The sequence below is a fragment of the Pelmatolapia mariae genome, linkage group LG8 (genome assembly GCF_036321145.2).
Source record: "Pelmatolapia mariae isolate MD_Pm_ZW linkage group LG8, Pm_UMD_F_2, whole genome shotgun sequence".
Classification (NCBI taxonomy): domain Eukaryota; kingdom Metazoa; phylum Chordata; class Actinopteri; order Cichliformes; family Cichlidae; genus Pelmatolapia; species Pelmatolapia mariae.
Window position 1 is genome coordinate 25,888,037 of NC_086234.1, and position 72,089 is coordinate 25,960,125.

Consider the following 72,089-nt stretch of genomic DNA (forward strand, 5'->3'; position numbering starts at 1 on the left):
TAGATAAATAAGGACTAATTTGAAAGGTAAATCATTGCAAAGCTAGAATCTAGTAGATTTAAGAGCAAAAGAAAAAAATCGGAAACTGCAAATTAGAATAATAAGCCTACATTAATAATTTAAAAAAAAAAATCCTGCTGTGATCTGCTTTCAGCCAGAAGATGGAGTGATGGACACAGAAATCTTGGATTCACTGCTCGAGCTCCTCTGTCTGCTTCAAGCACAGACGTGAACTTAGCACCTCTGCACTTCCACAGCAAGAAAAGCAGTGCAATGCTGTGAAAGCTGGGATTTAAAAGGTCAGACGAGTTCTTCAGTAAGGTTTTATTTTGAAAGTTTCAGTGCGGGTGGGCGGGTGTGTGCACCCTTGGCACTTTCAGGCAGTTGCGCTGTCGAAACACATCTGGAGAGCGGGTTCGTTATGAATTTGAAACAGGCTGCTTCCTTTGGAAGCGGACAGGATACGTCATAATGGCAGCAGTGTTCATCAGATGTGTCCGCTCCCTGGAATGACATCAGTAAGATATATTTCAATCACGTGTCAGCGTCCCAGAGACAGTTAAGAGATGAAGTTGTAACTGGAGAAGCTTGGTCGCTGTTGTTGGACTGAGCAGTCCGTCAACAGCTGGATGAGGGTTGGAAACATCTGCAGCGCTTATTCCGGAAAATGAAGCAGCAGCTGGATGAATTTGCGCCTCGGTTCCTGAATGGAACATGTCAGGAATGATGCAAGGCATCACCGGCTGTTCTCCAGTCGAGCACGAGAATAACCCTCTCTGATCATTTAGAATAAAACCACTTTAACGTAGCACCAGGTGGATCAGACAGGAATGAGTCGGATTAAAAATTCCTCTGAGGAGCTGCGCTCTCTACCACCAAGACCCCCGAACTTACCTGCAGCTCTCCCAAAGAGACGGTTTGTCAGGCTCGGGAGGAAGGCCAGTGATGGCTCTCAGCAGTGAGTATGAAACACGTGCTAACAAATGCGTATTCGTGCCAAATTGTGTTCATATGCACACTACTTTAATTAACAAGTTGTTCACCTGACCAAACCTTTGTCTGCCTCAGTGCACCTTTACTTCTGTCTTCGTGCTTCCTCTCATTTGATTGTATTGTTAGGCACGCTGTCTGACTGTTGTTGTATGCTGTTATGTATTCAATCCTGATGTGTCCTGGAACTTGCGATCCCCTAAGCCACTGGATATAACAAAGCACGAGGTCCACATTCACACTGACAGACTGTCTGTGTATTTGAACTGTGAACTTGACTTTAATTGTAACAAAAACAGATGATCCATGTTGATTGTTCACCTGACAAAACATTTGTATCCCCAAGTGCAAGTTTACTTCTGTCTCGTTCTTCCGATTTGAATGTTTTGTATTTCATGTAATATTAGTCTCAGTCAGTGTGAACAGGAACTGATCGGAAATTTTTAACTTCAAGTGACTTAATGGGGTCATTTTTGGCTCAGTCGTGTTTTTACATAGATTTTTAAAATCATACACTCATGCATTTGTCAGTCTACTTCTCCTATAGCATTTCACAGTTCAGTTTTCCACTTCTTACTTTTTTCGTAGTGTTTTGCAGTCATCCATGGCGAACAGACCTAGAGTAGTAAGAGTGGTAATGCTTTATAATATAGCCATCTACTAAAAGCACAATCATCCTGTAATTAAGTGGAATTTTGATGTATATTATTTGAAATTACTATTAATTATATTTAGATACAAATACTTAATGGTAGGTGCACTTGAATAAGTGGGCAACAAGTCAGATTTTGTTAGGAAGCAAAGAAATATTTACACTCTAAGTAAATTTAAGTAGTATGTAAGTAATTTTAACTAATGAATACTTGTTTTCCCACAAAACCATCAGGTAATTGCACACAGCTCAGTTAGGCCATACTTTAAATTACTTACAGGATCATTTCTGTCTCCTTTTCTGTAAAATACCTGTAAGTTAGGCAAGGTTATCCCACTCTAAAATACAGCTCGCACTCTAAAAAGTATAGGGAAATCACACAGTACTTAAAATTACTTATGTAGAACTTAAAATGACGGATACACAAGTTAAATTTACTTACCGCATAATTATTTCTTTGTTTCCTGTAGAATATGACTTGTTACATTCTTAAGTATTTGTATGTAAATATACTTCTATTGTTATTTCAAATAAAATATATTGAAATATTATTTAATTACAGTTGACAGGCTGCACTATAAACTGTTACTGTAAGATTTACTTCTCCAATACCTTGAGGCATAGTCAGCATAGTCATCGTCCACTTTCTTACATACATCTGTTCAACCACTCATTGACACAGATATCTAATCAGACAGTCACACTGCACTCTGTGCATTTAGCCATAATTAAGATGACCTACTGAATTTCAAACTGATCATGAGAATAGGGAAGAATGATGATTTAAGTGACTTTAGATGTGGCATGGAAATGAAAATGAAAATGCCAGAGCTCAGAGGAGAATGGTCAGACTGCTTTGAGCTGATAAGAAGACCACAAACTGAAATAATAACCACTAATCAAGTGCACAACATATGTAACCTTGAAACAGATGGGTTACACCAGCTGAAGACCACACTGGGTACCAAACCTGTCAGCTAAGACCAGGAAACTCAAACTATAGGTATCACCTCTCCCTCCCCTGGGCAGATCTGATCACAACCTGGTGCACCTTGTCCCTGTGTATGAGCCCTTAGTGCGCAGGGAGCCACCAGCCACCCGCACAGTACAGAGATGGTCGCAGGAGAGCGAGGAGGCTCTTAAGGACTGTTTTGAGTCGACTGTGTGGGAGGTGATCTGTGCCAAAGACTTCACGCCCCAAGGACCTCAACAGCTACAGGCCGGTGGCTCTGACATCCCACCTGATGAAGACCCTGGAGCGGCTGGTCCTGGCTCAGCTTCGGCGCCTTGTGAGCTCATCACTGGACCCACTTCAGTTTGCCTACCAGCCTGGCATTGGAGCGGATGATGCCGTCATTCACCTCCTACATCGCTCCCTCGCTCACCTGGAGACCGCTGGAAGCACTGTGAGAATCATGTTCTTTGATTTCTCCAGTGCCTTCAACACTATTCTTCCCTCGGTTCTGAAGGACAAGCTGGAGAACTCTGGAGTGGACCATCACCTCACTACCTGGATTTTGGACTACCTCACCGACCGACCACAGTATGTGAGGACTCAGGGCTGTGTGTCGGACAGGGTCGTCTGCAGTACGGGGGCCCCACAGGGAACAGTTCTGGCTCCGTTCCTCTTCACCATCTACACTGCAGACTTCTTCCACAACTCCACCCAGTGCTTCCTGCAGAAGTTCTCTGATGACTCTGCTATAGTCGGCCTCATCACTGATGGGGACGACAAGGAGTACAGAGGACTGACTCAGGACTTTGTGGACTGGTGCCAGCTGAACTACCTCCAGATCAATGCCAGTAAAACCAAGGAGCTGGTGGTAGACTTCCGCAGGCACAAACATCCTCCACTGCAACCACTGAACATCCAAGGTATGGACATTGAGACTGTGGACAGCTACAGGTACCTTGGTGTTCATCTGAACAACAAACTGGACTGGACTCATAACTCAGACGCCCTCTACAGGAAAGGGCAGAGCAGGCTGTACCTGCTGCGGAGACTCAGGTCGTTTGGAGTGGAGGGCCCACTCCTGAAGACCTTCTATGACTCTGTGGTGGCCTCAGCCATCTTTTATGGTGTGGTCTGCTGGGGTGGCAGCATCTCTGCTGGGGACAGGAAGAGACTGAACAGGCTGATCCGAAGGGCCAGCTCTGTTCTAGGATGCCCTCTGGACCCAGTGGAGGTTGTGAGTGACAGGAGAATGGTGGCTAAGCTGTCATCCCTGCTGGACAACATCTCCCACCCCATGCATGAGACTGTGACAGCACTGAGCAGCTCCTTCAGTGGGAGACTGCGGCACCCACGGTGTGGGACGGAGAGATTTCGCAGGTCTTTCCTCCCCACTGCTGTCAGACTGCACAACAAAGACTTTAACTGATCAAACACACACATCCACAAATGTGCAATAACACAAATGTGCAATAATCTTTCTGGCACCGTTGTATTTTTCACTCTGTTGTATATAGCATTTGTATTCTATTTTTATCCTATTGTATATTTTATTCTATTTTATTCTACTGTATATAGTATTCTATTTTTATTCTATTCTGTACAGTTGTGTACTGTATTTATTCTTATTTTATTTTATTCTAATTGTCCTTCATAACTTTTGCACTGTCCACTTCCTGCTGTGACAAAACAAATTTCCCACGTGTGGGACTAATAAAGGTTATCTTATCTTATCTTATCATACACAACAAGAGTCATTACAAAAGTATTTCATCATAAAATAAAATGAGGTTTTAAATGAAAGATATTCAGCAAAATTCACCTTGCTCTACAGGGACTTATCCCTTGAAGAAACACAACCATATGACAAGTGTTTCAAAAAGATGCCAGCAGTGAAGCTGCACTAACACATACATGGACAATGATACTGTCATACTGAAGTTCAGTTCAAAGTTGAAAAAGCTCAGGCAAGTGGTTTTTCATTCAACATGGACACATGAACTTAAGTTTGGTACAACTAGAGCCTTGCAGTATTGTTACACACTACTACACACACTACACTATGATGAACTCAGCTACTGGTACTCTTCTTCCTTTTTTAAGACTATTGGCCTGATTCAGAAGCTGAACACCAAACTGAAAAAATGCCACTGCGTATTACTTCTACAAATAAACCCACATTTTAAGCTGAGAGAACTTGAAGGAGCTTTCATTATCCTCTAATTCAACTGCTTATGTGCCATGTAAGACTTTAACTAGGAGTGCTAAGATTATTAATCAGACATGTAAAATCGGTTATTTCCAAGTGGTGGCGTAACTGCAGAGAACCTTTGAGCCATAATGATAAGTAGCTTAGAGGCTCAGTCAGAAGTAAAGCAACACTTGATTATTTCATTCATGTCTCAAGAGAGCTTAGAGAGGCATGGTGAAGGAAACCAGACAGCACTGCATTACGGACAGAACGGTATGTGCCTAGCATATGTGCTGCTTTCAAGAATGGACATGATACTTTATGGATCTTCGATTTGATTCGATTTGCTTTTTCTAATATCTTTGTTTTGGTTCCCTTTTTTGTGGCTGATGACTGTCTGATTGATTGAAGACACAAACATGTCTTCCTTGATCTTGAACCAATGTGATGGCTTTATCAGTCCTCCAGCTGGTAAGTGTTCAAAATGTTTCTCAAACACTCTTTTTTTACTTTTTTATTCAGCAGTTCAGCTTCATCCACTGGAAGTTCATCTGCTAGCAGATCTGCTGAGGGTGTGGCCATAAGACAGCCCTGCAAAAGCCGCATTCGTCGGAACACCCACCGCCTCTCAGGTGTCTTTCTCCGCACCCCCACCCCCACCTCCACCTCAGGCTCCATGGCACTGACTGCAGGACTCAAGTCATCATTGTCTGTCCACACCAGGAAGGGAAGCAGTACGTCGCAGTGACTTTACTTTCTCCCTGCATGTTTGCACTCAGGATTTGTTGTCATTGGAAGGGTGCTAATGCTACAGCTATGTTCTTAGCATAAATGACTTGTGGCTCTGGGATAAGTGATGATGTGCAAGAGGATGACCCCAATGATGTCATCAGAGCTATTTTGGCACTAGTTTGCAAGCTCTTTAGATTAATACCAAAATCTTGCATGCAGGCTGAACCAGTTTAGAAAATAAAAGTTAGAGTAGCTCTGCCTCTGCTGTTTTCATTTTAATAATAATTGTTTTGATTAAATCAAACAATACCACTAAGTTAAACTGGCTGCATCAGTTGTGCAGTTTGTGTTATAAAGAAGTCGTGGACAATATTCATCAGCGGGTCATTGATGTACAGTAAGTGGCTGTGGCTCAGGATGTAGAGCAGGTCACCTACTATCAGAAGGCAGGAAATTTGATTCCTAGCCAGCCAAAGTGTCCTTGGGCAAGATGCTGAACCTGAGTGAACCTGAGTTGCCCCCATTGTGTTCACTGGAGTGAGAATGTGAGATAGAGAGCACTTGAATGTAGAAATAAATGCTAGTGTGATTATATAGTGCTTTGAGTGTTCACGTAGAGTAAAAAAGTGCTTTATGGGAACCACTGCACTTACTGTACATTAATTCTCACCATATTTTTATTACATTGTCCTTCAATTTTTGGAAAGTCACAAAAACAAAAAGCATTCAAATGCAAATATGCATTCTTAAATTGGTTAAAATGGTTTTGAATGACAATCAGCTAAAGAGAAACTGAGGAACCAGCCTAAACTGCATCAGTTAGCATTAAACTTGTTTTACTGCATGCTTTTTTACTAATGCTCCGTCAAGGGGGACCTGTTATACTTTTTCAGGCTTCAGGCTGTTCTATCCACTCAATTTCTGACAGTTTTTCTTCTACTCTTGGCTCTATATGATGTCAAGATAGAGTAGATATACCGAAACTGGCCCTGAGCACAGAAGCCCCACCAACCTTCTGTTCAAACCTTTTGTTTTTTAATGGGCAGCAACTCAGAGGAAACCTGACTTAACCTGACTTCAAGAATGAGGTTAAAAAAAAGTAAATATAGAATTTACTAAATGTGAATCATACAAAGCTATTCTAGCAGAGTTAAGAATAGAATATGGAGCTCCTTTAATAAAAACTAATTTTTGTAATCACATGTAAAAGTTTGGCCTTTCATCGATAATACCAAACCACAACTGAGAAAAGCATTAAACCTCCCTTCCCTTTCTGCAGTGATCTCTGCAGATGCTTTAATTGCAGAAGACCCATCTGAGCTGTCCAATCAGATAACTGCTCCAGGAATCCTGAAGATCTTTGGAAATGAAATCCTGGAAGGAGCTCACTATAAAAGCGTCCTCGCCACCACGCACTCCAGTGCAAAAGAGCTTGTCAAAGAGGCCCTTGAACGGTGAGACCATGTGTTATCTGGGAACGTGCGTCTGCCTGCCATATGTGCCTGCTTTGTGTGTTTGCTCATGAGCCTGGCTGAGTTATGTATATCCATATGCTTCTTCTGCTGGAGCGGAGTTTGTATATCAAAGTGGTCAGAATGGTTTTATAGACTGGCTATAGTGGCTGATGAAAGGTTAGCGCATTTACGTTTCTGTGATTAGTATTGTATATTTCAGATGAACAAAGTTGATTTGACCCGTTGCTCTGTTTGTTATAACTGCAGTATAGTGCACACAGTGCTGCTGAGTTAGTATTGCTGAAAAGGACCAGAGAAAACCACAGGCTTGTGTTAAAGACAGCCAGTGTCGGCCCAGCTCCGAGGCAGCCTCTAGAGAATCAGTGTCTGTCAGCCTTTGCTTATATTTCAGCCAAAAAACATAATGGGATGATTAATGCAAGCGGTATTCACTTTGTAGAGGAAGGAGTAAATCATGACTCTTTTCTCTTAGTGAAAATAATTCTCTGCAGCAGTGACATTTAAATATGCCATTACTACATTATGCATTTAGTAACGGTTCAGCAAACAGTCTCAAATAGTTCTCTTTTTTATGATGAAAACAGGTTTATTGTAATATTCATAAGATACTGCTTTGACTACTTCAAAGAAACAGAATAAAAGGAGGGTTTGTTACATCTGGAAGGCAAATGTGTCAAAGCTGCATTAATTTCTTTAATGTTAACCATTGACCCATTACAATATGTAAAGTTAAAAATGGTGCCAACAGTGAAGAAACCACTAAGAATTACCCCCAGTTTTTACAGCTTCCATCAATTATACCAAACATTTTAGCCTCTTGGAGCTAATTGTTGAGTTTCTTACAGCCTGAAGCATTTTTTACTTGGTTCACTCCCAGCAAACCCATTTCCAGCTCTTAAAAACCCACTACATGCACGGCAACAAAGACAGACATAGTTAGCAACTAGCTGGCAAACAAAGTTGGGTTTTAGCATCTTTGAATACAGATATTTCCCTCAGGAGCCAATGGAAATCGAATGAAAGCCGAAAGGAAAGTGAATATTGGATTAACATTCAACAAGCAAGCACAAAACAACTCTAATTAAATATTATAAATAAATACTCTAACAACTCTAGTTAAATATTAATTCTGTTGTATGGACAAATGTGCAACTAGTTGCTAAGAAATCTATGCACACATAATAGTTTGTCAATGATATGTTAAATTTGTCAGGTTGGATGTATGCCCTCTACATAAAAAGACGAAAAAGTGAAGCAGGATTAAAGGCTTGAAGATTCAGTTAACAGGTAATGCTTGCTAACATTAGCAGTAGAGTAATGGCTTAGCAAACAGTAAGTTAGCCAGTTTGACTTATTTGACCTTGTGTTTGTTTGTCCATGAAGGTTTATCAGTCAAAATTATATTGATAATTTGTAAAGTTAGTACAGTACTGTAAGATGCAGACTTTCTTTTAATTTGTAAGTGTTTTTATTAGCAATAGAGCTCCAGATTTTCTAAAGGTCTTTTAGTTTTTCTCTTGACGTTAGCTGCTGATTCAGTCCTGTCCTTGTACCTGACCATTTTCAGAGGAATGTTTTGGGTTTTTTATTTTACTTACTTGTTTACCACTTAACACTGATAAATGAATCATTCAAGCACAAAAACTCATCTAATTCAAGGGATGAATCAGTGTTGTGTCTGCACATAATAGACAACTTAGCAAAGAACAGTAAAGTTTGTTACTAAAAGCTTGTCACAAGCGCACAATTTGTTCCCATTTTTGTAGCTGAACCTACAAAAGTGCTGAGGATAACAAAATCTAAGGGGCATAAAATTGTATTTTTGTACCAACAGGGTAGATTCCCAGAAATATATTAGCCTGAAAATTGACATATCTCAGCATTATGCAGTGTGTCCTTAAAAAATGTTGAGGAATGTTGAGTGATGGATGAAAGAAAATGTGCCAGATGAACATTATCTAAAAGTCATGTTCTTAAGAAACTGGAAAAACCTGAAACAGGGTCAGACAGATGCATCTCACCCCCTTCAATTGAACCATCTACTGTTCATTGAGGCCTCAACAGAAAATGTTTCAGTGGAGAGCTCAAAAAGTGATTCTTAAGGAAGGAAAGGGGAAAGAAAAGACTTAGACATGCCAAATTATGCAAGAATTAAACTGAAAATCAATCGCAACGGGTCTTAGGGAGTGATTAATCTTGTCAAAACTGATGAAATTATGAAAACAGATCCTTTAATTTCTTTCTCAACACGTGAATAATACCAAATATTTTACCAATGCTATTAGCAAACCTGGATAGAAAAACAATATAATCAGTAAATTGCTGCACTTCCTTTCCATTATCCTAGTAAAGTATAAAGAAATTAGTTGCACTTTTACATAGTACTGCATGTAATGTATATAAACACTTATGTGAAAGCAGTTGCTTTTGGTGATGAGCTAATATTGCACTCAGGAACAGTCTCTCTCACTTGTTCAGAGCATTTAAGCATTTTTGAGCTCAGTATAAAGTTTTGCAATTTGCTGTCACTTCTTTTAAGAAATTTGTTTCTAGACACAGCAGAAGGGTGTTTTACGCAAGAAACATTTAATAAACCCACTGTGAAGAAACAAGCATAGTTAGCTGCTAACAAGCGAACATAAACCTTGAGCGCATATCATGCTAAATATTTCCTGGGTGGAGCTTGTGAAAACCAAAAAGAGCCAAAAATAGAATGAATAGTGAATTTAATTGAACTGTAAAGACTGTGTAGCTTTTAGTTAAGAACTGTAACAATTTTATAATAAATACACTGTGACGGTGACATGTTTAGCATAATCCTCGCTATTAGCTAGCTGGCTAACTTTCGCTGTGCTTCTGAATTTAATGCTTCATTTAAAGTCTCAAGAGAATTAATGATATTGTCCATTATTGTTGGCAGAAGGGTGAGACAGTCTCAGTAGAAATTTTGCTGCCTACTGTTTTAGTGCTCTGTCTCTGGGTTTGAAAGGGTGATAACATGGCTAACTGTCATCTAGGTATGGCCTGAGAAAGGAGGAAGCGGAGTCCTACGTTCTCTGTGACACCATTGGTTCCATTAGTAATCATCCGTGGAGAACAGAAGGTTTCAGAGTACTGGGCGACCATGAAAAACCCCTCCTCCTGCAGTCACTGTGGAAACCCAGAGATGGTTTGGCAAGACGATTCGAAATCCAGAAGAGAAGTTCAGTAGAGGAGAAGACATCCAAAGAGAAGGATACCATCACTGCTGGTACGCTATAGCCACAGGGCAATAGGGAGTTATCACTGCACACTATACCACATCCTGAACCAGGTTGCATGCCCTGGAATAGGAGTCTTCACCAGTAAATGAAGCATTGTCAGTGTTAAGCCCAGTTTTAAAGTTCTCACAGTAAAAATGTGGTTTGTTGGCACGTTGTTGTTCCAGTGAAAGTAGGCCAAGCCACATAGGCCAAGCTATATTTTAATAGGTCTACTATTTCTTTTTTTCCTTTCTTTTCAATTTCTGCTGCAAATTTGGGGATCACATTTGCTCTCAGTTCCTTTAAAATGTTCTTTAAAACTTTAAATGTAATGGATGTCGCAGACACACTTGTTTAATTAGATTTCTTCCAGTGACACACCCTATCTTTTGTACTTAACTGCTTGCTGCAAAATGCTGTAAAAGATTTATACTGCTAAAATATCTAATTGGCCTTACAAGGCATGATGTGACAGAAGAAAAACACCAGAACTTTCCACAGATACCTGACACAAACGCTCCGTGGTACTGTAACAGCACTGGCTGGACTATTTTCTACAATCATTTCTACTAGGGGCCCCAGCTGTGGTTGACACAGCTGTGTTCGTAGTGTAAGACTGTGTCCTGTTATGTGTTTTGCTTTTATGAATGGCACAGCTTGTGATGGCCTTCTATCGGTGTCAGCTTGTAGATGCCTGCTGTGGGGGTGACGTTTTTTCTTCTTTTTTCCATGAGCTCTGTCTTTCTTTCCACTGAGGTCTGTTTCCTGTATGGTGCTTCTCTGTGTTCATTCTGGCATAAACACACCATGGACAAATGACCGAGGCTCACACACACCTCACCTTGCTTCAGGAAGAAAAAAAAGGGTGTTGCTCTATCACCACATTCCATTAGCTCTGAGCTCTGTATATTTTTACTGCAGCTCAGTTTAGATGTAGTTAGAACGCTATTCCCAGCTCTCTTATTTGTTTATTCATCTCCCTCTTAGGTATCAATGCTCAGGCTCGTAAGCTGCAGAAGAGCCGCTCCAGAGTGACCTCCACCCTCATAGAGAGAACCATGAGCCGGAGCCAGAAACTGTGGAGGAGCAAAAGTGAGATGGACCTCTTAGAGACCAAACACGGCACAGATCACGAAAAATGTGTCAAGGATGAAAGCGAGTGCCCAAATCAAACGTCAGTGCAAAGCTTTGAGCATCCAGAACAGAATCACATTCACAGCCTTGCAGCTCCCTCAGAGGGGGCCAAAACAGAGAACCTCTGTCCGTCAAGGCCGAGAGGCGAGCAGGAAGTAGAGGAGTCAGAGAGGGAGGAGACAGAGAGCAGCGACGATAACACCACACAGTACTCTATTCACCCTCCTCACGACTGTCCATACCTGCTACTGCTGCAGGGCTACAACCCCGCGCAGGTATCATATCCAAACACACGCTCTGCATCTGACCCTGAAAAGCAGTTTTCCAATCATATGTCAGCAGCAGTAAGAAACAATAATGCCTGTCAGTGCTTTGGCTTTTTATACATGTTCGAGTGTTGAAATCATCCATTTAAAGAGTTTAGTAGCGGGTGAGTGGTGTTTTTATATGATAAAAAAAAAACTAAAAAGACAATAGTGTAAGCTTAGGGAATTGGTTATCTGATTTAATTTTTATTTTTTCTGGCAATTTGCCAGGACAAGACAGGAAACATGCAGAAAGTGATAATCAAACTGAAAAACTTGTGGTTACACTATGTACTTTAGCTACTGTTTTATTTACCTCACCTTCAGAACCTTCAGCAACAACGAAGCTTTATTTACCATAGAGGTCATTATTTATATGATCGCACTAAAAAGATTTAAACTAGCGGTATATTTTACAGTGTCATTGCATTAGCATTACTGACGCACACAAGCTGAATTGGCATTAAAGTGTCATGACAATTCAGCTATTACATAAAGTTTGTCTTTATAGTTAAGTAATCAATGCTTTAAAAATTTTCCCAGGGGAAAAAATGTGAATTATGCTCATGAAAGGTGAATCCCAAACTATATTTCAAGTTAATATTACCACTTAACTTTGATGTCCTCTACTGCTACTGCCAGAGCTCCCTCATTTATTTGTTCTAAAAAGTTGCAATAGCTATCATATTATGTTTACAGAACCAACAGCACAACAATACACTACATACAGACTTAAAAAAGTGTGTATGTGCAACATTTTAAAAAAAATTGTCCTGTTCATAATAACTACACATGTGTTTTTACTTACTGTGTGGAAGTTTGTCCCGGATGCTAACTGAGTTTGGGTAACACTACCAACTGTTCACTCCCACAAAAGAAATCAAAACAACAATAATGGCAGACAACAGTATTGGCAAACTCACTTGGTTATTTCCCTTAAATTTTCTTCTTAGGCATTTGCCACTGCTGATCATCTGCCTCTGTTTGGGACTTGACCAATCTGCAGTATTTTGATCCATATGCTTGGCAAAGATGTAACAGTCCTCATTTATCCTGGTCCTGGACCAGCATGATCACTACATTGACCCCCTCACCCCACTGTATTGTTTATTTTCTCTTAAATAAATCATACTGATTCAAATTAGTTTCACACCATACATTTCCCCAACACAGCTACTCTGTAGAGGCTCTATGGCCCACCAAAGGGGCTCACCTCACACTTCCTAAATATAGCCTGTATGTATAAGATGGACAAGGCCACTGTGAGGTCACCCGTTTGTTAGTGAGGTCTCATTCTGAGGCCTCAAGCAAAGCATTTTTCTTGTGTCCCTCTTGGAGCTTAAACCAGACAATTCAATTCAATTTTATTTATACAGCACCAGATCACAACAACAGTCACCTCAAGGCGCTTTATATTGTAAGGTAGACCCTACAATAATACATACAGAGAAAAACCCAACAATCATATGACCCCCTATGAGCAAGCACTTTGGCGACAGTGGGAAGGAAAAACTCCCTTTTAACAGGAAGCAACCTCCGGCAGAACCTGGCTCAGGGAGGGGCGGGGCCATCTGTCGCGACTGGTTGGGGTGAGAGAAGGAAGACAGGATAAAGACATGCTGTGGAAGAGAGACAGAGATTAATAACAACTATAATTCAGTTGAGAGAGATCTGTTAACACATAGTGAGACAAGCAAGTAAAGAACTGTTAGGTAAATGTTTGGCAAGCTTCTCAAACCCTGTAATGTTAACATCTTAAGATGTTTTGAATGGTAACACTTTCCAAATTAGGAAACTATACTTTTTTGCAGTTGGCCAGGATGGATCTTAACATTTTATCTTGTACTCATAGTTACATTTTCACTATAACAACGATTCTGTTTCCAGTGTTGGGGAGTAACGGAATACATGCGGCGTTACGTATTTAAAATACAAAATATGAGTAACTGTATTCCATTACATATACTGTTTAAAAAGGTGGTAATCAGAGTACAGTTACTTTGTTGAAATAAATGGATTACACTGCGATCTTTTCCTGTTTCATATGTTAGGCTATGCCCTCTCTATTTTTAGTAATTCCATCCATTGCCGGAAACCCAAATAAAACGCGCATTGAGAGGCTCTAATGCCTGGGTCTCAATCTCGGGGCCCATGTCACCTCTACTTGCGGCCCGCATAATGACGTGAAGAAATATTTTTTTTAAGTATTATTCAAAAAATTATTTAATATGAACACAATAGGCACAGTGTTACAGAGTGCCTGATGAGCCCAGCTATTAAGACTCGGCTGTACACTGTGTTCGTGTTTTCCTCCAAAACAATAACTTCCGTTGGAGCAGCCTTTCCACGCCTCTCTGTCTCTCGTTAGCAAAGTTGACCCAGACAACAAAGTAAAGCTAGTTTTCAGCTACGAGCCCGACACGGAACCCGACGTATTAGCCAGAGGTCCCTTTACTACGGTTCGGAGCCGCGGGCCTGTTTTATATATGCACAGAATAGTTTTCTATACAAAATCGCTGCATAAAGTGCAGCCTTACCTAATGTCCACCCTACTGTTACTCATTTTATATTAAGATTTAAAAATCTAGTTGGTATTGGTATGGCGAGTTTCCTTCAGTAATAGTAATAAATCACACAGCAATAGTACATTCATGTAGCTGTAAAAAGCACGACAATATATTAAGTAATCCAAATTATTCAGAATACGTTACTCTCATTGAGTAACACAATGGAATACGTTACAAAATACATTTTAGGGCATGTATTCTGTAATCTGTAGTGGAATACATTTTAAAAGTAACCTTCCCAACACTGGCTGTTTCTGTGTCTTCTATGTCAACTGCTGAGCATGCTAACTTTTGACTGGAATAGCCAGTTTTAGCTTCAGTCTTTTAGCACCATGCAGTTTTCAGCAGACAATTTAATGAGTTGTTAAGTTGAAATGCATTTATATAAAATTCATAGAACTAGAACTTGCTTTATCAGTTAGCTAGGTAGATTCTACACTTAAAAACCACTATAGTCAGTCAGTAGCTCTGCCTCTGTTAAGTGTGGTTAGCTAAAACGATAAGGTATAATTGTTGGGCACGACTCAGCTAACGGTAAATTTAGACTGCTCTACAGTTTTAGCTGCATGTACGTTGTTTTCAGCTTCTTTAAAAAATATTTCCATATGCAAACCATTACATTTTAAAGTATAGTGTTACATGTGCTGTAAAATCCATTGTTTTCTTAAGTGAAAGTGAGAGGCAGCGGAAAGAATCATTATTGTGAAGGTCAGTGAACAGCACGTAGAAAAACTGTCAGTGTAAAAACACTGTTCAGGAAACAGAAGAAGACAAGCCTGGCACTGCTTCCTGACTGATTACCAGTGGTTTTTTAATGGTGGCCAACAGCCGCACACATGCAGGCACACACACACATACACAGATTCTCACACACTGCAGTGCTTTAGCTCTGCGTCACAGCTCTTTTCCCAAAATACCCTTCATAAGAATATAATCATGTACCCCCAAGATATACTATTATAAAGGTTTAAAGAGTTTATTTGTGCATTAATTCAGCTTTAATCTGTCCAGTTGGAAAACACAAGCATCACAAGGGGAATGTCAAACATAATAATCTCTACACACTATGCTTGCCACTCACTGGGGCTAATAAAACATTGTTTGTCTAATCAGGCTTGGATCTAGATTTTAATTCCAGTACCTCCACATGATCATACTGCTAAGCTTTGTTTGAGAGAGACTGTTACATAGCTGATGGTGGACTGACGTAATGCACTAAATTCAATCTTTCTTTTTGTTAGTGATTAACAAAAGGGCTAAAGTGTGTCGTTGTGTCTCCAGATCACAGCACTATCCATAAAATGAACTCAAGCATTACAAAAGCACTCATTACTCAGATTTGAGCCTTTTTTTAATAACATTTTTTACTTCTTTACAGACCAAACAAAGTCAAATAGATGCAGTCTGTTAACATGTGGCAGATATGTTGCTGATTAACCACAGACTGTATATATAAGATCGATGTAGCCGACTTCACGTTACCCTTTGGTTTGTGAAGTTTGCAGCATGTGTCAGATCAGCATCATTAACTTAGTAATGCTACCACATGAACATAATGGCATTTAGGTCAGCGGACACAAATGTGTGAGGTTTGAAGTGTGTGCTTTTCTTTCTTCTGCTTATAATTTTCTCAAGATTGTTTTTTAATCGTTTTTTTCCACTGTCTATATAATTGGCAAATAGACAGAAGGAACTGATTCTTGAATGCAAACCTCTTACTAGAAAGTCTAACAAGGACATTCAGGCGCTATTTAAGAAGCACCTTGAGCTGATTACAGAGTAACATCTGCAACATCTGTTCAACTTTAATTTTGAAGCTATTTTTCAACCGCAACTAGACTGCTGCTGGTTCTTCAGTGGTTGATATGCTTTCTTAAACTTGGGCAATGAGAATGTGTATTTTTTCTTTTTTATTGAAGGTACAGTGTGTAAAATCTTTTCGTATCCCTCCAAATTCCCACAGGAGCGCTTGCTGCCATGTATTTTTAATGAATTCATTCCGAGTTTGTGAGAATTCATCAGTTTTTTAGAAGATGTACATATACACTAATCAATGTATATTTATGAGTACAACTGTCTTTTTTTCCTACTAAATAATGTCAAAAGATTACTTACTGTACCTTTAAATTGTGCTCCCAAGTCTCTGCAATCAAGGTACAAAGAAAATAATCAGACAAAAATAAAAAAAATGTCAAACTATCAGTTTTTACCTTCTCTAAAATATAGGTTTAGTGTTAGCGTTAATAGTAGTGTTCCACCTACGATGACTTAGACCTCAGAGTTCTGTCTGGAATGTCTATGGCATTCACACCAGTAGCAATTTGCTTTATTGCTGATGGTTGGTTGATAGCGGACATTCCAGACTTCGATTGCCTGGATAACTGTCTTGGGCGGGAGACAGGGTACACCCTGGACAGGTCGCCAGTCTGTCGCAGGGCTAACACATAACCACATATGCCTAGATAACCCTCAAATATATTTAGAATCCTGTCATACGTTAATCAAGAATATGGTTTGAGCTCAGTGACAGTCACTTCAGTTGCTCGCCTCAAAGTTCAGAAAAGTTGAACCCTACTGAAGTCACTGAATGTCACTGATTTTGTGTCAGCACAGATTTCCATGTTGGGATTGCCCGTGTGGACACACTTTTCTGTTACTAAATGCAATTTTTTACCACTGTTTTTACTCAGGTACAGCATGCTAGCATTCACTGTGCAGACACTTGACATTGAATTGTATTAAGCAGATCTTTGCATTCTTGTTTTTTAGCTTTCCTGCTATCACTAAATCCTCTTCAGGCAACCATTCATAGGCTATATTAGAAGAGTTGGAACCTGTCACTGGATCATTGTGCAAGTTCTGATTTGAACCAAAACTATCATCCATTCTAAAGCTTTTGGTGCTTAAACACAGCATGTCTTTATCCTGTCTTCCTTCTCTCACCCCAACCAGTCGCAGCAGATGGCCCCGCCCCTCCCTGAGCCTGGTTAAGATGAAGGTTTCTTCCTGTTAAAAGGGAGTTTTTCCTTCCCACTGTCACCAAAGTGCTTGCTCATAGGGGGTCATATGACTGTTGGGTTTTTCTCTGTATGTATTATTGTAGGGTCTACCTTACAATACAAAGTGCCTTGAGGCGACTGTTGTTGTGATTTGGCGCTGTACAAATAAAATCGAATTAAATTGAATTAAACCAAGTAGATCTGAAAGTTAAATGTAATCAAAGAGCAGGTAAAACCAAAACAATAATACCAAAGTAAAAAAATAAAAATCTCACATGGGAGGACAAGTAATCATAATGCTTCTTTATATACTAAAAAAATTCTTTGAGCATGCCTGAACAAAGCACCAGCAGACAACGGCACTGTACAGAGTGGAATACATTTGAGAGAAGATGAGTATATAGTGAACTCTTGGTGATTGTTTAGTAATTTGTCATTTATTTCTTCACTCAGGACTTTGTCATCTACCTCCTTGCCAGCCCAAATATTGTTGTCGGTCAACAAAGCGGTCACAAGGAAGGGTCAAAGGCTGATATCCTTCTCTTTGCCACTGATATTCTTCCGAGACACTGCTACTTCCTTCGCCACAGCACCGTTGCACCCACCGTTCTCTGCCCGTGTCAGGATGCCGTGGTCACTAAGAATGGAAAAGGGCTGAGAAATGAGGAACCGCTTTGCCCTGGTGATATTATTGGGTTGGGACAGCACTACTTGTTTCTTTTCAAAGACCCTCTAGCTTCAGTGCACAAGGTAACGGCAGATTACCTTCACAAGAACCAAAATCTTTTACTTTTAATCAATTTGGAATTTTTCTTATGTGCAAATCCTGCTTCATGTTTCATGTTTCTTGTTTCTTTCTGGAAAATAAAGGAAGTGATCAGTGATGCTCTTGAACCCAGCCTGTCTGCCGCCTCCTGGACTCTAGGTCACACCACCTCTGCAACTACAAGAGAAAAGATCCTCTGTAGCACCTGCATCGCCTACCAGAGCCCAAACTGCAAACAGCCCTTGAGCGGAGGGCCTCCATTTCTAAAATCACCTGAAGGCCACAGTCTGACTCTTAGCTATGCAGCTGAAGACGAGGTCATCATTGTGAAGGAGATTGTTGCTATGGGGAGCAGTAGCAGCATCAGTGGTAGACCACCATTGACTGTTGCATTCCTGTTGTGCATGTGTGTTCAGTATTCATCAGTTTGTCTTCAAACGTCAGACCTACGCAGGCTCCTGCTGCGTATTGCAAGTGGAGTTCAGAGTGCCATGTGGGTGAGTTGTAGTAAAAGACATATAAGGAGCTCTGCCGTCTCCACATTTTAAAGTGGAGCATAACAACAACAAGCAAAAAAAGTTGCTCCAGATGTGTTCAATGTCAGGAAATCACAGATTTCATGTTTAAAAAAGGATGTGCACAGGTTAATATTTAAAGAGATCCATGGCTGGTCGCCATGATGTGCTTACACAGTCTTTTTCAATCATCTGCTTCACTGCTAACCAAAGGAGAGGTCACTTTCAAGTGTTTCTGAGTGCATCCAGCACGATCACACCGAGACCAAAGAGAAAATGTCTGCAGGGAGAAAATCAGGCTTAAAATTCTGTTCCAAAAGTTAATTTCCCAAAGCAGAACTTTCTTCAGGGACTAATCATGTCTTAGGAACGCAAACTGCTGCCCACTGTAGCAACCAAGGACTGAATTACTAAATTAAGTTACTAGCTGAAGAACAGAGAAATACTGTGTTATATCCCCCAGATGGCTCTGGCTTACAATTTTACCTATTGCTATTTTAAGTCACTTCAAAACTTTTAATCTTGTCATGCAGGAGCAGACCAAGGAGCTGGCCGCAGTTCAGCCTGAAGTGTAAGCAGAGCTTTCTTTATTTCCCCGACACTAATTATATTACAGTTCACAGAGAACACTGCACAGCTTTCCTCCTGTGTTGCAGTCTCAGGGGCGAAGGTTCAAACCCAGAAGACCCCACTCTTCTCTGCCTCCAAGAGCTGATCCCTGGACTGCACCCCCTAGTGGTGTGGATGTCAAACAGCCTGGAGCTGCTGCAGTTCATTCAGCACCAGCTGCCTCTTATTCTGGAGTGGAGAGCCCGAGAAGAGGAGGAACAAAAGGAGGAACCAGAGAGGGAAGATGATGAGAGCAAGGAATTAAAGAACTTGGGTTAGTTGTTTAGGTGCTGTAGAGAGCATGTAGCCATAATAATAATTAAAGAGGAGCTATTCTGCTTGTTTTCAACTCCAGATTTTTATTCTTGATCTCTGCTGGCATAATTTAAAATTCATAATATTCCTTATTTATCTTATACTGGGCAGTAGTGCAACCGAACAGTGTAACATTATGAAGCACAGTCCACATTTTCAACCACATGATGAAATGACATTTATGCATTTCTGAATGTATACCTTTCAGTATTGTTAGAGCTTCTGATGTCCTGCGTCCGTTCAGCCAGCGAAGAGACGATAGCTGTCCTAGAGGAGGTCATCATGCTCGCCTTTCAGCAGTGTGTGTACTACTTCACTAAGGTAACAGACTACTATCAAGGCAGTGACTCAGTGGTGCGGTTTACAAATTGCTGATTACATATGTCCTTGGTTTAACTGGAAGGAAACAATCTGGCCTGCATAGACAACTTGTGGATCATCTGGTCCAACCATTGCAAATGGCTGAGAATAAAGAGCTTAGTTAGCATTCCAATAGCTTTCTAGCAGACAGAGCAACAATGCTGCCAGACCACACTGAGTGCATTGTGACATGGGAGAGAGGCAGAACACCAAGGGCCTTTGTGTGTGTGTGTGTGTGTGTGTGTGTGTGTGTGTGTGTGTGTGTGTGTGTGTGTGTGTGTGTGTGTGTGTGTGTGTTAGCAAGGAACCATTTCTTTCAACTTTTTATTTTTAGAGAAAGGACTTTGTGCACATATTCTCATGCTAACAAAGGTTCAAATGCCTGTATGATGTGACAGTTGTACTAATGAAGTAATGAAGACCTATTTTTTTGCACCCTTTTAGTTTTTTTTTTTTGTTTTGTTTTCAAGCTTTGTAGCTTTTCTCTTCTTTTTTACTCTTTCTTTCTTCCTTCTTAGTTCTTCTTAGGCCAGATTTCCCAAAGGTAGATCCCCCCCCCCCCAAAAAAAAAGAATCATTAATTCAAATATACAAGTGAAATGTCTGTATTGGTATATGGTTGTCTATATTTTCTAGAAGTTTAAGAGTTAGTCAAGCTCCTTTCCATTATTTATGCTAAACTAGGCAATTTTAGTTCCTAGACTAAAGAGTGGTACTGATGTTCATACTTATCTCACAGAAGGAAAACTTTTAAGCACATTTTGCCAAGTTCCAAAGTCTCCTGACACTAAAGGTAAATCATTTACAGTTTTTACTCTGTATGTTTGTATTGATTTATGTTGTGCTTTATTCACACAGTGTTCCTTGGGAAAAGAGAAAAAAAATCATATTTTATTTTATTGTAGCCACAGTATCCAGTTGTGTGCACTTTCACTAAAGCGCCACACCCATGGAGCTCTGCCCAGGAAAGTTTCAGACAAATTTCCAGTTAAGTGTGTGGGTGTGGGTGAAAATAGCATCCAAAAACATTAATCAGGAGACTGTCCTATTTTGGTTCAGACAGTTACATCTTTAGGCTGATAGTTGATATGGAAGTCTCCTCTTCCAGTTATCATGATGCTTCAAACGAAAAATGCCGATTTAAAGAGTTCTGTCTTTTCAAGTATTACGCCACATCCAAGACATCATTAGCACACTGCCAGCCTGACATGCTGACATGTTAAAGATAGAAAAACAGAGGTCTCACATATTCTGGCAGCTGGAATTGTTTTTTCTTAAACAATTTTCCTGTGAAGGAAGGAATTCAGTAATATGACCCTGGTTTCTCCAAAAGTTGATTCTGTTCATCTGGACGTAGCGTTTTGTGGGAGAAACGTCTCGTCACTCATCCAAGTGACTTCTTCAGTCTCAGCTGACTGCAGGTTTCCCCAATCTTATAAACAGTACATTTGCATAATGACTGAAACCAGCCCACTGAAGGAACAATGGGCTGGGAGGTCAGTTCCTTAATCATAATTATGCAAATTCTCATGACCATTGATCAAAGCCCACTGATCAATGGCCATGAGTACCATTCACAGAGAGTTGGGGAGTGGCTGCAATCACAGCATTGTAAGATGGTGACAGATGTACCCTTAGGCCCCCTCCTCGATTCAGAGATGGTCTTTCCCTTTTCACGTAAATGGCCTCCTTGACTCTGCGCTCAAACCAGCGTTGATCCCTGTCCAGGATGTGTACATCCTCATCATTGAAAGAGTGTCCACTGGCCTGTAGGATTTTGTTGAGAAGGTGAGAGATGTCTTGTACGACGTTACATCTCTCTTCACTTTCATCCCAGTCACGGAAGCGTTGGAGGTAGTCCGTAAGAGATTACAGGATGACACCAACCTCAGCAACAGGACCACTCTCAGCATCGACCAAGTGTGTTTGCTTTTGGAACTGTGTCTTCATTCCACCTACTTCACATACAAGGGTCAGTTCTACAGGCAGAAACATGGGTGTGCCATGGGCTCCCCAGTTTCACCCATCGTGGCCAATTTGTACATGGAAGAAGTGGAAAAGAGGGCTTTGCTATCCTACCCTGGAACACCACCAAGCCATTGATTCAGATATGTCGATGACACCTGGGTGAAAATCAAATCTGAGGACGTACTACACTTCACGGATCACATTAACTCGGTGGACGACACATCAAATTCACCAGGGAGGATATGAAAAGTGTCAGGTTAGCCTTCTTAGACTGTGAGATTTCCATCAGTAATGGGGGACATCTAAAAGCTGACGTGTACCGTAAACCTACACATACGGATCAGTATCTAAGGTTTGACTCTCATCATCCACTGGAGCACAAACTGGGTGTCATCAGGACGCTACAACACAGAGCGAACACCATCCCCACTGACACAGCGGCCAGGGAGGCAGAAGAACAGCACATCAAGAAGGCCCTGAGTAAATGTGGTTATCAAAGCTGGACTTTTGTCAAAGCGGGAAAGACACCTAAAGAAAGCTCCAGCCGATCCAGGAGAGAAGGACAACCGCTGCCCAAGCGAAAACCTGTAGTGATCCCATATGTGTCAGGAGTATCGGAGCAGTTGAGACGCATTTTTTCTAAACACCGGGTCTCTGTGGTTTTTAAACCCCAAAACACGCTGCGCCAAAAATTGGTCCACCCAAGGATCGGGTCCCCCGACACAAACAGAGTAACATAGTGTATGCTGTTAAGTGCCAGGAGGATTGCCAGGATTTATACATCGGGGAAACCAAACAACCTCTGGCGAAGTGGATGGCACAACACAGAAGAACTACCTCGTCAGGCCAGGACTCTGCAGTTTATTTACACCTACAGGCCAGTGGACACTCTTTCAATGATGAGGATGTACACATCCTGGACAGGGAGGAACGCTGGTTTGAGCGCGGAGTCAAGGAGGTGATTTACGTGAAAAGGGAAAGACCATCTCTGAATCGAGGAGGGGGCCTAAGGGTACATCTTTCGCCATCTTACAATGCTGTGATTGCAGCCATTCCCCAACTCTCTGTGGATGGTACTCATGGCCATTGATCAGTGGTCTTTGATCAGTGGGTTTTGGTCAGTGGTTGTTGATCAATGGTCATGAGAATTTGCATAATTATGATGAAGGAACTGACCTCACAGCCCATTGTTCCTTCAGTGGGCTGGTTTCAGTCATTATGCAAATGTACTGTTTATAAGATTGGGGAAACCTGCAGTCAGCTGAGACTGAAGAAGTCACTTGGATGAGTGACGATACGTTTCTCCCACAGAACGCTACGTCCAGATGAACAGATTCAACTTTTGGAGATTTACTTTCCTGGATGATTGAGAATGCATCAAGATGACCCTGGTTCTTTAAAGAGGAAAAGTGTTGGAGGATATGGTCTAAATACCTGCCTACAGATAGTCATTTCTAACAGTCTGCCTGGTCAACCAGATGACTTCAGATATGTATGTGTGTGTATTATATGATGCATAATTTTACCTTTTAGAAAATGTAATGTTCCGCTGGTTCACCTTAACTTCTCTCCTGCACCGTTTTGCTTATAAAATACTTTATTGGAGTATATCCAAATTAACTAATCAACTGGTAGTATTTATAATTTCCTTTTCATTGTCAGTTAGTTATCTCTACAAAACAATTTACAAATTAGAGCAACTAATAGTTAGTTCGGCTGTGTTATATAATGGTACAGCAGATCATGAAGAACTTCAGGGGACACAGGAAAGCACCAGTTGTCCCAGTTTTGACCAGATATTTAGATGTTAACAGGGTATTACAACAAACTGCCACCTTCTCCACCAAAATACTGTTGCTGTTGTTTTTTTTATCCATCTTGTACAGCGTCACTTGCGGTGAACTTAAAATTGCTGAAGGAAGATAGATTGACTGGTAAAGTCAAGTAAAGTTAATCTCTGGCTCTCTTCCACAGCATGTATTTTAGCCCGTCTTCCTTCTCTCACCTGAACCGGTCGCAGCAGACGGCCGCCCCTCCCTGTGCCTGGTTCTGCTGGAGGTTTCTTCCTGTTAAAAGGGAGTTTTTCTTTCCCACTGTCGCCAAAGTGCTTGCTCATAGGGGGTCATATGATTGTTGGGTTTTTCTCTGTATGTGTTATTTTAGGGTCTACCTTACAATATAAAGCGCCTTGAGAAGACTGTTGTTGTGATTTGGTGCTGTATAAATAAAACTGAATTGAATTGAATTAAACCAAGTAGATCTTATTTTAACTGAATGTAGCTTTTAAAACTTTATTTTATTGTAATCTATTTTATGAATCGTTAATGAGCCAAGGATGGGTTAATGTGAGCTATTATTTGTGCTGCATAATTTTGATTACTAGACAAAAGAGAAGAGGATGAAGTTATTTCTCTGCTGTTTGGGCAGATTGAACTGGCTTTCTTCTCACATGGTCTTCTTTTGTTTTTTGCTTTTTTCTGGTCTTGTCCTGTTAATCCAGGCATGTTTTGTCATCCATCACGAACGCCACAACTTAGAAAGCTCAGAGCCATGAGGCCTGTGGTGAAGTCACCACTGTCAGTCTACAGTAGTGTTTTATGTAGTGTAGCTTGTCTGAGGCAGTATAAAGTTATTTTAAAGCCTGACAGGTTGCTCCACAAGGTGACCCAGGAAAAACCTCTTGTTCGATAACATTATAACTCCTCCTAGATCACGGCAAATTCAGCTCTAAATCTCAGCAGACGTGCTAAAAGTTTCTTAAATCTCTGTTTATTTAGGAGTATTTCATGGCTTTCCATCTGATGTGAGGGTTATTGCTGCGGGATGGAAAACAAAAGGCGCCACTGGTGAGCAGCTATTGCAGCTGAAGACATGTCGTGATGAATAAAGGCGCACTTTAACAGGCTTGTGGGCAGACTGCGTGTTTACGTGTTCGTCACAATGAATGCAGTTTTATGTTTTTTTACCCCAGGCTAATACGTGCCATGGATACATGTGGTAATCCCAGAATCCAGTGCTGCTGAGTGAATAAATCCTCTCTGCCCTGATTCCACTGAGAGATATTTTCCAACCAGCAACATTTGCAAGATTATTTGCTTTATTGTTCAGCCATTTCCAGTGTCTTATGTGCAGTGGGATCCGTGGTCGTTACGTTCTCCTGTTCATGTTTGGCCTTTCCTAGCTGCAGAGCGTTATAGTGAAGGTAAACTGATCTCCTCAGGGTGGATTGCTTCAAAACTCTTCACTCAGCAGTTCTTTTTGCAGTGCAATGCCAAGCCCACACGAGCCATATTCAGCTTTTTAGGAATGTGATCTATGGCTGGAGTTGGCCTCGGATGCTTGGTGGGTCTAAGAGTGAGATCGGAGAGGAAGGGAGATGTCTGTGTACAATTAGCCTGAACAAAGCTGCCGTTGTCCGGGCTCGCCCTGAAGAACACCAAGGGCCTTTCACTGAAAGGAAGGAAATGTTAGAAACTCTGTCTTTTTTATTTCTGCGAGCACTGGTTGGGTCTAACCAATCTTCTGTCGGCTATGTTATAGTGTGAGACAGACATGCCAGGAAATTGTGGGTGGTCTGAATTCTAGGTTAGGGGGTTACATGTTTTATTTTATCCTGCTAATCAGAACATCCACCACACAAAGTTAACTTTTCCAACCTCAAATTGACCCACAGGAATTGTCAACAATTGCCAGCTCCACATCAAAACTGAGTGACTCTAAGCTGCACATTTGTTTTCTGTCTCACAAGGTCCTTTACCCAATCCTGCCAGGACTTTTGGATTGCAATCCGTTCAGGGAAAATCCTGACCTGAGTACAGCCAGTGAAAGCGCTCAGGTCCTGGGTAGCGGAGGACTGCAGGTCCCAGGCGAGATCCAGCAGGTGGTGGAGGTTTTGACCGAGTGCCTGACACTAGTCTCAGACTGCCAGGTCCACTCGGAGATTTCCTCTCAGCTCATCAGCTACCTCTTCTACTTCATCAATGCATCACTCTTCAACTCACTCATGGAGAGAGGTACGCTGGTTGCTTGGGGTGTTCCAGTGTCTGTATCATAGACTATATTAAAGATGGACGTAGCCACTGTTTGCTGCATTAACCTTTGAGAGTTTTTTTGGGCAAAATGACCATATTTGGATAAGAGAAAGAAATGCTTAGTGACGAGTTAGAAAAGTGCATCCATAGACTGCATCAGTCTAACCCACAGACAAAGATACCTAATAATTAATATTAGCACATAAATAAAATAATAGTAGAATCTGACTCACTAAATAAAAGAAGCACAAAGCACTTAGATATTTAGATATATCAGACTTGGATAACCTGGAAACTGGTACATTCTTATTCGGTCTGTTATCATGATAACTAATGTCAAATATTTTGAAGCATTTTCTAAATTACGCTTGAATTTCAAACGCCACTAGAACATAAAAAAAACTGCATGTATAGAATTACTGGTCAAATTTGTAACGTCTGGTTAGCCAGTTATGACCTTTAACCCTCTGAGCTTTAAAGCCTGATTTAGACTTCTGTGCTGAATCTTTGTAGAAGCTACAATGTAACCTATCTACTGTAAGTTAGCAACACTGTTGCCAGCATTTATGTGGGTGCTTGTGGGAATGCTGGGAATTTTTTCCCTCCTGGGTCCCCACTATGTGTTGTGGTCAGATTTTTTTAGGGGCAAACATATTTGTCCGTCAAGTTTTTCCACATCATTGTACATTCCCTCACATCCATTCCCGTAGTTTCATCAATCTCGCTTCAGGAACTTGCTGACATTTGTGACTCCTTGTGCTGATGCTACGATTATTATTCTTTATATTGACAATGATTGTTACCCTTGCACTGATAAATTCAAAATCTGCAGTGAAACAGTAGCATAGGTCGAATCGATGATACTGAACAGGCCAATCACAGTCGCTGCGGGTTGCCTTAACGCAACTTGATGTTAAATTTATAGAGAAGTGCACGTCCAATTACGCCGTAAGCTGCCTGCAGTGTTTCACAGGGGTTTGTGGTTAATAATTATGTAAGTAAGTAAAGTTTACTTACAGAGTACTTTTTTTTAGACAAAAACAGGTCACAAATTACTTTGCAGAGATATTAAAAACAAGGTCAAAATGAACACACCTTAGTCATGAGGATAACACAAAACACAAAAACAGTAGAGCACTATCTAATTACAACATAGCTATGGCGTAGAATTCCCATTCAAGCATAAATCTCCAGTAAGTCATCACTGGTGACAATCCCAAGCCTAACACTAACTCTTGGCAATCAGAATATGTCATTATGCTTTTATTTATTTACTCTGCAAAGTCTCTGCTTTCAGGGAACCAATTATTCCAACCGACACAGACCAAAAACTATTTTTTAAGAAAAAACTGTTTACTACAAGCACGTCACACCACAGACATCACACCAGTTTAGGATTAACATAACATCCATGCTGATGGATGTCAAAGTCCCCGATTGTGCTTCGGTAAGAAGCTCAATTTGGTTTGTGGTGTGATGCACATGTAGTAACCTGTTATGTTGTAAACTGTTTGGCTGTGCTTGGAAAAGAAAGACAAATTTACTGCATAAAATATCGCAACTTGCGGACCTCTGCTTTGCCAGCTGATTGCTTGGTTTCGGACACCAGCTTTTCAGTCTGGTAACTCAAGCAGGCTTTCCTCCACACAGTCCTCATTTATAAAGTGCTTGGCCCCCAAACGTTATAGCTAGCAGGTGGATTTTCCCATTTCAGTACAGGTAGCTAAACAAGGAAATCCACTTACTGCTTAAGAGACAGAGACTGAAAGTGGACACTATATCTTTGGTTGCTTAGAATAAAACTCATTGTTGTAGACAAAGGCAGCACAAAAGTAACCCCCCTTAGACTGCCTTTTCTCCTTGATTTTCACTGGGTTATTGGTTCTGTCACTAGTTAGTTAACATAAACTTAAAAATGTCTATGAGCTGCAACCAACCAACCCGGTGACGTTATGTTCTGTACTGGCACAAGATGGCGCTAAACATGTTCTAAAAACTATTAAGGCTTATTTCTTAAATCCAGCCTCACAGACAGTGTTAAACATATGACAGCTTTTAAAAGCAGGGCTCCATAGTGTAAATTAGCCTTTATACATGTAGAGTGTTAAAGTCTGGAACATTTTTTTCTTGACATGCATTAAATGACCTTACAGAAATCTCAGTAGCTTTCACTTTTTATCCAAATCTCAAAATCTTTTAGTAGTTTGGCATAGTTGCCTTCAAGCTCTGTCAACACATTTTTGCTGGTTCGAGCGTCATCTTTCCTGATAGTCTCAGCTGACAAGTAGTAAAAAGTGAGGTGGATAATTTTATAGGTCAGCAGAATCATTTCACTTTTTCAGGTCTTCAGTTTATGCCACGACTACTTCTCAGTCTTTCGTCTACTAGTGAATTATCCTCATCAGTCACAAGAAGATCAGATTGTTACTATTAAATGGGAAAACCGTGTGAATGTTCTGCCCCAACTTTGTAATAACATTTACACTGAGTCACATTTGTCATGAATTTCTTTGCACTTCATCTTTTCTTCTATACTGGCACAGAGATTGTGATGCATCATGTATGGCTTAAACCTACAGCGTGTTTGGCATCTTTTCCCGTATATCTCTTGGCTCATAATTAAGTTCTTAAGGCCTGAAAGTTTGCGTACTGGGTAAAACTGAAGCTACATTTAGCTGTAACTGCCCTGCCCTCTAGTGGCCATCAAGAGATTTAGCAGTGGCTGCAGAACTTGTTCATTTGTCTCCTTTATATTTCTTCTGAAGTATGAAGGTGCCTACTTAAACCTAAGTGCTTCTACTGTGGGAAATTAACAATATGCAATAAAGATAGGTTAAAGGACATAGCAGTCGTCTGTTTCTTATAATTCAACAAACAAATGAAAGATCTAAACACACCCAGCTGTAATAACCATAAATCAATAGGCTACAGCAGGTTTTTACCAACATAAAGATAAGTTGAGATTTCTACATTTTCAGTTATCATATTGGCTAAAATATAACCATGTGTGTAAGTAATTAATACAAGAGTTTAAAAAAACATTAAAGAAGAATAATATAACAAGCTCATTAAACCTTCTAAATAACCCTACCCCCCCCCCCCCCCCCCCCCCCCCCCAAAAAAAAAAAAAATTGGGAGAGGTTGACAGGGATGTCAAAGGTCCTTAAACTATCAGCAGGACCGATACCTGCTCCTTTGTGGAAGGAGGAACAGCAGGAGCACTGCAAGAACTACAAAATGACCTCCACCATGTTGCATCTCACACTGTCCAGGGGCTCAGTGATGCCCAAGTCCAGATCTGGGAGGAGATCTCCCAGGACACCATCTTCAGCTCATTAGGAGGATGCCCCAATTCTTAGCTGTGCATATATAGTTGGGAGACTAATATCTAAACTTACTGTACATTATACATTAGTACATAAACGTGTTTAATACTGTTGTGCACACAGGATCTGAGCCAGGGTTCTATCAGTGGTCCAGAGGTGTGCGAATACGAGCCAATCTTGACCTGCTCCTTGACTGGGCCCATGCAGCCGGACTGGGAGAATTAGCCTTGGAGCACACACACACTCTCTCATCGGCTGTCAATCTGCTGGCAACGCCTAGAAAGAATTTACTGCAGGTAAAAACACACACACACAAACCCGCATCCTGCAGAGTTATAATTATTCAGCTGTTAATAATCTCCAGACACACAAATAGCAAAGAGTTTCTCAGAACGGGAAAGGGGAGCTATGATGTAGACAGCATGACAGTCTACCTTGAAAATGTTATTGTGTTATTTCTTCAAATAGTTTGCATTACAGTATACAGTACCTGATGTTGACTCTCATTTCAGTAATAAATCAATCGATTCAGAAGCTGAAAATGTAGAATCCTAATCCTCCCTCTAAATCTCGTGTGTCTCGTGGCCAGCTGCAGGGAAAACTCTTACTAAGAAGTTGGAAGGAAAATGAGAATACTAATTTTTTTTCTGTTCATAATTTTTATGGACAGAATTTGAGAGATGAGATGATGAAAGATGAGATAGCCTTTATTTGTCAGTTACAGTTGCCCACAACTGAGATGACAGACCTTGCCGACCGTACATACAATACACAAACATCACATTGGGGAAACAGGTCAGGCTAGGTAGCAAGGGAAAAAAAACATCGAAATGTGTAACAAAAAAGGATAATCCAGGAATGCACAGATATCAACACACCATAACACAATAAAACACAGACAAGCAACATGGGAGAGTATTCCAGTGTGTACAGCTGGATCTGGGACCGCTGCAATCTTTGATTGCGCCTCCAGCTGATCCGCTGTCCACATCGGATTGGAGGTAAGCATGGGAGGAGGCGTTGGATTCGGGGGAGGGAGGGTGATAGTGCGTATCAGTGTACATGTTTTCTGCGTGTGCGTGTGTGTGTGTGTCTCCCGTGTTCAGCTGAGAGAAAGTGTCACCACGCCCGGTTAAGCAAAGGTCAACAGTCTCCAGTGGACCCAGGTGGCCTTGAAGGAGGGACAAAGAGTTCTGTCAACAATCCTGTTCTCATGGAGAATATTTGCTGTTCCAGTCAACTTCAACCTTGGCAGGCCTTCAACTGGCACCAGTGGGATAGCCGCATGAGTGAAGATGGTGAATGTTTGGGTTTAGTGCGAACAACTGCATCCAATTTTTACAGTTGGTCTAATGTCCATCACTGGTCACCAATTCTCTCAATTCCCATTCTTCTTCTCCAAGATCTTATCCATATTGCAGAGCCATGAGCTTCTCCAAGATCTTATCCATATTGCATTCAATAACACAGTCTTACTCACAGCCCAGCCCATTGTCTATCATGTCGGCCAGCCTTATGGGATTTTGAACAGCTGTAGCCGCTTCTTGTTCTTCGATAAGCCAGGTCCAATCAGCCCGAACTCTGTTATCGTGGTTCAGAATTGGTAGATGTCGTTCAATGTCTTCCATCGAGAGTGTCGCCAGACACACGATGCAACTGACCATCGAGTATCCAGCAGCAAACGTCTCCGCAGGACAATCGGGCTCTCCCAATTCCGTTACGGGACCAGTTGATCAAATCCATAATTCTTTAGGTTTTAGAGAACAAGACTGAGAAACTCTTTGAGGGTTAGAGTTAGACGAGACTAGACAAGACATAGAAGCAGCAGCAGAGCAGATAAGGGAGGGAGAGGGTGAAAGATGCGTCCGCCTCTGAAGAATAAAAAGATACACCATTCTCAAGCGTATTCCCTTGCCCCTAGCCTTTGGTGGTCTCAGAACCTCCTCTCTGCTTTTCGCAGATGATGTGGTTCTGTTGGCTGGTGGCCAACAGGTGGCGGCCTCCAGCTTGCACTGGAGTGCCTTGCAGCCATGTGTGAAACGGTAGGAATGAAAATCAGCACATCCAGGTCTAAAGCCATGGTCCTCAGCTGGAAAAGGGTGGAGTGCCCACTCTTGGTCAGGGACACGTTGCTGGAGGAGTTTAAGTATCTCGGGCTCTTGTTCACGACTGAGGGGAGAGGGAGATTAACAGAAGGATTGGAGTGCTGCGGCTGCAGTGCTGTACTGGTCCATCGAGGTGAAAAGAGAGCTGAGCGTACAAGTCAAGTTCTCAATTTACTGGTCGTTCTACGTCCCTACTCTCACCTTTAGTCACAAGCTCGGGGTAGTGACCCAAAGAATGAGATGCAAGCATCAGAAATGAGCTATCTCTGAAGGGTGGCTGGCATCTCCCTTAGAGATAGGGTGAGGAGCACACGCATCCAGAAGGGGCTTAGAGTAGAGGTGTTACTCCTCCACATCAAAATGAACCAGTTGAGGTGGTTCGGGTTAACATGCTTCTTAGGCGCCTCCTGGGTGAGGTGTTCTGGAAATGTCCTACCGGCAGTAGGCCCTGGGCAGACCCAGGACACCATGGAATTATGATATCTCTCAGCTGGCCTGGGAATGCCTCTGTGTTTCCCTGGAAATGAGCTACAGGAGGTGGCTAGAGAGAGGGAGGTCTGGGCTCCTCTGCTTAGGCTGTTGCCCGGCCCAGATAAGTGAAAGAGAAGGGATGGATGGATGGTTTGATGATGTTTCTCGTTCCAGTATTTAACTGACGTACTGCACTTAGCCTAAAGGCATCTACTTGCTTGCCCTGTGTTTGTTTAACGTCATATTTAAACATGAATGAATTCAACAAAGTGCTGGAAACATTTCTTAGAAATTTTGGTCCATAGCGATGTGATAGCATCCCACAGTTGCTGAAGATTGGTTTGTTGTGAAAATCACGTTCCCCAACCGAAAGCATTTCAGACCAAAGTCTTTCTTGATGGATAGACAGCTCAACTGCTGCTCAGGAGGTAGAGTGGGTGGTCTGATATTTGGAAGGTCATTCCCGTCTATATATTGAAGTGTCCTTGGGGAGTATACTAAACCCTGATTCAACAGTCTGTGTGCAGTTGATAAATTGCCTAGTTCTGTTTAAACCTGTGGATGAATGTGGGTAGTTCATAAGCTCAAGCTGACCGAGACATCAGGGTCACCCCTGTCAGGTTTGAGGGACACTGGCTTAAGGTTGTTGGTCCCAGTTTTTAGGTACTCACCTTTAAATGGCTGCTTTTCACAACAGCATACAAACCTTTCCGTTGAGCAGCTGTAACTGTATTAAAAAAAGACAACTGACTTGTAGAGCTTCCTATATAGCGCTTTTCTTTTTCTTAAGAAAGTTTTTATTTAACTTAACAGATGAAAATGTAGTAGAAGAATCATTCTAATGCACTGTGTGTGTGTGTGTGTGTGTGTGTGTGTGCGTGCGTGCGTGCGTGCGTGCGTGCGTGCGTGCGTGCGTGCGTGCGTGCGTGCGTGTGTGTGTGTGTGTGTGTACACAGAAAACTTGGGTTTCTCTTCGCTTAGACTATTCTGCCCTGAGTCCAGCCCAGCTGAACCATCTTTTGAGTCTATATAGCCCAGCATCGCCTTGTAGACACACCTGGACTCCTTCAGTGCAGGAACAAGCTGCAGCACGCCAAACAGGTGAGAAGTGAGTGTACTGTGAACACAATAATCTTACCTTTCATTTTTTTCATTTTAATACACTCCGTCTTCTTGCTTAGCTGACATTCTTGAGAGCTTTGACACCCACCATCCACTGGTGCTGCCAGACGTGGGCTACCAGCTTCAACTGAGAAGAGCAGTAACAGATTCAGCCCTGAGGAGAGAACTGGACAAGCTCAAAGAGTTTATTTCCACCTTAAATCTCTCAACTGCTGAAGACCACAAGGTAAGAAAATTAGAAAAAGAAATAATATTTTATATAAAGCATAAAAGTATAAAGTTTGCACATAAAGTCAGATTGGAAACCTTTGCTGAAAAAACATATATATCAGAAAACTTTCTCGCCATGCTAGCGGCCTTGTGAGGCTATAGCAGCATTAGCTTTAGCTTAAGCGCTAGCACCACTAAGCAAACAGTGTAAAACCAACCATGTTGATTTTTACTGCGTTTACCTTCTTAGTCTGTAGTGTTAGTCTGATGACACTTGCTAATTAGGAGTAATAACTGCTAATTAATAAAGTTCAGCAGTTCTTAGTCGATCTGACCGGTTTCTTAACTCTACTGAGTGTTTCTTTCCAGTAACTAGAATATGTAATGGGGTATTTAGCAAGTACAAATTCAAACTAGAGCTAAAAACAGATTGCACATAGAAGTGATGTTCAACAGGTAGCCACATTATCGGTTTCAAATGAAGAATGTTATTTTAAAAAATGTCACTTTCAACTAAAAAACAACAAAAAAAGTCTAGTACCACTCAGTCCTTTTTCAAGAAAAACTTCTTGTTCAGCTTTCAGCTTGTCTTTAATATTCAAATTCCAGTATTTAATAGCTATACACTAAGTCACTGAGAGTAACAGTCAGTTAGCATAGAGATTGGAAGTAGTCCAGCTAGCCTGGGCCCGTTTAAACGTTAAAACATCTGTAGATGATTTCCATGTATGAAAGACTAGAAAGTTAATCATCTGTGAAGGTTGTCAGTCATCCAGGTCATCGTAGTCTAAGGAGCTTGGAAAGAAAAAACTCTCCTGAGTTTTAAAACATGTGGTTATCCTAATTGGGCTTTCATCAAGTCAGCAAAGAGGCACCGAAAAGATGACCAGATAACAACTAGGGAGGATCAGAAAGACAAATGCAACAACATTGTCATCCCCTATGTAGCAGGTTTATCAGAAAAACTCAGGAGAGTCTTCTCCAAATAGGACCGCCCAGTATACTTCAGACCCAGACAAAAACTGGTTCATCCCAAAGACAGAACTCCTAAACACAAACTTAACAATGTAGTGTATGTGCGAAGAATACTCAGGAATGCTCAGACCTCTACATTGGAGAGACCAAACATAAACACATGACACAACATAGAAGAGCCATCTCGACAGGACAAGACTCTAAAGACATCTAAAGGACAAAGGTCACTCCTTCGAGGACACCAATGTTCACATTTTGGACAGAGAAGACAGATGGTTTGAAAGAGGAGTGAAAGAAGCCATCTATGTCCACTGTGAGCGACCATCTTTGAACAGAGGCGGCAGCTTACGACACCAACTGTCTGCCATCTATAATCCAGTTTTGAGATCCCAGACGCCTTAACGCCCACTCACATCCTGGGTCTTCTGATCTCAGGAAATCACATGATAGGGTGGGGCTAGGCTTCACAGTGAGTTCACCCGAAACCTTGGCTGATTGTGACCTACACCCGTTTTCACACCTTGGCCCCTGTGATTAGGTAGAGGATCATTAGGGGGTTCGTTGACCCTCTACAGGGGACACTCCCACAGGGTTTAAATCTGGGTCTCTCCACCATTCGACCTTAGAACTGAAGAAGCTTCTCGGATGAGAGGTGAAACGTCTTCAAGCAACTTAAAGAAGTCCAGACGTTTTTTCTTTCCAAGCTGCTTAGACTAGAAAGCTAATCACATATCTATACCAGAGCAAGGGCAGATGTTAGGCCTGAAAGTGACCATTAAAAGTGAAAAATCAACCGCTCAAACACTGCAAGCATATTTGTTGCACATTTCACAGTCACAAGTTCTATATCACACAATAATGCAATAAAAAATAAATCTGGTGACACCCTTTTTACCGTTTACATCATGTTACAATGAACTATACTATGGTGGCTATTTTTCTGCTCATTGGTGTATCTATTCATGCTGTTCTAATGTTATTTGTCCAGCAGGGTGATGAGGTTCAAATGGAGGCTAACCTGACTAATGTGGCTAATCTTCAAAACAGCAGTCTAGAAACTTTGAATACATTACAAGCTGATTTGAACTTATTGGAGCCTAGTGACCAAAATCACCAGTCCCCTTCAAGTACCTTTGCTCCCTTACCACCTTCACCGCCATCACCGTCATCACCGGCATCACCGTCAACACCATCACCCTTTCCTCTCTTCACCAGCTACCTGGATGAGTTCAGCTCCTCTGGTGCCAATATTTTGTCCCAAAAGCTAAGAAATCTAGAGCTGCAGACAAGAGAGACTGAGACCAGCGAGTCGAGGAGGTCAGTCCTGGACCCCTCCTGCCTCCTCACCCCACCTAACAGTCCCCTCATAGTAGGTCGAACTGATCTGGTGATGGAAAACCAAGACAAATGGGTGAAGTCTGATGATGAGACACTTCCCTGGCTCTCTGGTGTAGATGCACATGATGAAGGTATAGAAAGACATTTCCATTCCTAGTTTCTTCTGTGCGTCTTTTTTTTTTTTATTAATGAAACTGAACATATCATGTGTTTTACTCTCCAGGTGGATTAGTGTATCAGTGCTTAGCTGCTCTCAAAGTAGACCGAAAATCCGATTGCAGCAATATGAAAACACTCGTAGAACTAAAAGAAGAAGAGGAGGAGCAGGGAGATGAAGAAGAAGCAGATGAAGAGGTTTTTAGCCTGGAGCTGGAGCGAGGTGAAAGAGGGATTGGTCTTGCTCTAATAGACACAAGGGTAAGTTAACGAGAATTTAACCTGTAGACAGTTTGTCACAGGGCTAGCAGAGTCTATGGCACAGCTACCAGTTTATGGCTGCTGGGGATTTTTTTCATTTTTATTTTTGGCGACCACTGGAAAACTGGAAACAATTATGAAAGGTGGCACACATACAGCTCTCTGCAACGATGAAATTCCAAGAGTAAAGTTGAGGATCCATTTCAAGAAAAAAGTCGAAATGAAAATGAAAAAGATTACAATTGTGCCACAGCTGCTATACCCTCTGAGTTACTGAAATCGTACGTCAGAATCGGTTTTAGCAACAAGGAAGGAAGTGATTTCTCTTTTAGCACATAGAGTCAGTGTGGTGAGGAGTATGGAGTAAGCTGTATCTGGTCAAGCTTTGTACAAAATGCTGGTAATGAACAGATGTGAGGTTATTGATGGTTATGCCATCGTGCAATAAAGACGATGTATGTTGTGGCCCGATGCTCCATCACCGCGGTCATTATAATAAAAAGAGATAAATAACATTTTTATGTTTTTGGAAGAGGAAAGAGAAACATTTTGATTTTAAAAAATATATAATAATAAAAGGTTCAGAAAGAGATCATAGAATTCAATTTTCACTGCTTAAATATTTGTATTTTCCCACACAGGAAAAAAATCTTGTGAATAAAAAGGATTGAATTTAGCCGTTGTTGCTGGATAAGGACAAATAGCTAGCAAACATGCTACTGATTATCATTTTGTCTGAGTTAATAATCAGCTTTATGTTTTGTTTTTCTTTTTATTAGTAATATGTTAAACTTGTTTAAATATTTGCAACATTATAATTATTAAAAACTGTGTTTTACCATTTAAATAAAAAAAAATGTTATTCTCTTATCTTATTCTATTCCATTATTTTTCTTTTTTGCTGCTGTTACTTTGCACAGTCCACTTTCTGCTGTGACACAACTAATTTCTGAGATGTGGGACTAATAAAGGTTTATCTTATCTTATCTCTGCTAACATAGCTGTAAACCTTTACAGCTATTAAGTTGAAAAGAAAAAGAAATAAGTTTTGAGTAAGCATTGAGCCACCAACCAACCTAATAATGAAGTGCCTAAAAATACAATTTAAAATGACTCTTTGCTAAGTATGAAAATGAGTGAAAATGTACCCAATATCCTCTGAAAAACTTTGAAAGAACTTCTGAAAGTCTGAACAGCTATTACTCAAAAACACTTAAAGTTTGGCTTCTTTGAAGCAGAGTACAGTACTGTGTAACGCAGACACTAAAGCTGATGCGCCAGAATGTCATACGAACGATTCCTTAAATACAAGGGTGAGAAGGGAGTCAGATACCAAGGGCACAAAGATGAAGCAGGTCTGATCAACAACAGTTTATTTCCCGAAGCAGACAGTAGAAATAAAACAACCCAAATACTAAGAAAAAAGTATACAATAAAATGTTCTCCATATGCTAAAATTCCCACGGAGACTAGATAAAACAATTCTAAAACCCTTAAAAATACCATTTTCTACATGCACTAAAATCCCCTGATGTGTATATACCAGCAGGCCAGAAATTCCTTCTCCAGAGCGGGGTCCACGCCAGCCTCGTCCCAGAATGACGAGGAGGAGCCTCCTGTCCCCCTCTCGTCCCTTCACTGGGCCCGTCATATCCCAGCCCACCTCGCATTTTGCACCGGAGTCCGTCCCTATCAGCTAGTTGTCCTGGCCAATCCACAGTGGATTAAAACAATGTCAAATAAAACACTAAAAACCATGCAATTTAAACATTATAATAAAATCATGCAATAAAAACTACACTCGCAAATAAACACTAAAATCAAAATAAAACCAATATAAAAGATAAATACAAAGTTCCACTGTGTGACAACTGTACTTGAGTTGTTAACAGCAGATGTGTAACACTAAAAATATATGTATAATACATAATAACTATATATTATTATGTATTGTGGCATGAATTATATTACTTCATGCCATTTATATATAAAAAATATAATGCAGGTAAAAATAAGGACCATTTTTAAAACCTCACAGTCAGAAACTGTGAAATCTTTGGTTTAATCGAGAACTCGACACCTCATGTTTCAGGACACTTCTTTGAAGGCGAAGGGCATCTTTATTCGTGCAGTGGTCCCAGACTCTCCAGCTGCCCGGTGTGAGAAGCTGTTACCAGGAGACAGGATCTTGGCTGTTAATGGAATCAGCCTTCTTGGACTGGACTACCAAAAGTAAGAAATCTATCATATCTCATATTTTAAGAATTTGGCATGACCTACTTTGTTTTCATATCTTTCCCTCTTTCAGCGGGAGGGAGCTGATCCAGTCATCAGGGGCCAGACTGAGGTTACTCGTGTCCAGATCAAACTGGATGGCTAAGATTATACAGAATGAGTGCTGACGCTACATTTGCTGAGAGACTTGTGACAACCATCAGCACTTAAAGATGATTCTGAGAGCTTTTGGAATTTTCAAGTTAAAGGATATGGACAATTTAAAGAAAATCTTCAATCTTCTATCAGGTTTTAGATGTTTTGCAGCTTTTTAATTTACATCACAGTGGCATCATAGTCCTTTTTTGTGTGTGGTCAAGGTTACATTAGTGTTATCATTTCCATTGGTAGAAGACAAGACCTTTTCTCTCCATGCTCTCTCCAAATACAACACCGTCACCCCAGGAATAAGAAAGCTGATGCAATAACACACAAGGAACATTTTTCACAGTGTTATCAAAGTTCCACTCCCTTGTTTAGTCTGGCATCATTAGACATTTCTGGATCCAAGTATTTCTTCACTTCAAAAGAAGCAAACGAGCACTGAGGCACTACTGGGAGTAAAAACTGTGGCTGTTCTCCCCGGTTTTGCAATAACATTTAACATTCAGACATCCATGACAAAGACGATTTATGAGGTCGTAACCAGAAGTAAGTTAGCTAGATAGTTTACATGTTGATAGTTGATATACCATACTCTGATTCAAATATATTTTTAAAAACACAACGAACAAAAAATTAACATGTAGCCCACTGCAACAACTGTAAAGGTAAATGAAGACAGAAATCTCAATTCCAGCAATGTTTGGAGGGTTAGTGAAGTGAGGCTTGTTGACATATGATCATTTGCTACTTATGACAATAAAGCACATATAAACATATCAACTCAGTGAAGATGTAGGATGTGGATTCAGTTGTTCTTTTTGTACATGTTAAAGAGAAGGCTTTGAAAATGGACAAAACTTCAGTCAAGAGAACATCTGAAATGAGACCATCTACAACATTATGTTACTGGATGGTCTGGATTTTTTACCATGAACAAGTCCTGAATACTTTGGAAACAAAGGTTTTTTTCTAATTGTATATGTCTTGGCCCTTCATTCACATGTCAGTGTTTAGATTTTCAGACATTCTTTTTTTTGCATTTATATATGGACAAGAAAAACAAAGATTTTGTCATGCAATGTCAAAGTTGTACACCTTTTTGATGACAAATTGTGCTAATGTTTGTAGGTTTCTGACTGGCTAATGTGTCTATAAACAGTTAGGATTATATCACTGCAGCAAAAGTGGAGAAAAAAACAAAAGCAGAAAACCCCTTTTTTAAAATAAAATATGCAGATTAAAAGCCACTTCTGCAGTGCCTTCACTTTTTCAGACTGTCTATTTTTTATATTGTCTATGGCTGCATATCAATAACTTGTAAAAAGAAAGATCAAACTCAACTTAAGAGAAAGTTGTTTATTTTTCTTCAATCATAATTGGAAATTTCTCCTTCACATGTTTATATATACTTTTTTTTTTTAAATTTTAAATGAGAATGGACAGGACCAAGAGACGGGAAAGAGAAAGAAGGAAAGAGAAGCTGGGAAGTGAGTTTACAGAAGGAGAGGGAAAAGAAAAATAGAGGAGAAGAGGGATAGAGAGAGAAAAGACGCTGAAATCATAGCAACAACCAACATATGCATAAGTAATAGTAAATAATAAATACTGCATGTTACTGAGCAGCACACAGTACTAATAATGCACGATATGTTTAGAGGCAGCAGCCAACCCAGACAGTGTGTGTCTGTGAGTAACCGTGGGCACAGCTGTGTTTGTGAGCGTGTTTGTATTCAAAAGGTTCAAAAGGTTTCTCCATGTAAGTGTCTAATAGTACGTGTGGGGAGCCACAGTCCTGCGGGTTGTCTCTCTGTTATCCCTTTGGTAATTGGCTACATGGCCACAGTGGGGATAGGCTCCAGCCCAACTGATACCCTGAATTGGATAAAATTGGTAGAACAGGTCACCTACTAACTGGAAGGTTGGTGGTTTGATCCCAGTCTGGTCCAGTCTGCATGCAAAGTATCCCTAGGCAAGATACTAACCCCATGTTGCTCTCCGATGCATCCATCGGAGTATGAATGTGTGTGGATGTTAGGTAGGAAGCACTTAGAAACAGTAGAAAAACATGCTTGTGCGAATGGGTGAATGTACAAGTTGTGTAAAATGCTTTGAGTGCCAGGATACGGTAGAAAAGCGCTATATAAGAACCAGTCCAGTTACACGTTGCTGCTTTGCTAGTTATGTTATAGTTGAGAAACTTGTAACATCACACATCATTTAAAGAATTCCACCCACATTTTACCCACACTGGTTTGCCTGTGTGGGTGTTGTGGAATTTTCTGTTAACAAAGTCTGCAGACACAGTCAGTTGCAATCAATACTTTTGTTACCATGTGGATGGGAGAGCAAACAGCCAACACGATGGTTGCATAGTCATGCGCCTCTTTTATAGCATCACACAAACATCTCACATAAGCTCTATCACTATGGTATCATGACGCACTCATAGCACACTATGCCACTTTTGCATTATCTATGAAACAGTAGGGGGTTGTGTGCCAGGAGCTTGCTCTGCTCATTGCCCCTCACAGTCAGCAGATAACATGTTAATCAGGTTATGTTATGACGTGTTCTGCATTACATCCTGGTCTCTTTAAGGGCAAAAGTTATAAGGAGGTTATACTGTTGACATGTAGAACACGAGGCAAAGCACGACTTCATAAACAAAAGACTTGAGGTTAATTGACATTCCGAGCTAAAACTTTCCATTACAAGGGATAACCAGTTGACAGGGGATCCCATAGCCACAGCACTCTACACAACCCTGACCCATCTGGAACTGAAGGAGAGTTATGCCAGGCTTATTTTCATTGACTTTAACTCGCCATTTAAAACAATTATTCCTAACAGACTGGCAACAAAATTTGCTTCCCACACTCCATCTGCCTCTGGATTAAGGACTTTCTCAGCGACTGCCCACAGAGAGTCTTCCCAACATTCCCAACAACATCAGCTCCCAACATGATTTGTGCCGAGTCACCTACTGTACACTCTGTACATACACGTTGCATCATCATCCACCAGAGCAACTCCAACATGAAGTGTGTGGAAGACACAACGGTGGTCTGACTTATCAAAGGAAGAGAAGAGTCTGTGTGGGAATACAAAATTTGTCTATCCAGCTATAGATAGCTCAGTCTCCACAGTCATGTAGGCACCAGCCTGATAATGAGGACACATATAGTGTGCCATGACCTTGGCCACAGCATGTTTGCAGCATGTTTCATGTTTGCATACTCATTCTTTGTACAAGAAAGTCACAATTCCATACCACTAGTACACAGAGGTTTGACGAGTTGAAACACAAATTTCCCATTACATTTCCACTCTATGTCCTAACTTTGTCACTATAATAGCATACAATTTGTAAGTTGGAACAATAAAAATAAATGGTAAACGGCCTGCATTTGTATAGCACTTTACTTAGTCCCTAAGGACCCCAAAGCGCTTTACACCACATTCAGTCATCCACCCATTCACACACTGGTGATGGCGAGCTACGTTGTAGCCTCAGCTGCCCTGGGGCGCACTGACAGAGGCGAGGCTGCCGGACACTGGCGCCACCAGGCCCTCTGACCACCACCAGTAGGCAAACATGAGGTTAGTATCTTGCCCAAGGATATTTGGCATGCAGCCAGCAGGCAGCCTGGGATCAAACCACTGACCTTCTGATTAGCAGCTGACCTGCTCTGCTACCTGAGCTACAGCCACCCCAAATAAAAGTGTCCAAAAATATCAGAGCTTACAGAACTGGTGTTTGAGTGAACACACCACAAGCTGGAAATATGAAATAACATTAGTTGTTTAGTAGGACATTGATTTAGGTATAATGGAATATGCATCCTTATGGCCAAAGGATGCATATGTCCTACTACTTTGTACTACCTACAAATCACAACAGCAGTCACCTCATGACACTTTATTTGTAATTTAGAGACCCTGTAATTGTACAGAGAAAACCCCAACAATCAAATGACCCCCTTTGACAAAGCACTTGGTGACAGTGGGAAGGAAAAACTTCCTTTTAACAGGAGGAAACCTCCCACAGAGCCAGTCTCATAGAGACAGCTATCTTGATCCCTTGTAAGCAACACAAAGTCTCACTCTGTACGTCATTTACTTGGAGCTTGTCTTGTTGGAGGAGGGCGATTTTTACCCCTCACTTTTCCTTACAACCTGCATCTTGTTTGCTAGAAGAAAAAAAGTACTCATTTTGAGAACATGTTGACAGTCGCCAAGCAATACTTTTGACCTCACATAGTTTAATAAAAAATGGTTGTAGATTATCAAAAGTCTTATCCAGGAGAATACATTCTGAATTCCTGTACGGAGATTGCTAGTCACGCAAAACATAAGAATTACAAAATTAAACGTAAATTTGGAATTCCTTTGTAAACCAGTGTAGCATCTGTCATTTTGACACACGGTCCACACACTTTGACACACTTTTCTGCTCAGATATAGCCTTACTGTGGATAGCCTGTGCAGGTGTGAAGGCGTTAGTGCGGTTAGCTCGTTAACGCATTAGCGCCATGCAGCCCCACACACGGGGCGATCTGCGCTAACTCGCTAACAGAGATTTGCCATGTTAATGCAGTTATGCCGTTAATGTCATATTAACGCTGACAGCACTTATTATAATATTAAATTTGGGACACATCATCAGTAGTGGACCTTGGATTCATTGGGTGTTTCAGCCATTATCACTAGACACCCTCATCCAGGAAGGCCCTGCCAAAGTTGATCAGGCCCAAGAGTGTGTCACTGATTTACGTTAGATTGTTATTTCTCTTCTACTTTCTTCTATTTAGTTAATTACAATTTATTTTCTTCTATCAGTTCAAAATGAAAATTAATACTTACCCTTTAATATTTAAGGAGCCTCACTTCTTCAAAGGGATAGAAAAGGTGATAGACAGAAGTAAGTCAACTGAGACAAGACAGGAGAGAGGAGAGCCGGTGGGGGGATGCCTGATCTGGCATCCCCCCACCGGATCAGATCGGGCTGTGCGCTCTACTGAAAAGTTTTCTGTCAGTGCACTGTAAGAGAAATGTATGGAATGCTGTGGCTACTGTAAAACAAATGCTTCTGTTTAGTTCATCAGCGACATCCCTAACACTGTATATGTATTCATCTGTGCAAAGAGGGAATTAATGGAATTTCAGAGAGCACTTGAAGAGATGGAAATTTAATAAAGAAGGCACGGATGAAGCTGAAAAGAGCAAAGGACAAGGGTGAACACAGTTGCCAGTAACCCTGAAATGAGGTATATGGGCACAGGGTACTTTGACCTAAAACTGAGGACCTTCTCATGACTACTGAATACCTTTAGTAAATATTTGAATACCCAATAAAGTATAAGTCAAAGTACCTATCAGTAAAGTAAATAAATAAACAAATAAAATGGCCACATACTATATCCTGTCTATACTATGCACAGTAACATCAATGTAAATACATTCACTGTAGAAACTGTGATTTGGGTTAATTAGTATCTAATAGAAAAGTAATAGTAACTATTACTCAGTAAAAACATGCATGTGTTGTTTTAATTAAATCTAAGCAAAATTAAACATTTTTGAGATGTTCAGTTATTTAAATTTACACAATTTTGTTTGGGGTAAATTAAGCAATAGTTTGTTGAGCAGATTTAACAAAAATGTATGAGTACCATGAAAAATTAAGAAATCTAATAGATTTAACTAATGAAAGCATTTTCATTTCAATCATTCTACACTTCCGTCCGTAGTCAGTTGTGCCACGTGCAGGACACACGCTTCAGAAGTGGATGATCTCCATTTTGTCCGAGGTAAGCTTATCTTAATTTGTACGAATATACGACACGTTTTAAACAATAACGTATAGCAGTTTTGAGTAAAAGTTCTAAACAGTATGATACGTCAAAATTAGATTAATAATGACCACTGTAATGACAGTATTGTATTTTTACGCAAAATGGCACGAAGTGGACTGTTAGCATAAGGTCACTTTCCAAGCCTTCCCGGCTGTGTTACTTCAGAGCTTTGACTAACCACATGTTTTACCACATTAAAAAAATATATCAATGATGTATTTCGATGGGCTGTAACCTCCCTCATTTACTTTTAAAATTTTATGAAAAAGTTTTGCACTCAGTGGTGAGTGATGTAGTTAAAATCATTTGTGCGGGATTTTGTCACTGTCTCCACGCAGTGTTTTTCAGTTGTGGTAATTAAGCTAAAGTGGCTCAGTCCAGCAACATAACTGGTTTTCATTTTCATGCTGCCGGAGCCCTGTGACTTTAGTGCAGGCATAGCTCACATAGAAGGATGATGCGAGTTTCCAGTTAAACTTGGTCGGTGTATGAGTGAGACCCATGCTCAGTCACGATGTTTATGTTTCTGTAGAACGATCTTCAAGACAAAGGTACATTCAGGAAATAATATAGTAATATGTGTTTAATCTGACATAAGTCTTTCATCATTTCTATGTTTAACACCCAATGGTGTTTGGATACAGAGATGATATTGTGTTGATTAAAAGGACGTCTTTTCAAATATAGGAAGATATATACAGTATATAAATACATAAATAGTGTTATTTCATGTCATGATCTATCACCAAATCGGTACAGAAAATAGGGTCTATGGATGATTGTATTGAATTAAACTACTAGTTTTGAAATTGAAGCAGAAGAAAATGACTAAGTTGACCCTGCTTAATATAAGTTAACTCTGCCCATTTACATTTTATTCTAGGTTGAACGAGATAGAGCTCCATGTAATCACTGATGACCAAATCGAGAAGTTGGTTCTTCCATCAGGGATCCCACCAACAGTAGAGGAGCTGCAAAGTGTTGTGAAGGATACCTTTGGGATTTCAAATGACTTCAGTCTTCAGTATTTTAAACCAAAATTTCAGGACTACTTCACTATTCGCAGAAGTGACCAGATAAAAGACAAAGACACTGTGAAGGTTGTTGGCATCACCCTGGTCATCCTGCCAGTTTTCGGCAGCCCCTCTGATCAACTGTCAGCTGACTATGACTCATCATCCAATCCAGTTGTATCCAATGCAGACTCTGCTGCAACCACTTCTCAGGACACCATTATTCTCAAAAGGCAGAACTTCACAGAACGTTGTGAGCCCTGGCCGAAGCTGTTCCCCATTCCACAGTCAGCATACGAAACTGAAATGTAACTGGACAGAGCCACTGAGGAGTATAAAAAGAATGGAAATCTTCTGCCCACCTCCAAAGTAAAGACTGACATTCTCGAGAAGTTGGCTGAAACTGTATTTTCAATTATGGCCTATTCTTCCTATTATATTATTATTATTATAATATTATATTATTATTCCAAGCACTAGTGAAGAATTTCAGTGCATACAATCTAAATTAATCAGAAAAATGTTATATTATAAATTTTGTATACGTTTTATATTCCACAATAAAAACAATTACTGTTTGAATGTTCTCTTTGTGAAATTGATTCATTTTACTCAGAAAAGAAGTTAAATTAATTTGATTTTCTCTTACTATTCAGTCATTATTTATAAAGTTTAATTGGAAAATTATTGAATCCAATTTGAGTTTTACTTAAAAACAAAAAGTTTTCATTTCTTTGTAATGGATATTTTAGTCATTTTTTACTAAACCTTTGCCAGATTGTTAGTAAATTCAAAGTAATTTTACTCAGAGATTCATTTCAAATGAATCAATTTTTTGTTACAATTAGGCAATTTTAACCTTCAATTTGAGATTTTGTCCCTAAATCCAACACATATTTACAAGTGAATGTTATTAATATCTATTTTTGTTTTTTGTTGAAATTTAATTAACATTTTATATAAATTTTACATAAATCGCTTGAAATTAAAATCTACTTAAGTAAATTAAGTGTCACTTTGTTGCCATAGGTTTTTTAAGTAACCTCTAGTCACAGTTTTTACAGTGCAGGCACACGTATTAAGACAGGCAAACACACAAACGAAACAGATCTGTTCAGCTCAGTGTTTTCCACCAATAGGAATGCGTGTGTAGTCATCATTCGGGAATGTTCTTCGAGTGTTAAGCAACAATTTGAAATATTTTTTACTGTGAACAAAAACATTTTATAGAAACTCCTGTAGGATATATATCACAGCAAAACGTATAATAGACATGCCAAGTCCATCGCATCCACCGTGTCAATTTCACATTTTAACTCTGAAACATGAAATGGACATGCATGCAGATGTTGCATTAACGTATGGGATATTCACTGTGAAGATGTCAGAGGATGACAATGATTTGCTGCACCCCGTTGCTTCGGTCTTGATTAAGTACTCTCCCAAAGTATTTCAAGTAACAACTGTATGCCCTAGAGAGTTTTTATGCTGGAGACTGAGGAAGGGCGGAACAGTTTGAGATGGCAGTGGAGGTAAATGGTTGGGATGAGATGATGAAGTTAAAATTGGAACAAGCTCATGAAGTTTATAGTGGTTTGTCCGGTTAATCTAAAACTAATTATACTCTCCTGAAAGATGCTATGGGGAGGTGTTTGGATCCTTGTGAAAGTGAAGATTGGAACTGTGTGAATTATTCTACATGGAGGAAGTTACATAATGAAACAGTCCAGGGATTTGGCATTACCTCACATAGGCTGGTATGTAGAGAGGGATCATTTTATTACACATGTGGGATGTAGGATTTTGCATTTTACTCTTAGCAGTGCTAAACCAGCAACATTAGTGGCTGCAATAAATTTGACTGCAGAATTGGAACTTATTAGAGGTTTGCGAAATGGCCACTTGGCTCAGGATAATAATGTGTGGGGGTTGTAGAACAAAAGTCAAAGAGGGATGAGCAGCTGGAAGTTTTATTTGGTGTAGTGGAAGGACTGAGGCAAGAAGTTAAATCCTGGCAGAGAGCGGTTCAGTGCCTGAAATTGGAGCCCATGCATTTTGCTTCTATTCCCACAGTTATTCCCACTCTTCTCCCTCAGCCTGCTAGTTCCAGTAACAGGAGAAGGGTGTTGGTAGTGTGGCTGTAGTCCACACATATGGTGAAATTGCCCTTATTTCCAGGAAACTAAAGGAGGTGTGCACAGGGCCCAATGCCTGTCCATCCCAACCCTTTTGGTATCTGTCAGAAGCTCGGAAAGTGCTAAAGAAAGTTCTGAATGCATCGATGGTAAATTAGGTGGGTTTGTATTGGTTATTACAGGGGAATCACATTCCATTATACCTAAATCAATTTGGTTCTGTATTACTAAGGGGGAATCTGATTTGCAAGAGTATAGTAATGGGAGTGAAGAGCAGAAAATGCGGGGCTATGCATATTCTTGGGTGTTGTCAGTATGTTAGTTTGACTCTTTAGCCCTAGTTGCTAATTTCTTTTGGTTTTGTTAGGTTTTGTGAGGTTTTGACCTCACAAACCCTAACAAACGCATTTGACAGACATGGTAGTTTTGCATTCATAGATGAGGGGTGCTGCCGGCGATGAAGATAGATAGAAAGGGGATTGGTGTTCTAGTGTGACGAGGGGAGGCTAGTTCCCTTCCTTACTTAGTATAGGGCTGGGAATAAGATGCCACCTATAAGTCATTGCAGACTTTAGTTGCCATTGTAGCGCCAAAAAGTCATTGATTGAAGTTAAACTGCTATAAATAACTTTTAGGCCTATGTATATGCATATGTGAAACATACATTAAATGTATCCCTCATGAATGATATCAAGTTATCTTGAACCACAAACAACATTCCTGTCACAAGGTAGAAGCCACAATCAGTTTTTTGACAGAGTGACTTTAATATATCCGTTATTTAACCCATACAACATCTGATTGACATTAAAAATGTATTTTTAAGACCAATCCCGCCAAAGGATAGCAGAAATATAACAATAGATCTATAAAGATATTTTAAGTGGCCAAAAAGGACGGGATTGGTTAGGTACAATAACACAAACATATTTAATATTTTTATATATAAGCCCTTTGCAAATCATGTACACTAAAGTCTTTTTACAAATATAAGTAACGACATTACACATAAAAAACACTGAAACACAGACCAGATCAGATCCCAAGGGAGGTCTGGTGTTTCTGTAAGATCAGTATCGTTGTTTTATTGTCGGAGAGAACGTAGACGGGGAGAGATGATCCAAGTTCAGGCTGGGAGGTGTAATCGGAGCTCCAACCTAGTTTTGGTTTTTAAAGAATGGTTTTCACTGTTTGCAGTGCCATTCATTTACATTCGGTTGTATAGATCCATTTGAAGTGTGCTGTTTTTTTGCCCTCCCTCCATAGGTGGCCTCCCTTCAGCCTTTGTTTGTAATCCTCGTTTTAAAGTGCCAGCTGTGAAATAAAGTTTTGGATCTTAGCTTGCGTGGCAGTGTTTTATTTTCGGCTCTCTGACTTATAATTGTGAATATTACAATATAAGCTCTATTAACAGCTCTAATAACAGCTCTATTATCCCAACAAACAATGAAAAAATAAATAAATAATATATTGTGTATTACTAAGTCCTTGAATTTTACACGAATCGTTCAATGATTACTTGGTCATGAATACTTGAGCTTTGACGAAGAATCGCACACTTGTTGGAAAGTGACGCAAACAGAAGCGAGCGCGAGACCACAGAAGAAGCGGGAGTGGCGCTACAGCCTCGAGCTACAAAAACAGTGATAGTGCGTTAAGTTGAGACAAAGTCCAACAGTTTTTCAGCTCGAAGCTCTCAGAGCTGTTTTCAGTGAGCTGCTTCTGCTTGTTGAAGCATGACTGAGACAGAGTTATACACGCTGCACAAAGGCGTCTATGTGCCTTCAAGTCTCCATCCGCCCGAGAGCCTCAGGTACTACGAGGAGTTTACTTTTCGTCCGGATGACATCCTTATTGTAACGTACCCCAAGTCTGGTGAGTGATTGCAGTTCGACGGCAAATGGTTTCTTTTATGCTAAAGAGGGGTTTGTTTTAGTGGGCTGGAAGAGGATTTTTCAACCTGTCGTTTTCTTATTATTAGCAGCAATTACACTATATAATCGTCCTGGCGTTACGTCGTTTAAAACAAGGATTGCTCTTCATTTTATGCGACCATTTTAATGGTATGTATTTAGCATTAAATTTCATTGTGGGGTTTATTTTAAATGTGGGAACCTTTTTGGAAAGCTCTCATCCCCGACTGTCCGTTGAGTTTCCGGTAGAAACAGGTAAGAGATGCCCGGCGTCTAAATATTTATGCAATTCACCCCAAACCTGAGAACCTCATTTCTCTGGATCACCAGTGACCGTCTGCCACTAAGTTATTGCCGATGTTTCCGTGTGTATTTATGCCTAATGTCTTTGTGTTGACTACAGTCTATAGAAGCAATGTATGAGGGTTATAAAACACATAAATTACCTGTTTCATGAGTATATTTATGACTCTGTGTTATTGTATAACTAGTCCAGTCATTTTAGTCCACTTAAAATATCTCTATAGAACTGTAGTGTTGTATTTGTAATTTCTGCTGCCCTGTTGGCAAGATCTCTTATAAATAAATAAATAAATAAATAAATAAATAAATAAATAAATAAATAAATGATGTCAGTGAACGCTGGATAAATGAAGAATCTGCCTCGTGATAGGAATGCTCCTTCTAGCTCAAAATGACTGGATTTCATTCATGAGAGATGTGTTTGGCATACTGTAACAGGTATTACAATTAAATAATATGAGATACGCATTAAATTGTCGTCTAGACAACTTTGGACCAGTATCAGAAAGTTCTAGGTAAGACTATGGAGCCTTGAAAGGATCAGCAGAGAAGGAACCACACAATGATAGATAAGATGTGATTTGGATAGAAACTGTATTGAAAGTTGTAAAGTTTACAAACCCTGCCTGTGTAAAGCCGGCTTCCTACAGTGCACAAATGCACATTAAAGGGCTCAAAAATAAAATCAAAACCAAACATCCTCTTTAAGGAAATTCACCAAAGAGTTTCAATTAAAGAGCTTCTCAGTCCACTTCTCTTTGGAAAGAGAAATTAGAGTTCCTTGTGTGTGTGTGTGTGTGTGTGTGTGTGTGTTTCGGTCCACTGGTTCTAACACTACCCGGGTAGATTTTTAAAGTGTTAGTCTTATCTGTGTCAAGGAATGTAGTTATAGTCCTGAGGTTTGCTGAAGATGAATCCCACGGCTGGCCACACCTTACTCTGGTCCGTCTACAGTCACTCTCTTGGGATTGGCTCGCCACTGAACCCACAGGGTTCAGATCTCGAATGATCTAGTCCTGGTCAAAAAACAATCTATGCACACAGTGCACAGTGCATACATTACTATTTTATCTATGCTTCTTCCATCACTCATCGTTCAGTCAAGTATTGCTCAGGTATAACAAATTATTTTAGTTATACAATGTCTCAACCATCATGAAATAACTTGAGTTACATCACACAAGGTTTTAATGCAACAGAAAATATACCTTATATTTACCCTTTTAAGAATACATAAGATTCACTCTCACATATTTATCCTTTTAACAGCTCGCTTTTAACTGTTCTTCTTTTTAAGATATTTCAACTTGAATTATTTCTCAGAAAAATATATCAACTTCTTAAAACATTAATACTTCAACAGAGTAATGAGATCCCTCACATTTTATAATCACATTTTATGAACTTTTTGCATCTTTATCAAATGAATTAACTTTTTTTTTTTTCCCTGTCCCGTTTGGATCTTTAGCCATCAGAATTGTTGTCTTAAGGCCAAGAGAGATGCCAAGCGGATTTACTTTACCAAGTGGATCATCATGGCCTTGCCATATTGGTTCATTTGACTGACCTTTATTATAAATATGTATTTATTCTATTTTCGGTTGTTACAGTCGGGACACACATGACTGGGGGATAGGACAGGGAGAAAGAATGAAAGAAAGAGAGGGAGAGAAAGAAAAATAGAGGGGAGAAGAGATGGTGAGAAAGGGGAGAAGAAAGAAAGAGAAAACAAACAAAACACCTGGATCACCTGTATGGAGAAAAAAAAACAGAAGAGAAAACAAACAAACAAAAAAGAGCAACATAATAAATACAGCACCATCACAATAAACTAGCTAGCAGTAGATAACAGTAGATACTAAATATTAAATGTTATTGTGCAGCACGCAAGATAGACAGCGCACAATGTGCTTTGAGGTAGCAACCAAGAAAGGTGTAGTTTGTGTCTGTGAACACCCGTGTGTACACCTGTGTGGATAAGCATGCTTGTATTCCAAAGGTTTCTCCATGTAACGATCTGCTAGGGAGTGTGGGGAGCCAAAGCCCCGTCCCCCAGGGCGTGAAGCAGGAATGGAGGAGATCCAGGCCCCAGACATCCAGAGGCCCCAGAGTACGAGGACCCAAGGAGGACCACCAAAAGGGGGGAACCGTGCCACCCTCCTGGGAAGAGCTGAGTAGAGCCCTAAACGAGAGGTCACCCAGCAGCCACAGCGCACAGGCCAGAGGGGGTTGCAGTGGCGTGCCCGCGGGCTCTGCCGGCAGCCAGCCGCGCCAGAGAGGACTGAGCTTCAGGCCCAGAGACCAGAGGTCTGAGGGCCCCCCACGCCCCGGAAAGGGCCCAGCTGGGCCACAGGCGCCAGGCCCCGCCAATTGGCCACCAGGAGTGAGCCGGTACATACCTGAGCACCCAGCACCAGTCGACAAGAACCACCAGCACACCAACATCTGAGGGTATCAGCCACCGGCAGGGAGTGTGGTGAGGGGAGATAGGCCTCCGTACTTTGGAGGGCCTGAGATGTTCCCAGAGAGGTCGAGTCTAAGGCCCAACCTGACATATAGACACAGACGAACAGGCGCACGCAGACTCAAATGTGCATTCCTACCCCCATATACACAACCAAATACTCGGCACTTACCCAACGTGTAGACAGACACAAGTAGACACTGCACAGACATTCACACTCCCCAAACATACTCTATATCCCAGGTCCCTTAATGCATATAGACACTGAAAACCCTCAGTGTCTATATGCATTAAAATTGAGGGTAGGGCACCAGCGCCAGAGGTGGGTTGGAATACACCGACCATCCTCTGGATGCTGTAAAACGTGCCCACCCCCAAGGCCCTATATGTATGTGTTATGTGAGAGTGTGAGTAATGTGGATGTCTAGGTTGCAGAATAAAATTGAGGCACAGGTGGCCAGAAGGGGACAGAGGGGGAGTGCCTCCCCTGCACCCTGGTGACATATCTGCACCCCAAGCCCTGCGTGTGTGGGTGGGTGTGGTAGAGCACAGTAATGTTAGAACACACAGAAATACACAGAAATCGCTAAGCAGTAGCTTAATACTAGCGGTTAGGTGGGCACATTTTGATATATTCTTCAGCACTTAAAATTAAACATCTGCAAATCAGTGACGTTACAGTACTTTAAACATAAATATCACAACTCCGACTGGTTGTTTTTAAACAGGAAATAGATTAACAGCAGTCAACGACATGTCTTTATGGCGCTAACATTCATGTGGCATCCCTTACCGGAGCTCGTGGTGAGATAGCTCGCCCGGCTGACGCAGCTTCCCACGGCCGTATCTCACAGATTTCAGATCCTAATTAATAGCCATCTATTAACTACTAGTATGTGAAGATAAATTGCGAATTTAACTTTTATTTTAGCTTTCCTTACCGGGATCTTTCAGCTAATTTGGCGGTTGCCCAGTGGCGTGTCTAGAAAATTTTTGTTGGGGGGGCCAGGTAGGGGCACAGATTTGGAGAAGGGTGGCAGATGTAATTGGCAGATAATGTTAAAAAAAGATCCTACCAACCGTTAACCATAATTCAATAACCCTATAAACCTAATAATCGAATGCACTTTTAACTCTTATTAGAATGAGATTTTAACTAGAATGAGATTTGCACTACGGTGCAAAGTTTTTAGATACTGCGTTGATAAAGTACAAGAGATACAATCAGTGCTTTGTCAGTGTTTATTCAGCATTCAAGGACAGCAATATTTGCATAGTATTTTTACTGACATATAGTGCACATATGTTTTGGGCAAAAACATTTTTGAATATTAAAATACGAACATTTTTAACATACAATTAGCAAATTAGCCAATACCAATGCAAAACTTTATCTGCCTATTAAAAAAAGAAGATAATCTTCTTACAAACTTTGATTTTGAAACAGGAAAAAAGTGGGGAAACAAATGAAAAGACTAACATTAGAATGAAACCTGAAAGCAAGTAAATACTTTCTATGCTGCCTTATGGTTAACTTTGGTAATATTGATGTATAAAGAACAACACTGGCTGATGATGAAATACAGTCAGTTGGCATGGTGACACCACCAGTAATAACCTGCAGGGCTGGACTGGGACAAAAAATTGGGCATTTTGACTACAGACCGGCCCACCAGGTATTAAAGCCATATAGCCTTTGAATGAAAACAAACGCTGTTGTGACAGTGATGTACACTGTCTTTTTGGTATATGTATGATTTCTATACATTTTACATCAGATAAAAACTTTGTTCGCAAGATTCAGATAATTATTTAATAAAAGCTAGATATTTTAAATGAGAATAAGAAAGAAAATTATTTCTTTGTGCCCCCTCTCCCTGTTAATGCTCTACCTGGCCCCCTGGCATAACTTTGCTAGACCCGCCCCTGCACAGTTACCAGCTGTCAGCTACTTAGAAAAGGATCCTGGTGTTATTTGTCTCTCAGAAACAGTTCATAACTTCCCTTCAACTCATCCATGTCACCTAAAAGGTAAACCTGTTTCTCCATCACCTGTTCAGCTCTGATGATTCAGTAAGGACATCTCCTGGTTTCATCTGCATGTTTCCCTCTCACCACATATCCAAACCGACATCATGACCAGCAGCTTTTACAGCTGTGGCTCCAGCAAACATCAGCTGATACTAGAAATTAATATTAAATAAATTCTAACAACAGCTGACCAAGCTTAAACGTGCTGCTGTTGTTTAACGCGACGTCCGCTGGTTTCCTCTTTCTGGCGCAAAGTGGGCGATAAACAAACAAGAGAGAAAAGCCGATCAGCTGATCATTGATCAGTTTCACGATTGAAGTAGGAACAGGAGAGGGAGGGGAGAGGATGAGAGGAGAAGAGGCAGCTGTGCAGCGTAACGACAGAATAACTCCAGCTTTGTGTCTTTTTTTTCATTATAGCTGAAGTACGGGACAAACTGCGTCCCTTCTCAGCTCAATACCAAACGTGTAATATTTTCTCTGAATGAGGGACCATTCCATTTTTTAAGGAGCCGTTGGCATCTCTACTAACTAACCTTATGAATAAAATAAAGTTCACTATCAGTAAAATCATAGCACCCACCTGTGTAGAAACTCCATCATGCTAGCTAGCACGCAGTACGAGTTATCGTAACTGACTGTAAAAAGTCAGCACAACGAAAATAAACTACCCCTAAACTTGGTTTATATCTGACCCAGATAGACTGCAGGTCATAACTTCTTACCTGAAGTTCAGTTCACCTGATACTCGGACCGGTGGCCGCCTTGGGTCTCTCCTCCTCCTGCCTCCCCTTCCCTCATCCACCTGCTGGCCTCTGTGGAAGCTCCGCCATAGCCACCACCAAACAACTAAGTTATTTTTACACATCGGCCAGCATCTGGCCAACCCACCACCTTTCATTGTTCATGCCGTTACAAAAATAAATAAATAAATAAGTCATCAGCCCACCGGGCAAATGCCCGGTATGCCCGATGGCCAGTCCAGCTATGTTAACTTGTTAATCTTTCGCCGAAAAATTGTTTTCTGCGGTGCTGTCTTTCGTGCTTGGCTCTCCTTCCTTTGCTAACATGATGCTCATAGTGCAGAAGCCCATGCTGCATTCACATACACTCAGATATCTGAGCTTCACTGTGAACCCATAATCGTACAGTTCATATTTCATTGAATTTTCTTGTTTTAGCTTCGGGGTGGCACCTGGAGTGGCCAGTCGGGGGGGGGGGCACAGTAATGGCTTTCACAAAAGGAAATGTTAGCTAACAGAAAGTCATCTCAAGGCATACTCGCCTCCTAGTGGCAGGGAGGGAAATTACACCTTCAACCTTATTCAGCAGCACAACCCACAAATCTGATTCGGGTTACAATATGTTTTACAGATTAGAAGAAATTCTTTTATAACAATCATTTTCTGGGAAATACTGGAAGTCACTTTTTTGGCACAACACTAGTTTTTAAACAGTCCTGTTACAAGCTAGCAGCTGCAGGCCTTTCTTAGCATAGTGACTTTGATATTATCGAGAGAGCAGCAGAAGTGCGACAAATATGAAATGACAGGTCTTTAAAGAGATTTTAAGTGAGCAAAAAGGACTGGACTGATTCTAATACAGGTATAGTTGCACAGAGCAACTGTACCTGTATTAGTGCATTATACCTGCATCCTTTCTTCATTTTATATACAAACCCCTTGTAAAATATTTTCAGTACATTCTATTTATCAAGATGAGCAATAACATAAAAAAAAAAAAAATCACAGAATCACTTTTTGGAACAATGCTGGTTTTTCCAAAGAGACTGACCCTGTATACCTTATATGAATGTGCTGCGTAGTATTAAGGCTCAAGAATGTCTTCTGGCACTTTTCTTTATGTTTTTATTAAAGGTGCTGTGACAATAGATATATGACTTTACATGCTACTTGCCCTTTTAGCACAATGAATCATGTCACCACATCCGGTTGATTTTTAGTCATAAAGCCACAGACAGCAGAGCATTTCTACCAGCAGCTGGGGGTAGCTGTAGCTCAGTAAGTAGAGCAGGTCACCTAATTATCAGAAGGTTGGTGGTTTGATCCCTGGCTCCTCCAGTCTGCATATCAAGTATCCATAGGCAAGATATTAACCCCTACTAACTAACCAGTTGCTCTCTGATGCATCCATCAGTGTGAATGTAGTTAGAGTGCTTGTGAGAATTGGCGAGTGTAGTATGTTGTATGGAGTGCTTTGAATACTCTGGGAGAGTAGAGAATCTATATGAGAATCAGTGTATTTACAACTTAAAATGTGATATTCACTACCAGAATGGTGTTTTTTACTTGCAAAAACGGAGGAATACAAGTGAAGTTTTATTAGAGTTTGGACATATTCTCTACAAACTATTTGTGAATACCAAAAACAATCAGCGGGCGATGGATGGATTTAAAAGGACGGACAGGAAGTGGACTAGATCCCCATAGATCAGCTCTGTCTTAGACAGGGACTTTAGCTTGGATAAAATTTAAAAAGTTAAATAAATACAGTGCTAACTGAAGAAAAATGGATGGCTTATTGTGTTTTAGTTTAAGCTTTCTCATTATTACAAGAGAAGAATGCATATTTAGGGAACTGTGTACAACTGGTTCATTGTCAAGCCAGCATTCAGTTTTGCTAGAATGGCAAGACAGATCTGAGCAGCACAAACGAAACTTTTTGCAGCACAAATCAGCACAAATGTTTGACATCAACTTTTTTAAATTTGAAGAATGTGTGGGCGGCCAACTTCACTCAGGTTTGCCAGTGTCACGAAATGAGGTGAGCGAGTTTCTGCTGACTACTGTGGGCCTATAGTAAATATTTGAATACTGCATTAAGCTCGCTTTGTACAGAAAGATCGGTCAAAAGACCCTTCAGTAACAGACTCGTGAGTAGAACATAAAATGCCCACAGACTGTCCTGAACATACTATGCACAATCACAAGGTAAGGCAAACAAGTGAAACATATATCTGGTCTAGTACATTAAGGTGAAAGATTCTGGAACTCACTAATTTCTAAACCTTGGTTATTGTCACGGTACTGAGTCTGGGGACGCAGGGTTTGCGTTTTCTGGTTTTTGAATATTCTTTGATTTAGTGTTATTCATGTCATAGTCTTTGTATTTCTTGTTTCTTAGTTATTTTCTGTAGTTTCTAGGATTTAGGTTCTGCTTGTATGCCTTTGCTGTATTCCACATTTCATATCTACTCACCCTTTTCTCTATGTTCATGCAGCTCCTGTGTCCAGACTATGTTCCCTCCTTCTCCCTAGTCAGTCATATCTCCTGGTCTCAGAGTCAAATCCGCGTCTTAGTCTGTGCCTAATGTTTACTGTAGAATTTTGATAGTTCCTTGTGTAGTGCTTAGTGTGTTTAGGTTTGCTTCCTCCCTGTCTCGTTATGTTTGAGTACTCCCAGCTGTGCTGTCCTCCCGTGTCTCATTCCCTCGTTATCCCTTTGTGTATTTAAGCCATTTGTCTTCCTCTGTTTGCTGCCGGATTATCTGCGCATCTCCCCTTGTGTTTCTACGTCTCGTGTTTCCCCATGCTCCAGGTTTCCATGTCTCAGGTTTCTTTGTACTTGTTTTTTAGGTTTCTCCCAGTTTAGGTTTCGCTAGTTTAGTCATTCTCACCTTTGGCTTTGTTTGTATTCTGCTCCGCCATAATAAAGGCTCACTTTCAGTTCAAGTTCTGTTCCATCTCCAATGCTTGCGTTTGGGTCCTCTCACTCTCTCCCTTCCACACTCTGCCAGCGTAGAAGTGTCAGAACAATCTAGCCACAACATGGACCCAACACTCGCTCCTTGTGAGGAGCTCCGGGAGGACTTAATTCACACAGTGGATTTACTGTGCCATCAGTGGCTGGAGAGGTCCAATAAGGAATACCGTGATGGTCATAAAGATTGTAGCTAGCCGGCTACAAAGCCTGGTTTCCAGCTTCCTCTTGGTAGTGGACTTTCTCCGACCTTTGATTACGTTTCTCCTGAGCCTGGAAATTTAAAGTCTGTGTTTTCAGAGACAGAATCATCTGCTCTAAGGACTTAAAGAACTGTGTTACTCCCGCTCCTCCCTGGTCTGGAATAATAATTCCAAAGATTGTTTATTCTGAGACTGTGACTGTGGAATAGGGCTCCTCAGAAACTGAAACTCCCCCCAGAGGCTGAGTCTGTGACCTCAGCTGGCTCTGCACTCCTGGAGGCAGTGCAGCCTTCTTCTCCACCTCCGTCAGCTGGGAGCTAGGCGAGTTCATCCAGCCAGCCATCCCGATCAGATTGCATGGGCTGCGCAGCCCCAGCTGCTGCATCCTGAGCCAGCTGTGTGCCCTGCACAGCTCCAGATAGCTCTGCTTCAGCCAGAGGTTTCTGCCCCTGCTGGCCCTGTTTCGCCTCAGCCAAGCCCCTGCAGCCTCCTGTTTCAGCTGGAGGCTTGCAGGGGTCCGCTGAGTCCGCTCAGCCATTGCCTGCCTCAAGTCGCGCCATACAGTTTATACCACAACAATAAAATGTATTATTATGACTGTCTTCTTCAGTCCTGCTGTCTCCCTGCCGGATCTTCTCCTCTTTCCGTCCACGTCTGACTTCACCTCGTATCTGCTCCTCTTCCTGGAATAACAGAAGACGCCTCCCTGACTTGCCTTGATTATTAATAGCATGCTACTGATTCTATTTATTATTTAAGTTTGGGAAATTCTGTTCGGACACCCTCAGCCCAGTATGATGTGTAAGCGTGTTGCAAAAACCCTCTGCACTCTACATGTTAATCAAGATAATTCAATTCAGTCAAAGCGCTGAGTGAAGATTTGACCCTCAAAACTGAGTGCCAACTCTTTAATGAGCACATCGCAATGTGTGCTCATTGCACTCATTTTATTCCTAACACCTGCCCGTCCACGTCCATCCACCAAGTCATGTCAACACCAGCCACTTTGACGGCGAAGACTCACAATTAATAGCCTAGAAAGGTGGACTCCAGACCTGCCGCCACTTCCCTCCCAGTCGGCCTCCTGACCTACTTCGTCTCCGCCGCCGCCACTTCCCATGCATTTGACCCCCTGAACTGTCTTGCGGTTGACCTCCTGAGTAGACTTGTCGTGTCTTGTGAACCCACTCTGTGGGTTTGTTTGTTTTTTGGGTTTTTTTGCTTCACATTTTGCCATTGCTTTTGTTTTACATGCTCCAGGTTTCCATGTTCCACATCTCAGGTGCTCAGGTCTTTAGTTTCTTTGTACTTCTTTTTCAGGTTTTACTAGTTTAGTCATTGTCACATTTTGCTTTTGTTTGTACTCTGCTCTGCTGTAATAAAGGCTCACTTTCAGTTCAAATTCTGTTCTCTCTCCAATGCTTGCGTTTAGGTCCTCACACTCTCTCCACTCCACGTCTGCCAGCGTAGACGTGACAGTGACAGCCATGGTTTCTTTCTGTTTATTGAAATAGAGGCTTCAAAATAACAACTTGAAGTTGTTACCAAGGGGACAGTGAGGCATGCTTAATCAAAATTGACACTGTATTTTAGGAAGTTGGTGTACAATGACACTTTAATAGCTCTAATATTGGGAGGCCCAAATAAAAGCTAAATCAAAACATGAGATTGTTTCTTTTTTGTAGGTACGACATGGATGCAGGAGATTCTCCCTCTGATCATCAGCGGAGGGGATCCGGCCTCCGTAGAGACTCTTCACAACTGGGACCGTGTTCCATGGCTGGAGGAGAATCGAGCCCGCACCCTCAACCTTGAAAAGAGGCCGTCTCCACGCATGTTTACAACTCACTTCCACTACAGCATGATGCCGCCATCCTTCTTTGAAGTTAAACCAAAGGTAGGTCTGCCACATAGTTTGGTTCGTGGGTCATTAAAGCTGTTCATTTAAATGTGAAAGGGGATGTTTTATGGGTCTCTTTAATTCCTGCTATAGAGTAGCAGCTTCTCCTCCTCAATAATAAATAATTGGCATAGTTATGCTGTGATTCATCCAGGCATAATCTAAATTGAGTGGTTTAAAATATGAATGTAGCACAGGCAACCAACATAAGAATACTTGTAAAATATAAGACATGTAACCAACAGCCCCTAATATTAGCCTGAAAGAAGATAAAACACTGAGTATACAACTTGTCGGAGAAAAATGTGAAAGTCTTAGTCAGGTTTCCTCCACACAGAGAACTGATGTGGAAAGAAAATGAAGTAGCTGAAAGAACATTACAACACAATTTAAAAGACACAACAGCAAGAACAGGGGATTTTTCATTACTCACCACTGACAGCTTCTTATGAGACCTCAGGCTATTACTTAGTAGTTCCTATAAGAAATACAGGGTTTGTATTCTGCTGTGCCTGTGTCCAAGTGTCTGGCATGGCAAAGTAAGCAACCATACAAAAAAAATCACCAGTGAGAAGGTCTGTGATTGCATGTGAAGGACAGGTTATGAACTCAAAGTGCTTTGTCTGTGTAAAACATACATTGTAGTTTTATTTGGTCATAAAGCTACAAACTTAAATGTTGAATGTTTAAAGTGAAGTAATGATTTGTCATTACTCCAGGTCATCTATGTCATGAGGAACCCCAAAGATGTGTTTACGTCTGCTTTTCACTATTTCGGGTCAACTTCGTTCCTGGTGAAACCAGGCCCACAGAGCGAATTCCTCCAGAAGTTCCTAGATGGAGAAGGTTGTTCTTGTTACACTTATGGAACATACAATCTTCATTTACTCTGTATTAGAACAGCAGGTGACATTTAGCCTTTTATTCAGTTGTATTTTACAACTGGTAACAAGAGGATTAAGGATTGCTGAAGTTGAACCATTAGTGCAGAGACGTTTGCTATTGTATTCATAATAACTCAAAGGGAATCTTTTCTTTTTCTTTTAGTTATATTTGGTTCCTGGTTTGACCATGTAAAGGGTTGGCTCAATGCTAAAGATAAAGAGTCCATCATGTACATCTCCTATGAAGAACTTTTAAAGGTGAGAAGAACTGCAAATGCCTTCCAAATAATTTAAACATGAAAAAAAGAGTCGTACACTGAGAGTCGTGGTAAGAACATGAGCTGAACGGTGTTTGTCTGCACGGTGCAGGACCTGAAGGACTCTGTGACCAGAATCGCTCAGTTCATGGAGAAATCTCTGGATACTGAAGTAATAGAGAAGATAGCAGACCGATGCTTGTTCAAGAACATGAAGAAAAACAGCATGTCAAACTACTCGGCTGCTCCTAAAGAATTGATGGACCAGAGCAAGTCTGAATTCTTCAGGAAAGGTGTGTTTTTGTAATACTACTGAGAATGGTTACCGCACCCCCCCCCCCCCCCACCCCGTCAAACCCCCCCCGAATTATGTTGGTTTTGAAGCTGTACTGTATGGTGAAATAGCATGAGTTATATCTCTTATTTACCCCCCCTATAGCCTCGACTGGCATGTCTAAACAGGACTCTGGGAGGAGGTGAATGTGGACATAGGTTTTAAAATGAAAGTATGCAGGCAGGAAAATGTTGGAGTACCTTGGATTATTGTGTTCCTCCTTTGCATCACTGACCCAGCGCTCTTTTATCAGACTTTTAAAGGTTCTAATTGGTGCGCAAATAGTTTTGACTCTGTGTTTGCACCTGGACGTGCTACCTAGGTTTTAGAAATGAACCAACAACTTTCTAAATGATCACCTGAGATAGGGTTTCGATTTTTAGCTTATAAGCCTGGTAATAGTACGTAAGGAACTGAGAAAAACTGTAACAGAATTTTAGATTTAAAGTCTAAAATAATGGACACAACAGTTCCTTTAATTTAGGTTTAACTCTTCTCTGTGTGTTGTGTTTCAGGAATTGCTGGAGACTGGAAGAATCAGCTAACAGAGGCAGAAGCAGAATGCTTTGATGCTGTTTACAAAGACAAAATGAAAGATGTCAAATATAAATTTGTTTGGGATTAAAAGACTAAATGAAAGTCATTTCATCATAGAATTAGAGAAACAAAGTAGAGCATTAAATGGTTTGTTGATATGTATTCATGAGGTAATTTTGTAGTTATCAACATAAAACTGGTAACAGCATTCTGATTGGTGCAAAACCAAAATCAGCTCTGTTTAAGTGAAACCCTGGTGGAGTGAGGGGGTTGTCAGGGTCGGCGCACTTCAGTGGTGATGTTGAAAGAGCCCGCGAAATAATTTTCCACTAGGCTAGAGAACTGTGAAACTTATAATATCCAATGTCACTGAATGAGAGTGACGATAGGACCAGTAAAATGTAACATGTATTTGTTTATTCTATGCCATTTTGTTTTCTGCTTCCAAACTTTCAAATGATGTACTTTTAACTCAATACCATTTATATTAACTCTTAAGTTGCTTATTCTGCAGATTTTAAAGCATAAAATGTGATAAAAAAGCTATATTGTTACAGATAAAGCTACCCCCTCATGCACAAGTAATTAAAAGCATGTGATATAAACATTCAAAAATTATGATCTAGTAATATAGTGCATATATTCTGCATAATTAAAGTATATTCTAATGCTCAAACATTTGTTCCATTACTTAACCTCCTAAGACCTGAACTCTTCCACGGCATGCATTTTTAATTTCTCTTTGATATTTGGTCACATTGGGGCCTGATGAATGTAAAAACAAAGAATTACCAGATTTTTTTTTTAACCTTAATTTTGTTTTTAAGAAAAATAAGAGCCACATATGAGGATATTTGTTTAAAATTTTGATAGAACAGTAGCAGTATAATGTCCTCGTAAGTGGATATCAGGCCCTTGTAGAGCAAAACTGAGTATTTTGATCTAAATAACCCAAAATGTGATGTCAGGTCCTAGGAGGTTAAGTAGATTTATGCCTTTATTCAATATGAAACAGTTTTTACATTTGGGTGCAATGCAACTTTACATATAATACTTTTGCATCCACACACAGGTCTGCACAAGTATGGAAGTTTTCCTGTGCTGTGTGTTTTTCTGGTCAAATGCTCCGAAGCGTCGCAAGGAGTTATGCTACCCTCTGTAGCTCAGATCATACATCCTGTTGTCTGTTAAAATGTTCATTGTGCCAGATTAAAGCCCTAAAATCTTGCCTAAGTCATGTTTGCTAAATGTTACTACATGTACAATATTGTTAGAAAGAAGGTACAAGCTAGCAGTGTATGGGACATCAATGATAAAGTGGTGTAAATCATAATTCAGTTCAATGCAATTTTACATCACCAGTCATCTGAAGGCACTTTAGATTATAAGGTAAAGATCATTCAGTATAAGACAGAAAACAGCAACAATCAGAATATCCCTTATGAAAAAGCCCTTGGAGAGAGTGGGAAGGAAGAACTCTATTTCAGCATGAAAATACATCTTGCAGAACCGGACTCAGTCATCTGCCATGACAGGCTGTGAAGTGACCATAAAGACACAGAGTAAAACACAAAATGTATGAGAAGATAAAACCAGTGACGGTTAATGGTGTCATACTGATTATCATGTTTGCTTTCACAGCAGTGGGATTGCTCAGCCTCACAGAAAAGATGGTACTGTCAAGAAAGAATTAGCAGACCCAAAATGATCTGCTTCTTTAGCTTGCTATTTAATCTTCAGTAGCAAGCTACAAACCTTAACTAAGCAAACATTATGAAGTCATTCTGGCTCATAAACCAGTAAAATGGTTTAGGCAGGGTTTTCTTGTGTGGTTCTGAACAGACAGCCTTTGAAAGGTCATGCTGTAAAAGCTGGCAGTAACTGAACGCAAGATTGTTCCATAATTGTTTGTAGTTGTTTGAATCACTACTGCAAATCCTTTTTTCTAATAACTAAGTGCAGGGTGGAGTTTAGAGGGAAATCTTTATCTGTAAAATTCTTTCTTTGTCAGAACATGAACTCTTTTGCTCTTTCACGTGGGTGCATAGGGAAAGAATTTACTAAAACTAATCATAAGTAACGATTATGGAATGCCTCTTTCCCCCCCATAGTTTCCACCGCTTTTCTTTTCTTGTTTCAAATGTTCCTGGACACATTAACAGTTTGCAATCTTTGTAAATATGTAACTATTTAATGACTTAATTTTTTCTGTTTTCGTTTACTCACACTGGCAAAATCTTTCCTCTGCTCCACTTAAAGTCAGAGGAAAACTACTGTGCTTTGTCCTGCAGTAAACAGTCCTTTTGCTACTTTGCAAAGAACTGGTATTCCAACCTTTCCTGAGGTTTTCTTTTTAGTCAAATATTTCCACAGTTTAAATATTAAGATATACTCCCATATGTGCTTTTTGACTGCATAACTTGAACTTAATTTTCATTCACAGATTCTTTAAGTTTAGGTTAGCATAGTCAAAAATGATAAACAATGAACAAACTCGCATGTGTAGTGCTACATAAACTCAACATTTCATTGTTGTTTCTGTTTAGCTGTCGAATTATAAATAATGTCCCACTGCGAAAGGACGCGCGCTGTTGACCTTCTGGAATTCAGATGGAGACAGTTTGAAATTCTACTTTCTTTATAAATTAAGCAGAACATCACCCTGCACTCGCTCTTTTAAAATGGGGATATTCATCAACCAAGCAGCTCACTTCAGTAACGGTGTGCGATTTTTGACAATCTAACATGAAGATAAATCAAACGCAAACCTTTCTTTACAGTCTTTATGAATGGATCTTTACATCCATAAAGACTGTGAACAGTCTCTACAGTTGTCCAATTAGCCCCTCATTCTGTGTCACACCAGTTATTACAGTGTAATGTATGGGAGGGTTTGAGTTCATAACACCTTGGATTGGAGTATGTTGTAACCTATGCATATGTATCCCTGATGACACATCCTGCTTGCGTTTCAGGGTGACACTGATGTGGTTTCCATTTCCCAAAAATGCAGTGAGTGTTGTCAGAAGTGTAGAAGACTTAAAGTGTTTGATTTGTTTCAATCTAAAATTTTAAAACATTAGCGATTTCTTGGTGCCCCATTGTAAAATAAGTTTTCCACTGTTAAGACTTTGTATTAGCCAACAGTACACAAACTTAACTGAGTTAGAGTTAGAGCAGCTTTTCTTTCAATTTATTGCTTTATCTTATAATAATACAATTATAAGCAATTCATATATTTTTCCATCCCCCCCCCCAAAAAAAAATTTGCCATTGGCTGTGGAAATACTTTAGGATTGTTGAGTTGTGTAAAATTGAAACAGAAATCATTGTAGGACTGAGCAGAAGATCAGCTGTGCCATCCCTTTATGATTTCAGTATTTTACTGAATAATTGTTCAAACAACGAAATGGTCACAAATTAGAGCACAAACAGATTTTATTTAATTAAAAAATGAGGGAAGTTAGATCCCTCTTCCGTGGAACCAGGTCCCACTTTTGATTCAGGAGACAGGCACCCTCTCTCGATCTTCAAAAAAAGGTTTAAAACTTTCCTTTTTGCTAAAGCATATATTTAGGGCTGGATCTGGTGACACTGAAGCTCCCCCTGCTGGGGACATCAAGAAGCACTGTGTGTTTCTTTTTCACTCACTATGTGTTTATAGAGCAGTCTGTGTTTAATCATTAGTTATTATTCATCTCTGGCTCTCTTCCACTCTGTCTTTTATCCTATTTTTTATCCTTATTATATTATGGCTGCCCCTCCCTGAGTGTCCCAGAGGCTTTTTTCTGTTAAAGGGGAGTTTTTCCTTCCCACCGCTTGCCAACCAGAGTGGTGGCGCTGTCACTTGGTGTTCGCTCACTTTGTGGTAGAGTATCACTCCCTGTTCCTGCTCAAACACAGTGGTGTTTCTGAGTAGCTTTTCTGCTTAGCAATTTAATTTAAATCTTTTGATACATCCGCTTTTCATAGTATAATCTTAACGTGCTTCATCTGAATCACCCTTTCTGTGTGCTCACTAGGGCTGCCACAAACGATTATTTTGATAGTCGACTAGTCACCGATTATTTTTGCGATTAGTCGACTAATCAGATCATGCATCCATTGGACGTAAAACGTACAGCTTATTGCACCAGCATGCATCTGCTCTTATATAACTATCATTAGCTTACAGCTTTAAGTGTTTAAAGTATGTGCTAACTAAAAATAAAGACAAGATGATAGTTTATTAAATTTTAATGAAATTTGCAGATTGTTTCGGTGAAGTTTAATAAACTCCTTGCTATTTAAAATATAACAGGACACCGGAGTATATTCTCGAGCATCTCACACTTCTGATAATCAGTTGTCTGCTTGACGTTTATTCAGCTGTGTAAAAACTATAACTTTAATCTCAGCCAAACCGATTTACTCAGGAACAAATAAAATACTAAAAAAAAGCCAAACAATAACATTTTTAAGTTATCTAGTGACTTATGTATGTTTAACCTGAGTAGCGAAAGACGGCGGTGGGTTTGAAAACGATTTGCCGGGAGTCCGGTGTTCTCACGGGCTCTAGTGAGCCTTGCCCCTGGCTAGCTATCGAGCTAGTGGTTAACAGACATCTCCGAAAATGTCGGAGCGCTTTTGAAAATATGTGATAAACTGAGCAGATATTTGAGGTTTACACAGTTACATTCTCCCCTGAAAATATGTTAAACGTTTATTTTGTGACCCAGAAAGAATAATAAGAGTAATATTAAAACTAACTAGCTGCCGCCATTTTTGGAAACTGTGCAGGGCTGCGCTATGAATTCTGGGACAGAGCTACTTCTTCTTCTTCGGGGTTTAACGGCAGCTGGCATCCTTGTACATGCAGTGCTGCCATCTCCTGTTTCAGTCCGTTATTACACTCTTAAATCCTACTACTTATTCCTGCGTCTTTTGTGATCTTACAAAGCTTCAAACGACGCGTCGACTATTAAATCAGTCGTCGACGATTTTGATAGTCGACGTAATCGTGACTAGTCGACTAATCGTGGCAGCCCTAGTGCTCACTACCTAATTTATAGCCAAAGTATTCACTCACTGTCTCTGTACTGTTTCGCTAGCTTAGCTTAGCTCGTAGCCGACTCGTTAGCACCATGGCTACTTCACCTGTCCCTCCTGCACTTTCCTGCTCATTGTGTCAGATGTTTAGTTACTCCTCGGCCTCCTTTAGCAGTAATGATACCTGTAACAAATGTAGCATATTTGCAGCTCTGGAGGCCAGGATTACTGAATTGGAGACTCGGCTTCGCACCCTTCATTCACCCGTAGCTAGCCAGGCCCCTGCAGCTGGTGCAGCCGAAGATAGCGTAGGCCCCGCTAGCTGTTCCCCGGCAGACCCCAAGCAGCTGGGGAAAGAGGGCGGCTGGGTGACGGTGAGGAGAAAGCATAGTCTTAAACAGAAGCCCCAGGTACACCACCAACCTGTTCATGTGTCTAACCGTTTTTCCCCACTCTGCGACACACCCGCCGGGGGTCAAACTCTGGTAATTGGTGATTCTGTTCTCAGACATGTGAAGCTAGAGACACCGGCAACCATAGTCAATTGTCTTCCAGGGGCCAGAGCAGGCGACATTGATGGAAATTTAAAACTGCTGGCTAAGGGTAAACGTAAATACAGTAAGATCATAATTCACGTCGGCAGTAATGACACCCGGTTACGCCAATCGGAGGTCACTAAAATCAATATTGAATCGGTGTGTAACTTTGCCAAAACAATGTGGGACTCTGTAGTTTTCTCTGGTCCCCTCCCCAATCAGACCAGGAGTGACATGTTTAGCCGCATGTTCTCCTTAAATTGCTGGCTGTCTGAGTGGTGTCCCAGAAACGATGTGGGCTTCATAGATAATTGGCAAACCTTCTGGAGGAAACCTGGTCTTGTTAGGAGAGACGGCATCCATCCCACTTTGGATGGAGCAGCTCTCATTTCTAGAAATATGGACCAATTTATTAAACCCCCCAAAATATGACTATCCAGAGTTGGGACCAGGAAGCAGAGTTGCAGTCTTACACACTTCTCTGCAGCTTCTCTCCTCCTGCTACCCCCCCAAAAACCCATCTCCTTTGAGACTGTGTCAGCTCCCAAACAGACAAAAAACAAACTAAAAACCAGCAATAAACAACTTAAACATAAAAAAATCACAAAGAAAGAACAATACAGAATCCACATCTGAACCAAAGAGTAAAACAGTGAAATGTGGATTATTAAATATTAGGTCTCTCTCCTCCAAGTCTCTGTTAGTACATGGCTTAATAATTGATCAACAAATCGATTTACTCTGCCTTACAGAAACCTGGTTGCAGCCGGATGATTATGTTAGTTTAAATGAATCAACACCCCCGAGTCATTCTAACTACCAGAAATCTCGAAGCACAGGCCGAGGGGGCGGTGTGGCAGCAATTTTTCACACCAGCCTATTAATCAACGAAAGACCAAGACAGACTTTTAATTCATTTGAAAGCCTGATGCTTAGCCTCGTCCACCCCAGCTGTAAAACTCAGAAACCATTCTTATTTGTTATCATCTATCGTCCACCTGGGCCTTACACAGAGTTTCTCTCTGATTTCTCAGACTTTTTATCTGATTTAGTGCTCAGCTCAGATAAAATAATTATTGTGGGTGATTTTAACATCCATGTAGATGCTAAAAATGACAGCCTCAACATTGCATTTAATCTGTTATTAGACTCAATTGGCTTCTCTCAAAATGTAAAAGAACCCACCCACCACTTTAATCACACTCTAGATCTTGTTTTAACATATGGCATAGAAACTGAACATTTAACAGTGTTTCCTGAAAACCCTCTGCTGTCTGATCATTTCCTGATAACATTTACATTTACAATGATTGATTACACAGCAGTGGAGAGTAGACTTTATCAAAGTAGATGTCTTTCTGAAAGTGCTGTAACTAAGTTTAAGAATATAATCCACCCACTGTTATCATCTTCAATGCCCTGTACCAACATAGAGCAGAGCAGCTATCTGAACGCTACTCCAACAGAGGTCGATTATCTTGTTAATAATTTTACCTCCTCACTACGTACGACTCTGGATACTGTAGCTCCTGTGAAAACTAAGGCCTCAAATCCAAAGTACCTGACTCCGTGGTATAATTCTCAAACACGTAGCCTAAAGCAGATAACTCGTAAGCTGGAGAGGAAATGGCATGTCACAAATTTAGAGGATCATCATTTAGCCTGGAGAAATAGTTTGCGGCTTTATAAGAAAGCCCTCCGCAAAGCCAGAACATCTTACTATTCGTCACTGATTGAAGAAAATAAGAACAACCCCAGGTTTCTCTTCAGCACTGTAGCCAGGCTGACAAAAAGTCAGAGCTCTACTGAGCCAACAATCCCTTTAACGTTAACTAGTAATGACTTCATGAACTTCTTCACAAATAAAATTTTTATCATTAGAGAAAAAATTACCAATAATCATCCCACAGATGTAATATCGTCTACAGCTACTTTTAGTACCATTGATGTTAAGTTAGACTCTTTTTCTCCAATTGATCTTTCTGAGTTAACTTCAATAATTAATTCCTCCAAACCATCAACGTGTCTTTTAGACCCCATTCCTACAAAACTGCTCAAAGAAGTCCTGCCATTAATTAATTCTTCAATCTTAAATATGATCAACCTATCTCTAATAATCGGCTATGTACCACAGGCCTTCAAGGTGGCTGTAGTTAAACCTTTACTTAAAAAGCCATCTCTAGACCCAGCTGTCTTAGCTAATTATAGGCCAATCTCCAACCTTCCTTTCATATCAAAAATCCTTGAAAGAGTAGTTGTCAAACAGCTAACAGATCATCTGCAGAGGAATGGCTTATTTCAAGAGTTTCAGTCAGGTTTCAGAGCTCATCACAGCACAGAAACAGCTTTAGTGAAGGTTACAAATGATCTTCTTATGGCCTCTGACAGTGGACTCATCTCTGTGCTTGTCCTGCTAGACCTTAGTGCTGCGTTTGATACTGTTGATCATAATATCCTATTAGAGCGATTAGAACATGCTGTAGGTATTACAGGTACTGTGCTGCAGTGGTTTGTATCATATCTATCTAATAGACTCCAATTTGTTCAAGTAAATGAAGAGTCCTCTTCACACACTAAGGTCAATTATGGTGTTCCACGGGGTTCAGTGCTAGGACCAATTCTATTTACATTATACATGCTTCCCCTAGGCAGCATCATTAGAAGACATAGCATACATTTTCACTGCTATGCAGATGACACGCAGCTCTATCTATCCATGAAGCCAGGTAACACACACCAATTAGTCAAACTGCAGGAATGTCTTAAAGACATAAAGACCTGGATGGCCGCTAACTTTCTGCTTCTTAATTCAGATAAAACTGAGGTTATTGTACTCGGCCCTGAAAATCTTAGAAATATGGTATCTAACCAGATTCTTACTCTGGATGGCATTACCTTGGCCTCCAGTAACGCTGTGAGGAACCTTGGAGTCATTTTTGACCAGGACATGTCCTTCAACGCACATATTAAACAAATATGTAAGACTGCTTTCTTCCATTTGCGCAACATCTCTAAAATTAGAAATATCCTGTCTCAGAGTGACGCTGAAAAACTAGTTCATGCATTTATTACTTCCAGGCTGGACTACAAGAGTCCTGACAGGGACTAGAAAGAGAGAGCATATTTCTCCTGTTTTGGCTTCCCTTCATTTGCCTCCTGATAAATCCAGAATTGAATTCAAAATCCTGCTCCTCACATACAAGGTCTTAAATAATCAGGCCCCTTCTTATCTTAATGACCTTGTAGTACCATATCACCCTATTAGAGCACTTCGCTCTCGCTCTGCAGGCCTACTTGCTGTTCCTAGAGTATTTAAAAGTAGAATGGGAGGGAGAGCCTTCAGTTTTCAGGCCCCTCTTCTGTGGAACCAGCTTCCAGTTTGGATTCAGGAGACAGACACTATTTCTACTTTCAAGATTAGGCTTAAAACTTTCCTTTTTGCTAAAGCATATAGTTAGGGCTGGACCAGGTGACCCTGAATCCTCCCTTAGTTATGCTGCAATAGACGTAGGCTGCCGGGGAGTCCCATGATGATGAGTTTTTCCTTTCCAGTCACCTTTCTCACTCACTATGTGTTAATAGACCTCTCTGCATCGAATCATATCTGTTATTAATCTCTGTCTCTCTTCCACAGCATGTCTTTCATCCTGTTTTCCTTCTCTCACCCCAACCGGTCGCAGCAGATGGCCGCCCCTCCCTGAGGTTCTGCTGGAGGTTTCTTCCTGTTAAAAGGGAGTTTTTCCTTCCCAGTGTCACCAAAGTGCTTGCTCATAGGGGGTCATATGATTGTTGGGTTTTTCTCTGTATTTATTATTGTGCTATCTACTGTACAATATAAAGCGCCTTGAGGTGACTTTTGTTGTGATTTGGCGCTGTATAAATAAAATTGAATTGAATTGAATTGAAAGGGCTTGCTCATGAGGTGCTGTTTGATTGTTGGAGTCTGTTATTGTCTATTATTGTACGGTGTTAAACTTGCAGTAAAAGTTGCCTTGAGGGAACTATTGTTATGGTTTGCTGCTATATAAATTGAACTGAAACTGAATTTGTCCAGAGTCTGTTGCTAAGCAAATTCTCAGTGGTTGTTGATCAATGGTCATGAGAATTTGCATAATTATGATTAAGGAACTGACCTCACAGCCCATTGTTCCTTCAGTGGGCTGGTTTCAGTCATTATGCAAATGTACTGTTTATAAGATTGGGGAAACCTGCAGTCAGCTGAGACTGAAGAAGTCACTTGGATGAGTGACGAAACGTTTCTCCCACAAAACGCTACGTCCAGATGAACAGATTCAACTTTTGGAGATTTATGTGGGTGCTTGTGGGAATGCTGGGAATTTTTCCCTCCTGGGTCCCCACTATGTGTTGTGGTCAGATTTTTTTAGGGGCAAACATATTTGTCCGTCAAGTTTTTCCACATCATTGTACATTCATTCCCGTAATTTCATCAATCTCGCTTCAGGAACTTGCTGACATTTTTGAGTCCTTGTGCTGATGCTACGATTATTATTCCTTTTTTTTTTTTTTTGCCTGTCCCGTTTGGCTCTTCTGCCATCAGAATTATTGTCTAAAGGCGAAGAAAGATGCCCAACGGATTTACTTTACCAAATGGACCATCCCAGCCTTGCCGTAATGGTCTATTTGATTCACCTTTTATTCTTTATTTTATTTTATTTTCACTTGCTAAATACGGGACAGACTTGACTGGGGAAAAGAAAGGGGAGAAAGAAAGAGGGAAAGAAAAACAGTGGGGAAGAGGGACGGTGATAAAGGGCAAAAAACAAAAACCAACAAAATAAGCAGACAAAAAATACATATATCAATCACCTG

At 40.6% G+C, this 72,089-nt stretch overlaps 2 protein-coding genes across 7 annotated transcripts; both read left to right on the forward strand.

The window, feature by feature from the left end:
• Window positions 1-472: 472 nt before the first annotated feature.
• Window positions 473-39,393, forward strand: LOC134632846 (ras-associating and dilute domain-containing protein-like). Of its 6 annotated transcripts, none has more exons than XM_063481683.1 (18): window positions 473-958; window positions 5,308-5,519; window positions 6,797-6,971; window positions 10,010-10,242; window positions 11,222-11,643; window positions 17,693-17,989; window positions 18,110-18,502; window positions 19,054-19,091; window positions 19,177-19,403; window positions 19,653-19,765; window positions 25,521-25,785; window positions 29,253-29,425; window positions 32,662-32,806; window positions 32,887-33,053; window positions 35,004-35,481; window positions 35,574-35,767; window positions 37,860-37,999; window positions 38,076-39,393. In XM_063481683.1, the coding sequence occupies exons 1-18, from the start codon at window positions 831-833 to the stop codon at window positions 38,167-38,169; spliced, it is 3,894 nt and encodes a 1,297-aa protein (XP_063337753.1). In that variant the 5' UTR covers window positions 473-830; the 3' UTR covers window positions 38,170-39,393. The 6 variants fall into 6 exon arrangements, with proteins under 6 accessions (XP_063337753.1, XP_063337751.1, XP_063337752.1 ...); XM_063481681.1 differs by having other exon boundaries at window positions 474-958; window positions 35,001-35,481; XM_063481682.1 differs by having other exon boundaries at window positions 474-958; window positions 5,311-5,519; window positions 35,001-35,481.
• Window positions 39,394-48,829: 9,436 nt separating this feature from the next.
• Window positions 48,830-62,917, forward strand: LOC134632848 (sulfotransferase 2B1-like). The gene is made up of 6 exons (XM_063481687.1): window positions 48,830-49,024; window positions 59,469-59,680; window positions 60,403-60,529; window positions 60,731-60,825; window positions 60,937-61,117; window positions 61,674-62,917. The coding sequence occupies exons 1-6, from the start codon at window positions 48,886-48,888 to the stop codon at window positions 61,781-61,783; spliced, it is 864 nt and encodes a 287-aa protein (XP_063337757.1). The 5' UTR covers window positions 48,830-48,885; the 3' UTR covers window positions 61,784-62,917.
• The last annotated feature ends 9,172 nt before the right edge of the window (window positions 62,918-72,089 follow it).

What these genes read in the sequence shown, in the direction of transcription:
- LOC134632848 (XM_063481687.1), top strand. Translation starts at nt 48,886, where the DNA reads ATGACTGAGACAGAGTTATACACGCTGCACAAAGGCGTCTATGTGCCT. An exon ending in TGTAACGTACCCCAAGTCTG is followed by an intron (nt 49,025 to 59,468) that starts GTGAGTGATTGC and finishes TCTTTTTTGTAG; the next exon opens with GTACGACATGGATGCAGGAG. An exon ending in CCTATGAAGAACTTTTAAAG is followed by an intron (nt 60,826 to 60,936) that starts GTGAGAAGAACT and finishes TGCACGGTGCAG; the next exon opens with GACCTGAAGGACTCTGTGAC.
- LOC134632846 (XM_063481681.1), top strand. Translation starts at nt 831, where the DNA reads ATGAGTCGGATTAAAAATTCCTCTGAGGAGCTGCGCTCTCTACCACCA. An exon ending in CTAGAAAGAATTTACTGCAG is followed by an intron (nt 29,426 to 32,661) that starts GTAAAAACACAC and finishes GTGTGTACACAG; the next exon opens with AAAACTTGGGTTTCTCTTCG. An exon ending in CTTGGACTGGACTACCAAAA is followed by an intron (nt 38,000 to 38,075) that starts GTAAGAAATCTA and finishes TCCCTCTTTCAG; the next exon opens with CGGGAGGGAGCTGATCCAGT.